This window comes from Lathamus discolor, chromosome 3 (assembly GCF_037157495.1).
Source record: "Lathamus discolor isolate bLatDis1 chromosome 3, bLatDis1.hap1, whole genome shotgun sequence".
Lineage (NCBI taxonomy): Eukaryota > Metazoa > Chordata > Aves > Psittaciformes > Psittacidae > Lathamus > Lathamus discolor.
In genome coordinates, this window is record NC_088886.1 from 45,429,796 (window position 1) to 45,501,884 (window position 72,089).

Below are 72,089 nucleotides of genomic sequence, written 5' to 3' on the forward strand. Positions count from 1 at the left end.
GTGGTAATCTTCTCCCCTCAATTATTTGGTTGAAAAAAGAAATGCTAAGAGGAAAGCAATGAAGCCAAATTCCCATAAAACCATTTGATAGATAGGGAAACAAAGTCATAGCAGACCACACAGTAGTTTGATGGCAGAGCCAGGAGTAGCTTCAGATAATCCAACTCGTGCTTTAGTGATGAGAACACACTATCTTCCTCTTCAATTCTTAAGCTGCTTCAAGCTCCTTCTCTGTCCTTGAGTGAGATTTCCACGTATAGAGCTTCTGAGAATCACCACTCTGGGGATTGCTGTTAACTCCAATGTGTGTTATTTGCACATTGAAGTACTTAACTGAGGAGCTTTTCTTTTTCCAGTTGCATTCACAGGAGGTTTGATGGTAATAGAGCTGTCTTCTGGTCTCTGCCAAGTTTATTTTCCAAAAGAAATATCTGAATGAGGAAACAATGACTAAAGAGTGTATGTGAACTGTCTAGCATACTGCAAAGGTCCAAATGTTAAGAAGAGAGGAGGATTTTTAGGATGGCTGTAGGGTGTATTATTAGGAATAATGCATGAAATTGGGCAAAAGAAAACTTAATCTGACTATCAGGAAACTTCACTTCATATGGTGTAGAATACCTCCCAAGGGAGCTAGTGGAAATCTCATGGATTGACTGGTTTCAACAAGCAGAGAAGTTTTGGGAACAACTTTCCAGTGGTGTGGGATCAACTGTATAACCAAAGATGTATTTTCCATCTCCCCACTTCTTTTAACTGATTCTGTGTTTGATGTCAAATTCAGGTGTTAGTTGTTAGGCCTACAAAATCGGGCATAATTGCAAGGCCATTTGAGAAAAGAGGAAAACTGTTTTAAAAGCGAGAGTCATTGGAAACTGAGGGGATAGTTGCCAGATTTGGAAGCTAAAGATGAGATCTGGCCCAGTATTTCACACCTGCTTTCTGGAAGTCCCCGAAACAGGTTGCTAAGTGCAGGGCCTGGGGGCCTTAATTACCTTAACAAGCCTTACCTACCTCTGGGCCCAGGAGTCCTATTTAAGCACAGCCCAAGGCCCCCTTCCTCTTTTTGATCACAGTTGTTGTGGTAATGGTCTTTAGCTCTACCACAGCCTTGCATAGCCCATTCCTGCACTGGTGCTGGGGAATCCTATCTGCTGCTGGGCCTTGCTGTCTGCATGCAGGTGAGTCTGAGGCTGCTGATCTTGCCTACAGGAAATAACTTTCTTGTTGGTGATTCAGCTTTAGCAGTGACTTCATATGGTGCTTTAAATTTAGAACTTTTTGTTAGTCTGTTTTCTTGTAATTTGTCTTGTCAAATCACTTCATGTCTATACAGCAAAAGTGAACTTTAGGCCCAGTTGTTTGAGTACTTGGGAAGAAAATCAGATACTTTACTGAGGAGAAAAAGAAACTTGTGTTGTCTGCCAAGTTCCAGGCTCAGATGGAGAAGTAAAATGTCAGCCAAATGGGCCAAATCGTAACCTGCGATAAACTTTGTCCTTTCAAAGAGCCTTAAGACTTACTGTGTTTTGTCTAGTTTTGTATGGAATGAATTCAACAGTAGCTTGGAGTTAACCTTTCATATCTTCTCCTTTCCCTCTATCTGATGCTTATTATGCGTTCAGACTGTGAAGTTGTTGTTTTAACCAAACAATATGCAGAGTAAAAAATGACATTCTGAAAAGGGAGACATGAATGTATTTCCTTGTTTCTTAAAGTGCCTTATCACAGTCATTAGTACTTTTAACAGCCATCTCTGGGACCAGTGGTGGTGTTTAAAGCCCACATAGGTTGTAATATTTGAAATAACCATGGTATGGTGCCTTAAGCTTCACCTGTGTTCTAATTAAGGAATTTAAAAGCAGCTGTGAGGAAAGGGCAGGCATGCTGCAATGCCGGGGTGGGGGGGAGGAAATGTGTGTGTGGAGGAGCATGCCTGTGAAAGCTAGTGTGGAAAAGAAATGCTTTCAAAGCTGTGCTGGAACTTTTCCATTGCTTTACAAGGTAATTGTATCTCCTCTGTCATGTTACACTAAACGTAAGATTAAAGCCTTCTGCTAAATGGCTGGACTTTCCCCCTTTGCAGGGGGCTGTGGAACACATCCTAGTTAACCCCTAAACCTGAATTTGAAAGATTCAGAGGCTACAGACAGGTAGCTATATGTTCCCCATGGAGTACATATAGACTGGGCTGTGGCTAAGAGCTGGAAAGTGCAATGTGGCTTTTAGCCTGGAGGAGGAGGAGGGATGCTACTGGGGCACCTGAGTTTTCCTAGCAATTGCGCAGGCCTTACTGTGAATGTGCATTTATCACATAGCACTGTGGTTTGGTGTCCAGCTTTTTTCCTGTATCTTGCCTGCCATTTTTCTGGTGATTGTTAGGCAGCTTTTCAAATATTATATATGATAAAGGGTCCTGACATCTTAAAAATAATACGTATATATACATTAAAAATTTCAAACTTCCTGGCCTTTCCTGAAGGCCACACTCTGCATCAAACACACAAAACACACAACTGGGTGCAAAACCCAGTTGCTGCAGGTTAGCTGTGTGTGCTCTAGTACTGCAAAGCTTCCTGAAAAGGTTCAGTGGTTTGTTTAGAGTTGGAAAGAGTCAATTAGCTTCAGAAGCAGACATGATATTCTAAACTTGGTTAAGCATAATAGCACTTCACTGTGCTTCTACAGTGACCCAGAAGAAAAGGCAAAATGATTGCAAAGTCAATTGCAATTTCAGTTAATCTGCTTTTGGGTACATTTTATAAAATGAAGGTCAAATATTGGGAGTTGGTGGCTCCACTTTGTTTATATATCTCTAGTTTAAAACATGTTAGGCCACGTATGTATGGTCCTGTGCAAAAGAGGTGTAATAGTTTCTGTCCAGTTCCCAATGGACATTACTTCATCTAACAAAACTAAGTGGAGCACATTTAGCTGTTTCTGTATGAGACAGGTGGAGGGGGTGAGGTTTTTATCACAGCTTTTACTGTTTAGCAGGCTGAGTTCTTATCACAGATTGGAAGAACTGTCAGGTCCTTTTAAAGGTGAGGTTATAGGTTTAGAGGGACAATTTGCTACAAATGCCCACATCTTGGCTAATATCTAGGTCTATAGAGGCATATGCTATATGGGATTTTTGACTAATTGGAGACTCAACTTTTTGTTATTATTGTTAGAATAGGCTAAAAATCTATTTAAATGTTTAAGCTTAGTAAGTAAATAGATAAGTTTTCTAACAGCAGTGGCAAAGGTGCTGAACCATATGTCGGGGTCTTGGTTTAGAATTCACAGATGTGACTTGTTTAATTTAATAGCCTTACTCTTCAAGTTGTCAAAGTCAGTTCAAAGATTCTCAGATTTCAACGCTATTTTGTGTCAATAAAGGTACCACAGCCTGGTCCTTGGCCATTACTTTATGAGGATTATAACAGCAAAAATGAAAGGAATCCTGTTACTTTATCAAAGCAGTTACTGCAAATTTTTGAGTCACGGGAAATCAAGGTGGCTTTCTTTGTGATTTGTTTTTGAGAGAGAAATGGTTGAGAAAAGGCACCTTTGTATTCTATGTAGCTTGTTGCAAGTCTTGATTATATAGTAATTCCAGAGTACATCAATAACAAAATACTAATAGAATATAGTAATAATTTGCAGTGGAGCAGTTCAATGGCCACATGGAGGTCTGAATGACAATACTATTTTAAGATGTAAGAGGAAGCTTGAGAAGTGGAATAAATTAAGAAAAACCGTGACCTGATAGTTTTTTTTTAGGGAGAGGGGCAATGGGTGAAATGCATTACATGCAAATGGACCACATGAATCGGCAAGTCCCAGGAAATTAATGGAGATCCATCTAGAACAAATGCCTTTGAAGTCTCTGAAAACGCAAGATTTTTCTGCCATCTTAACTATTTCTTCTGTTAGTATCAGCATATCTGGAATTCCACATACTGTTTGTTCAGTGCTCATTTCATCCTTTAATAAAAGACTCTGTCTTTCCAAAGATAAGCCTCTCTTTTCTCCTTCCTAAAGAAAAAAGCAAGAATTCTTGACAGCTCCTTTCTTTCTCTTTCCTCTGCTCACTTTGCAGCAAATAATCAATCTTGGCTGAATGACGTTTTAGAGAAATTGCCGTTGTAAATGTGTCAGTACTTAAGAAACGTGTAAAATGCCCCTTGCATTTGCATAGGTGCAAAATCAGAATTTACCTAAATGTATGTGTGGTTGAGAAAAGCATAAAAATAAATCTGCTTTTCTTACACAAAAACTACAAGGCAGCTTTTAAAAAAAAATGGGTGATCTACCTTAAGAAAATTGCACCGATTGCACAGGTCACCACTGTGAAGACTTGAATATGTGGCTCCCAAATAAGTCCTTGGGAAGAGTGAGGGTGCCTAATTCTGGATGGTGTTGAGTGCCCTTGGCATCAGACTCCTCCATACAAAAGGTTTGCCTCATGTTTTCTTTAACTGCTGCTACAAGATCAGACATAATGTACCAAACATTAGTCCTCTTTTGTAGGTTGGTTTGCAACTATTTTTCTCTTCCTATCTTCTCAAAATTTTTTTTGTGCAATATATTTACTAGTATTTCAGTAATAATGTCATAGCATACATTGATCCTTTAAACGCATACAGTTTAATGCTTTTCCCAGTGGCATCTCAGCAGGCTTTGCAAACAGTGATCAATCAATAACCTTCACAAAGCCCTCTCCATCACTCTTTTAGTTACACAGTTAGGGAACTGAAGGATGAGGGTGTTGAAAGACTTGCCCAAGGTCACACAAGGAGTTGGTAGCTGGCTTATTTTTAATCCCAGACTCCTATTTCAAACTTCAGACCACACGGCCTTCATGTAAGCATGTTTATGTTTTGGGTAGGGTATAGGGAACAGTCTTGCCACAGTGATGTTCTGCGTCGGTCACTATTCCTTTATAAACTGTAAGCTTTCCAAAGCCCAATGTCTAAAAAGTACAAACATGAGGAATACTTTAGGAGTGTGAAAGCTGATGTAGCAAAGATGTAGATTTCTCACCAACGGAAACCACTGATGTGTTCCAACATCATTTGGTTTGCCACCAACCAGCAAGGTAGTGGTGGCGGCACTGACTTGCAGTCCGTCTGTGCAAGGTATTTGTTAATATAGCTACAACAGGTATTCATTATAAACTACAGTTACCCACAGTTTACTCTATTTATACAACCATTTAGTGGTCATTTATTAAAAATAAAATTTATGTATGGTTATTGGATGTATATTCTGGCGGGGAAGTGACCTTGGCAGAAATATGTCTGAATCAACATTCAGCTAGCAGTCAGTCTTTATGTTGTCATATAAAACCTTGTTAAATAATATTTTGTTTCTATTTTCAATTGCTGTTATATAAGGCCAGTAATGAAAATCTCCTAAAGGACTGGTAAATGGAGTGAGTTTTTCTGTATGTTTTCTCCATAAAATAAAGTAAGCCAACGAGTGTCAACATTATTGCCTAGTTGAAGTGCTTGCTATAAACTTCAATAGAAAATTGTTTCTTACTTTTAGATTTTTGCAGGTATAAAAGTTCTCAACATTTAAATACAATTCAAATGGCTTTTAGAGAACTAAGGATAATTCATATTCGAAAAGCACTTAACTTTCACTTCAGTGGGACTACTCACATGCTTAGAGTTAAGTAGTTGGCTGAATTATTTAATGCTCAGAAAAGGTACTAAAAATAAAACCAGGGAGAAACCTTAGATTCAGACAGGAAGCAATGCTAGAACTAATTGTACTTGTGATATTTCAGAGACACCCTAACACCAATGTACAATCTCATTGCCTTTACTGGTTTGCATTCACTTGATACCATTTCAGTACAGCTGCAATCTTACTGCTTTATCCTCAGTTTTTGTGTTTTTTGTCTTTTAGCCTTTAAAATAAAACTTTTGCATGAAAACCACTGGGCTGAAAGGTGCTGCTCCTACATAAAACTAAGAAAGAATAGAGATTGCTGCATGGTAGAGTGTGTTTAAATGTACTGATACTGTTTAATGTGAGGAAAAAGTGGTTTCCATTTTGGCAGTGGAACAGACAATATTAGTAGGAACTATCCTGATGCTTTTAAGTGAGAATGAAGTATAACTTGTTTTGAAGGAGCTTTTGGGTGTGTGAAGCAATGCCTCTGGTTTAGCAGCAAAATGGTTGTTAGAATTTGTCACATATGGGAGAGGAGGAGGAGGCACGTTCTGCTGCAAGGTACTGGTGGTGTGAATACAGAGGAAAGCTGATAGTACTGAAGTCTATCTCCAAAGATATTGCTATGATCAGAGGGCTGAATTTTTGCTTTTAGAGGCAAAAGTGTATGTAACATTGACAGAAATGGCTCATCAGCTTGTGGACTGCTAGGAGTGATGGAAATATTTACCTGTTCTTTGTGGATGCAGACTGCAGTCACAGGAGAGGGATGGCAGAGGTGCAACGTCTAGCTGCACTGGCTGTCTGGAAGGACTCTGGATAGCATCTAGGGCAGGCCACCTTCAAACCAAGGTTTTTGGACAGTTGATAAGGTGAAGTACAAACAAGAAGAGGCCTCTACCACTGCTAGCTACTCTGACAAGTGAGGATAAATACTGTCCTCAAGCATTGTCCTAAACCAGGGTGTATCTCGCTCTGAGGCACACCTGAAGCTGACTCTCTTCACTGAAGTAAATAACTGGTCTGCCTCCTGAGTCAGGAAAACCCTGCCATAGAGTCTTGGTTGTCAAGGGAATGTAAAATAACAGTCCTTGGCTTTCAGAACAAAAGTAATGTAGTCCTTAGCTGTCAGGGAAAGCAAATAAATAAAAACCTCAGACCCTTGCTTTGGAGTAAAAACAAACAAAGCAGCTCTCTTTGCTCTGAGCTGGCTGTGATAATTACCATGTGAAAAAGCTACACTTCGCAGCAGTTACCACGTGGCAATAGCTTATTTTCCCTATGCTTACAGGAATATCTCAGCCTGCCAGTTAGGGCAGTGGCTACATGATGATTTCTGAATTGTGACCAGCATCGATGCGTGTGCCTCAGCATAGCAGTTGCTGTGGCCTTTGCTGACTGGTGTTAGGAGACCAGGGCAGGCATACAATCAGTTCCTCCCTCCATGGGGGGGAATAAATGAATTAAGATGGTCTTAATCATATTTCTTTCTCTTGAGAGAGACTACAGCTGGCTTTTGCAGGGCTCTATACTTTTTAAGGTGTGTGAACCTCACCTACCTGAGTGGGCTGGCAACCCTAGGGTTTCCATGGTTAACATGTATCTCTATCTCCTTTCTCACAGAGAAGTTGAAATCTTTCTGACCGCAGAACTGGGCTGACTTGGCAAACACAGCAGCTTGTGTAGTCCTAACAGAATGAATGGCTTCAGAAATGAATTTTGCCTCCTTGTCCATGAGCACTCCCTGTACCATCCTGACTTAGTGTGTGCTTGCTCAGTGGCTCTCTGGTGTTGTGGGCAGTGTATATTGAAGGTCTTGCTGCTTAGTCTCAAACTGCTCTAACGTCTAGATGTGTTTTTTTCTGAAAGCCGGCACTATTAAGTGTGGTATTTAACCCTCCTGCAGCAGCAGCAGCACATCTACTCCTAACCCATCTCTTCTTTTTGCAACAGGGAAGCATCTTTGTCACTGAGAGTGACTGTGTAAGAGGCATTGTTGAGAGGTTCAGTGTGTTTCAGAAGGACTCCAAATCACTTCTGTTGCTCCCAGTTTCACATCATTTTCACAAGAATCTATAGTGCTTGCAGTATCTAATGCTCTGTAGGAACCTCTTGGAAAAACCTAAGGGCATGGCAATACAAAGGAATAATCAATAGAGGTAAAAGATATAATGCACCGAGGATAAACACTTTTTAGTTCAATAACTTAGAGAGCTGGAATTTGAAGCCTTTCACAAAGCTTTTACAACATTGCTATTACTTTTCTGTTTGCAGATGTCGAAGATGTCCTTGTGATATGTTTTTCTCCCTGTACCTCATGATTGTATAACATCATACAATGTTTCTTAGATTTAAGGAGAGCCTACAAGCTGTGCTATGAATAGAGTAGTGAAGTGGCCTTTATCCACAGGCCATCAGGAGCCATCATGTATGCATTATTCTTTGATGCAAAACAGGGCATGCAGTTAGGAATTTGAATATATAACTACACTTCTCATTTGCCTGACTTTGAGTAAGCCTAAAAAAGCTAATATAGAAGAACATTTCAAATGAAATACTAGAAAAAAAAACCCAAAACAACAGAAAAGAGAGGCCATTTCATATGGCTCCAGACACTGATTCCACTTCACAAGTGCGGCTTTTTTTTTTCTGGTGTCTGGGTATTTACCTGCCAGAGCCTAAACGTGCACTACTCCCATCCTTTTACAGCTTTTGCTTCTCTACTGTAGAGCAACTCAGGAGCTGAGTAAGCTGTATCCTGGAAAAACACATTGTAGGAAATGGTATTTACCCTTTGATCTTTAGATCCTTCCTTTGCTGCGATATACTGTAACTTGCTTTGTCTTTGCTCAGTGAACAGGTTTTCTTCACTTAGATTTATGGGAACAGCTCATTACTGGTAGAGAAGGCTTTAGTGTATTTAGAAAATAAGGGAAGAAAGACCATGTTTTCCACTTATCTTCAGTTTTCCGTACTGTCTGCAGACTAAGGAATTTTTTGAGATAGATTTCTTTGCAAGTATTAATTGCATTGGATTGAATGTTACTGTGCTTGACTTTGAAGTGTCTCTCCATGCACAGCCCTGTTGAACTGAAAAGAAGCTTTGTAGAGTCAGCTGGCTAAATTGTCGTGAAAGTTTGCAGCACTTATCCCAGAACAGGGTATTTATGTAGTCAGTGAAATGGTTGGAGTGCAATGTAATAACCAGTGGGGCTGTATATTCACTTTGAGCACCATTCCATTGTGAACTGTTTGTGCTGATGTACCCTATTCAATATCGGCAAGGGGATCAGAATTTGGACTATGTATATTACATGATGATAAGGGGGAAAAACTGGAACCAGTGTAGGGAGTCGATAGAAGCCTCTAGCACATGCCTGAACCCTTTCTGTTTAACTGTGAGAAAGTGGTGACTGCTTTACATTTCTGTATGTACATTTCATTGAACCCTTCTGGGGTGAGGGCAGGGTAGGATTTGCTGTCTCTGTCTTTCCTCTTTGTTTCTTTAATTCCACCTACTTCCCTTTATCTTGGAGGCATGCATTGACTGTTGAATGATAACCTCAGCCTCCTTCTGGCAGAATCTAAATCCTATCCCAAACCATCTCCATTTCCTTTGGAATGTATATTGAGTTTCTTGATTGTTGGAGGGGGCAATATGGACACTACAACTGTCTCACTATAACATATATCAAATAGGTTAGTGTTTGAAACATACATTCATGAGTGCCTCCCAGGCATTCAGGGAAGAAGGAAACTGTAACAGTAACATGAAATTGATAGCAGAAGCGTAATATGCTTTCAGTCCTCTATAAACCCTTACTAAGAACTTCCCTCTCAAAATTTCACAGAAAAGGAGAATTCTGGGGTGTAAAATTGCAAAATGAGAAATGTAAAGATTTTCTGTCTGTTCTGTCACTTTCATCTGTATACTTATAAGACTTTGTATTAGCTATATTAAAAAAACACTTCTATACACTTTTAGCATGGTATCCTTTTTGGAATATAAAGGGTATAATAATCAAGGGAAGACTGACAAGATGTAGAAAAAAATGTGAGGTAGCTATTGTACCCAGACTGAGTCAGTTCTGTAGGCAAGCATATGTTTGACAATTTCCTACTGGTTTGCAATTTCATAATGTTACTGCAAGTCTTTTATTGAAATAAAATTTTTGTTTGGCTTATTTGAAAATACAACAGAAAGTTTTTATTTCTGATCTGCAGTTGCACCTGTATGTAATACAACTTTTGTGCACTAAAGAACAAATAAGAAATCGGTGAAAATCTGTCTCTTTCTGTTTTGACCATTTTATTTGCTAGCCCTGATGATCTTGCACCTCCAAGATCTACAATCATGCAACTGCTTCCTGTTTTTATAATGCACTTGAATTTTTCTAGGGATAAAGAAACCTTTTTATACAGCTGTATGCTTTCATGAAGAATTAATGACTTGATAAACGTTAGACTGTTATTGTTCATGGAAATGCAGTCAGCTCCCTGGAAAGAAGGCCAGGTTGCATAGTGTGTGTATGATTTAGTGCAAGAAAAAGAAAACATTACTTTTTGCAGGAAAACGAAAAATAGGATCCATGGCATAAACACCAGTAATTTTATACACAGAAAATTTCTCCTCTTTTGGAGAACTCCCTGATACCTAATCACAGTTCTCTTTTCTCCTGGTAAGGAATGGCAAAGAACCAAGTACAAGAAGTTGAGTGCTGTTTTCTGTAGATGTTCATGGCTCTCTTAGCAGACACGATTTGTTAATTGATTGTAGATACTGAGATAACAGTAAAGGCTAAAAGAAATAGTAATGCTTTGGCTATTAAAAGTACTTTTGAGTTCCAAGATGTCCTGGGTTCAGCTGGGTTTAAACCATGGCACAAGACTATGCCTGTTAGTTACCATTTGCTTTGTGTGAAGAGCTCAAGAAGGCATGGAGTAAAAGTTTTATCCATGAAGTAGAAAAGCACTTAATGTGCAGTGCTTTTGCTGATTCCCTTTGGAAGAGGAGATAATAGTCTTTTCTTCCTTAGAGCTCATCAGGAGATGATTCTGAAATCCACATTTTCAGAAATCTCTTCATGAGGACCCTTGCTAGAAACAAGTGTAATTATAACAGCCAAGGATGGCAAATATGGTCTTAAGGTTGTGTTTGTGAACCTCTACCAGGCTGTCAAGTTTTGGTCTGTGTTTAGTTTATGTAGGCTGCTAATTTGGGGCCTGTATTGCAGTGTTTTGTGCCCCACAAATTACTACCTGTCACCATGATCTAAATGTGCCATTTTAGCTTTAAATGCTTAACTTGAGTAATGTATATATTTTAGCCTTTTGCACCCAAAAGTTGACATATCTAAATAAGAGCTGGATCCAGGCTGCTTAAGGCTTCTTAGGGTGTATTGCTTCAGGAACAGAATTTTGCCTGAGGGTCAGAATCTGTCAGTTTTTCCTGGCCCTGTGAAACTGCTGGCTGGGGGTAGGTGAAGCCATAGGAAAACAGGAGTGGGTCTCTTTGGCTTCCTTCAGCCCAGATCACTGCTGCAAAATCTCCTGGTGCAGCAGCAGGAGGGTGAAGGTGGAAGTAGGCACAGGGCAATGCCATCAGCAGAATTGCAGCATCTTTGCTGCTTATCAGAGAGCTGGTAAACTTCTCAACACCTCAGAGCAACCAGGAAAGATGGTGTCAGAGGGACATTTTTCTGCTGTTGTTCTGACTTTGCCACCCCCGAGAAGCCACTGTCTAATTTTTGACTAGAGCTGGGTATAGCTGTTGTTAGGAGATGCTGTTATCTCAGTCTGGGATTTGCAGTCTTTCTAGAGCTGGAATAGTGGTCATGCTAGCTTTACAATAATAATGATGCTATAATCAACTAAACTACTAAATGATTCTAGCATCAGTTATTTTGGTAATTGATGGACCTAACTGGAGTGTTTAATTCTTTTGTAGGTTATAGAAATGGAATATGTTGGCCTGCAGTCTGCAGGCAAAACTATTTTAACTTTGACCTGGGACAAGTTGGCAGGAGTTAACACTGCAATGTAACAGAATCCCAAGCCAGCTGAAAAATTTCTGGTGACTTCAGTGGCCAGTGAATCCTGCTAAAGAGATCCATGTTTCCTCCCACTGAAGCCATTGACAGAATTCCCATTGCAGAGGAGAAAGCCAGGGTGGACATCCAGCAGGAATAACATGTAAGCAACAGACATGATACTTGACAGTCACATTTTTTTATATGACAATGTGAGAGTAAAACTTCGTCTTCAGACAATATCAGTTATCGTTGTCATCTTGTTCACTTCTGTTCTGAAAATAAACAACTTAAAAAACAGCCTAAGGTATAAAATATACATAGAAATAATGTTTCCAGCGACAGCAGCCTGAAGTCTTGGTTACGGAGAAGGTCAACCAGCAGTGCAGTTGAAAAATCAGGCTTATGGTTTTGAGAGGGGAGTGTTTTTTTCATAGCTGTGGTTGACAATGTAGGCAACTTGCACAGACCTTGTATGTTCTTTTACAGAAGTTTTTATGCCATAGTGCAGGATCAAGTTCCATACAATGATGCAGGCTGTTAAAATTTTCACTAATTTGAATACTAATAAATATCTTCACAGGTAGGTATTGTTGTGGGGGAATATACAGTTTTCTATGGCTATGGTTGTTATGATTTTTAAAGATGACAAACAGTTTACAATAAGCAGTGACAGAGGAAAATTGTAGAGTCTTTTCTACCTATCATAGTGAATTTCCTGTAGTGTTTTGTAGTGTAGGCCTCGTTCAGATTTCCTTACCCAAAATAATATTTTACTGAAATTAAATATTCTGTAGTTGATGTATGTCTAATGATAATCACCAACAGCCCGAAGTGTTTGCCGAGGTATAGCTGTGAAATGTCAACAAAATGTTATAAACACACTTGCCAGAAGTTGTGCATGGGAAGTGTCTTTGTCTTAAATCCTTACCTCAAAGGTTGGATCTGATTAAAAAAAAAGCGAACACAAACAAAGCAAGCCTTACTTCTTATATCTTAAGTCTTACCTTTTTTTTCTCTGTGCTTTTTATAGTTTCTCACATATGCTTCATGGAGAATATTAGGTTGGGGCTGTGCTCTCGTTGTATCAAAGCTGGACACCTAAAATGTTTCCTACTGATCTGTTTCATAAACTCAGCATATTTATGGCTGAAATCCACCACTTTTTTTTGCTGAAGTGCCAGAAGCCATCCAGTCACAGCAGGGCTGAGTTTAGCACTGGCAAATTTTCCTGGCTTCCTGGCCACTCACTAATTTACTTTGGGTATGGACTCTGTTACAGCCCATACTGACATATCTCTGCAGCTTTTCCTGATCATTCTGGATTATAAACTAGTGCTATGATAGCCTGCCCTACAGGGATTCCATTGTAAGGACAAACATAAGAACAGCTATACGGTTTCAGACTAAAGGTTCACCTTGCTCAGTTGTTGTCTGCAGCAGCAGTGACCAGAAGTGGATGCCTAAGGAATTTATAATAGGGCAAGTATGTAGGAATACTTTGTCCAAACACTTTTTATAGCTTTTCAGTAATTTGCAGCTTGGAGACTTTTGCAACAGAGATAGCTTCTATTATTTGCGAACATTTTGGGGCTTCTCTTTCATTAACTTGTGCAAATTTCCCCTTAAAATTGTATAAACTTTGATATCTGCAACATCCTTTGTCAAGAATTTACGTGTACCATAGTTTAACTGGAAATTGTGTGATGTATTCATAATCTCTTTGTCTTTGCTTAGAACCTACTGTTTCTTAGCTTCATTTAACAGCCTTTAATTCTTTATGGTAGTCTTTTCCACTGCTATTTTACACTTTTGAGTATGCACATGTGTAAGATATCACATGGATAATTAAGATGTGGTTGCATCAGATTACACCATAGTAAATTTGCGTTCTTTTTCGTGAACTCTGTTCCTGTCTAGTAACACCTAACATTCAGTTTATTGCAATTTGCTGGGTAAGGAAATCAAAAAATACAGTTAGGGCACCTCCATAGCAGACTACAGCATTTGGAGAGCAATGCCATCCTTGGTTTATGCAAATTTGCTGAAATACTAGCAGCAGTCTAGCCACTCTGGCGTTATAGCCTTGAATGCTGACTGCAGGGTTACTTCAGCTAGAGACTTTTTGGTGTCTGTTGCTTTATTTACCAGTAACTCTGGCATCCCTGGCCAGCCTGCAATCCACAGTGTAGACATGCTCTAATTGTATCCTAGCCACAGTACTGAGCAGAAACTGAATGGGGACTATTTTTTTTTTTTGTAGTCTTTATCATTGGCAGGAGACTTCATTCCTGATTTGACACAGAGAGTTCAACAACTTGTAATAAAGCTACTGCAGTAAAATAGGTCCCACCTATATGTGCTGCTTGTGGAAGCCATCACACTCTGGGCTGTCAGGGACATTTTGAGTCCTCACGAGTCTAACACATGACTTATGTTTCTTTAAATGGAACAAATGTCTCTGGGCATGAAGTCAATCCATGCCTAATATTACTTCATACATTTATGGGATTCCTACCTATGATTTATTTGCATATTTACAGTTCTCATCAGTTATGTTCAAATGCATTCTATATGTTTAGAAATATGTGCTGGATTTTATCTTGTTCAAGTAAATTATTGGCAAATGGCTGCATTATTGGCAAATGGCAGCATTGGAAAGCAGTGAAATTAAATGGAAAACAAATACAACTCAGTTTCCCTAAGCATTGTTTAGCCTCTTGATGGTGGACAGAATCTTTTTTAGGAGCAAAATTATGGCTAATATTTTGAATGATAATACAAAAAATAAAAGACTTGTTATTGCTGAGTGAAAGCATCTGAAGTACTGCCTGACAGTAGCTGGAGTAATGTAATGTGAGAAAGGACAGCTTGTGTCTAAGCACAGTTCAAATAAGCTTGAGCAAATTAATTACTTTTGTTTTCATCTCTGAAAGTGAGGGAGACTTGTAAATCATGGGAGAAAGACAGGTGGCAAAACCAATTGTGTTACTGTGGCTGCTTTATTTGCAAAATAAATATATTTGCATATATAATGGCAAATACAATTGTGAGTCTCAGCATCAAGAGAGCTATGTCAAGAATTTCTTAGCACAGCTTTGTTTTATTCAGTGCTTTTGTGTTACGGTTTGTGACAATTTCTCACTAGACTGGCTCCATTTTATGTTTTATGTGCCTACCATTTTGAATTTTGTTAAAATCAATGTGAAAAGTATCCAATAATCAATGACCAAATAGCAATTCCATGCTTCTGATGAAAGTTACTGTTGTCAGCATGTCCACAGGGCAGTTTGTTCTTTGCATTCACCGAGTTTAATCCTGATTATATCCGTCAAAGCTGTTGAGCCATCTGAGTGCAGAACTGGAGTCTTGGACATTGATGACTTGTTTTCTAATGGTTATTGGTTTGAATGGTGATGGAGATGGGCTCAGAAGGACAGATTCCACCTGCACACACTGCAGTCCTTGAGAGTAATCACTTTTGTAACTTCACAAATCTGATAAAAAGTAGAGATGGATGGAGTCCCATGTCAGTATTGCTTTTTCATTTTTAGTTCCAGAATGAAAGTGTAAATGCAGAATTAGAGCAAAGTAGAAGAATGTTCTCTGGGTTTTGTGTTGCAACTACAATTTCATACCAGGCTAACTGCTGGATATAGAAAAATAACCAGATACTATTCAAGGATTTCTGGAATCTCTTTGAATTTCTCACTGCAGCAATATTTCCTATGAGCAATTCAGCCAGGGAAATTCTGATTATTGTGCAGATCCTCTTAGACCCCCAGGAGTATTTGTATATGCTCATTAGCTCCAAAGTTACTGATCTGATGGGGTTGACTGGATTGTTTTTCTGCTACTTTGCATAATATTTGTATACAAATGTTATTTGTATAATATCCCCTGATGAGTTGCTTCATGTTGTGGTGTATAGAAAGGTTACAGCAAGTAGTGGGGTGTAAAGTGTAGAAAAATGGAAGATATTTTTGCAGTGTCTACATAACACATTTTGACTGTACTTAGCTGGCTGTATGGGCTTGACCTGGGAGCTCCATGAGAAAGGAAGCTACAGGGGGAATAAAAATCGTCAGAAATGTTATATGTTGGGTGAAGAACAGTGAGTAACTGACTTACTGGCATATTGCAGCACTGAATATTTTGAATGTCATCTGAATTAGACTTCTACTTTGAGCATGATGAAATCTGAAGGTGTTTCTACAATTTCAGACGCATAAAGGTCAGCTTGAGTACACATCAACTTGAATGTGTGCTGAGTGGCATAACATGAGCTAAGCACTTTTTTAATGCAAATTGCTAAGGATCAGCTCACTTTATCATACTGTTTTCCAGGTGCAGTTCAGGTTGGCAGAGTGTCTCAGCCAGATTGTTTTTGATATGTGTATCTTCAGTTTGTAGCCTTTTAGGCTTGGGAAAGGGCATGGGACAGCAATAAAAGGGGTCACAGATGCAGTCTGATTAGGGAAGGATTTGCTAGCACTAGGAGTGTGAAATGACTATTAAACATTCATAGGGCAGCCTCATAGGAGACACTGAAGCATTCACCTGAAAGATGTAAATTCAAATCTATTCAGGCAGCAGAAGTTGTTCCACAGATGGGTTCAAGACTATGACTAATGTGCAACTCCACAAAAAAGATGGGAGGGTTACAGTACCACTGGCAACATGGGCAGATTATTCTAAAAACTTGCTGAAAAATAAATTTTCAAATCTGTCTCAGTATGTATCTGATGTCTCTGAAACTAATTTCTGTTTGAACTGAGTATTGAATTTATTTTGTGACACTAAAATGCCCTATCAAGTAAATGTATAAAAATCAAATCTTAAAAAATCTTCAGTCAAATTCCCCCCAACCCCTCTCCTTCCTTTGCTGTGTGTTTTGGTAGAACTATGACAAACTCTGTTTGGAAGGTGGGTATCTATAAGGGAACAGAATAAACATTAGCTTCCCTTTCTAATTTGTTTTTGAGAGCTGGAAGGAATTGCCTTCCAAACTGCAGCAGATAAACATGTTAGAGGTGCCTGTTCCTCAGGGCTTCAATGTAATGCAGAATATATGCAAACAGGTATTGCATAACATAATGTTGTAGACAGGCTGGTTTTGCAGTTGGGGACTTTATGCCTTGCTAAATGATGGAAGATGCCAACAGTGCTTGGAGCCTACTGTGGTATTCATACAAGGTGCTTTTCCAAATTGGCTGCTTCACGAGACTGGCAGACAGAAAACTAACAAAGATTTTTTTAAAATGCAGAGGGAGCTTCTATAATTGAAACTTCTCCCCAGTCCACATACAGCCACTATATCGTAGTAGCCTCTATGTAGGTCATGAATAAAAGAAGTTGTGTATATATAAATAATGTTTAATAAAACCTTTGTTGGCTCAAATACATAGTGCCAAAACAGTTGCTGCAGATGTATTGGGTGACTGAAGCCGTAGTTCATTTACAGTACTGTGTCCCTCTCTTTCTCTGTGTGGCCTTGGAAATAAGCCCACTCCATTTAAAGGAGAGCTCTTGCTTATTTCTTCACTTATTTTGCTTCTACATTCACTCAGATCTGTTCTGAGAGGGAAGGATTGAAAGTAACAGACATTTAACGAGATGAAACATAACATGGAATTTACTGATTAGGCCCCTGTAATTACAGTTTATGCAGGAAGAAGCACTCCCAGGAGATTCCTGCAGATAAGCAGCAGGAATGATGGTGCCTTTCTAATGCATTGCTGAAATGTGGCTTTTTCCAGATGCTTCTGGGATTCAGATTAAGAATCTGGAGGCTGCTTGTACTGTCTGCACTGCCTGCTGTAGGGGAGGTCCAAGGGGCAGCTATCATCTAGCCTGTATTTTAACAACTGTTTCCAGTGGTGAAGTTCCCATAGCTCCCCTCTTAGGCAAGGGCTCTGTTCTTGTGGTAGGTAACGGGCATCAACTTGAGATTTTCTGAGGGACTATATAGGTGCTAGCATGTCACATGGGGTTGGTATTGGTTTTTACCACTTCGGCAGAAGAATGAGAGATCAACGTAAAACAAGTGAATCAATGAACATGTGCAGACCAGCTAATGTACTACTCTCGCAGAAAATTGCTGCACTTGGCTTGTCCATTTCTCTCTGTAAACATGCATGACTGGTGAAACTCTCTAGTAAAAACCCCCACATTTTATGACTCATCACTAGAGCATTCTGTGTTGCCTAGCAAAGGAAATTGGATTTAAAATCATACAATTGTAAAAATGCGGAAGTCTTTTTCCTTGGTTTCTGTCTTTGAGACTTCATGATACTCTGGGGTCTGGAGATCACTAATTCCATAGCTCTGAGAATTAGACTTTAAGAGCATAAGAAAAAAAAAATCAATTTTGATTTCTATGCATTCATACAGAAAGAAAAAACAACCAAACTTTCCCCACAGAAAAACCAACCAACCCACCCATTCCCTGCCAAATACACTATGGGACACCATGGGATAGAATTGGGAAGATTGTCTGTACTGAATGCTTGTTTCAGTATGAAAAGCCCACATCTGAATCTGTAAAATGTGGGAATTTCAGACTTAGATACAGTTAAAAGGCAACTGACTGTATTATCTCCATAGTCTGTTTCTTCACAAGCATATGTCCGTTAGTGCGGATGACTCCCTGTGCAAGGCCAGACAGCATATGTACCACTTACATCTCTTTTGAAGTCTCAGAGCTGGGTGTCAGTGGTATTCCAGAGGTGCCTCATTCTCAGAGCATCCTTTACACAAGACTGCCTCTTGCTTCTGGCTCCTCATAGATAGCCTAATATGTCTGTGGGGAAATGGTAGACTTTCTTGATGGAGGTACTGGTATTTAAATATGTTGGCATTAATAAAAAAAGCCACCTTGAAATAAAGCATCCTATATATGCTGACCATGGTAAAAAGGCACTTGCATTCAGAGATAAGGAGAGATTTGGAGCTTGTCCCAGACAGCAGCCTGTGTGTAGCTGCTCAGCCCTTGGACTATGCAGTAATGAAGGTGAAGCTGACAAAAACCATCATGTCTGAGTTAGCTACCCAAAAAGTGTGGTGTATCAATCTCACCTGGAGAAAGAGCCTTTAGTTATTTTTTTTCTGTCCTTATTAGTAACATAAAATCCCTGCAAAATTGGAGGCTGAAGTGAAATCAGAGGTGAAATCCTGTGGCTTTGTTTGCATTAATTTTTCCATTGGTACATCTTCTGTGAAGTCAGTGGGTGCTTACACTGTAAAAGACGTGCCTGCCAGTGGGACAGAGGCTTTTTTGCATAACTTGTCTCACAGGGAAGAAAGGAGGGAAATAGTCAATCCAAAGTCATCTTACCTTCACATAAGGTGTTGGAAAATTATTAAACAGGATGGCTGTCTTGATTATTTTTCTATATTTCTTTAGAGTGCTGTGAGGTAATCTGCTGTTGAGATAAATCACATTTTGCTATTTAGTGTGCTAACGATGCTAAGGACGCTAAAGACCCAAAAGTGAGAAATGTGAGTATTCCAGAATATTTTTTTCCTTGTGCTTAATCTGTAATTTTGATTTTTCTCTGCAAAGTTATGACATCTGAAATATAAAAAGAGTAACTTCAGGTGTATTATAGATTACTGTTCATCTTTCTCTGAATAATAGTTTCCTCCTAGGATCCTTGTTCCCATTGCTTTTTTGTTGTGGATTTCGGTTTTTTGAGGCTTTTCATTTGACAGAGACAGGCACCTCTGGCAGCACACTGGCCATGTTATGGCTGGTTGATAAATCTATTTTTCCCCTTCGCCTCCCTACTTCCCTGGTGAATGCCTTTCTTATTCTGCCATCATAAAAGATGTTACATGTTACTGTTGTTCTGCAAGGAAGACTTAATCTGTGACCTGATCTTCACCTGAACCAGAGGGAAAACAGCTGGGCTTATTTCATTTTGAATGACATGGCATACTGGGAGCGGTGCGCTTTAGCTTTTCACCTGTAAGTGCTGTTTGTTTTGCAGTAGCACTCATGACCTGGAGACCTTGAAATCAGTGCCCATGCAGCCATGGCAGTAATTAGGCTGTCCGGCTGTCCTATAGTTGGGATACCCCTGTCCCGTGTCCTGTCCCACCTCCCCCCCACCCAAAACTGAAAATTCACTCCTGTAATGGCTTGAATTTGCAGCCTCCGGTCTTTCACTTAAGTGGTTAGCAGTATATTTAGCTATTAGTAAGACCGGTGCAGTGTTTTGTTCAAATTTCTGGGCTATTATAGTTTACTTGGTCATTAAGCCTTAGAGCTGGAGTATGTAACTTTGAGCCTAAGCTCCTTTCTTTCTGATGGTCACAGCAATTTCCTGATGACAAAGGAAAGTATTAGTATACAGAGCATTTGGGTTGCTGCTAATGTCAGTTTCTGCCCAGGTTGTTATTAGTGGAAAGTAAGGATAAAAGAAACTCCTCTCCTGAGCATGACTAGCATGTTCAGCTTCTGTTAAGAATGAGTTTGTTGTTGCCTGAAAGGAGGGATGAATTCAAAAGATGCTTTAGAAGAAGCTTTCAGTAATGCTAATATCTCTGTCCATCTTTATGAACATCTCCATACATCCGTTTAATTAAGCTAGGTCAATTCCCCTGAATAAAGACAGGTTGCACTGTTACTAGTGGGTCAGAGTAAGAGACTACTGTGATAGCTGCCTGAGGTGTAACGTGTGAGGAAGCATGTGGCTTTTCTGACATCTGCCTGTTCTCACCTATTAGGATTTCCTGCATGTGCAAATGGGAGTGGAATCAATAAGAGTTTTGTTGATTTGTGCCTTAGACCAAGAAAGGCAGGTTTGTGGCAGCAGTCAGTGAGGGAACCCTGCTTTGTGACTGCTGCACTGCACTGGAAATGAAGAAATTTTTTCTTTATGATATCTCCACTCTCCCAGAATCAGACAACAGAAAGGGAATTGCTGTAGCTGAAAGGAGAGCAGCACTCCTGCTCGCTGCTTATTTTAATTAAGTTTTGTTGCATCCCCTGCTATGAACTAAACCAGAAGTTTTGAACTCCAGGCACTTCACATTTTATTTTTATTGTTTTCTTGAGAAATGTAGATGTGCAAAGTTATGTCCTTCAGTGCACGCGCACGTGGCATCTCAGCTGCAGTGCAGCCCTGTCTAGATCTCGTTTGCTATCTTCTGTTTTGGGAAGTTTCTGTTTAGTCTCTCTCCTATTTTTTTTTTTTTTAGTGCACTTTTGTCCCAGGTATTTGTCTTTGATATTTCTGTGCAGTACTGGGCTGACACAGCAATATCCTGGTTCTAGTCAGGGATTTTAAGGACAATAACTTGTCATTAAAAAAAATGCATTTTTAAGCATCTCCTTTCTAATGACTCCAATGGTATTCTACTGAGTATCAGTCTGCAGCATTGCATTTTACAATATACATCCAGGAGAACAGAAATCTATTCAGTTTTGTAATGGTTCCTGCTTCTCTTACTGATTGCCACTGATAAATCAACAGTCTGCCTTGGCTCATCGGCTGTTCACTTTCTGTGTATCTCATATGCCATGTATTTCATGGCCCTTTCTCTTAAACTGCCAGTCTGAAGTATTTGTTCCTCAGAGCTAATCACGCATTCATCCTGGTTTACTCTTGGCTTTTTGACTAAATTACTGCAATGAATTCTGCTGTTGTTGTTGAGGCTTTCAGCTACTGCTCAGTTTAGTAAAGATTTGAAGGTAAGGTAACTTAGGGGGGAGATGCATGATAAAATTAGATGTGCTATTTCAAATTTAAAATCATCCCTAGTGTGATCTACAATCAAACCCCAATGCCACTCTTTTTCACTTGCTCACAAAAATTAATTTAGAACAGGACAATCTTATTTACCAATGTGAATTAAATTTTGGCAAATGTTTAGGTGATTTTGAGGGATTTCAAAGCATGAATAAAGAACTGGAAGAGAAGACAAATCTGTGGAAGCTACAAGTGTAATTGAAGGGTAAGTTAAAGAATCTTCTATGAAAATTCAATTAAAATTTAAGTAGAGGCATCCTTCAAAAATATAATGAAAATTTTAAGTGCATTGAAACAGTTTTATGGAAGAAAACCAAAAGAAGCATTTTGCATTTCAAAAGCCAATGAGATGAAAATTCTCTTTATAACAGCCAAGAGTGCTGTAAGATAGGACTTACAATACCATATTTGTCATGCTATTAAAATTAAAACCTTGCTGAGCACATGTTGATCAAGTCATTTTAATATACCTACAACTACAGGTGGAGAAAATGTGAAGTTCAGTGGACTGTATATTTCAGAGTTAACCAAAATCCCTGATGCTCTTGTGGATGAAAAACTACTGGGCACGAACACTGCAGTAGCACTGTCTATCCACTAAAATTTGATGTTATTCCTGGAAGGGGAGGTATTGGATTAGATCTAAATGCCAACAAACCAGCTGTTTTGGCACTCTGATTTTATTCCTTGAAGTACTGAATTTTGGAAGTGATATTTTCAGGAATCTCTCTCAAACCCATGCTTTCTCCCCCTTTCTGGTGGCAGTGCTACAGCAGGTGGAAACTAGCTCCTTCTATGCATTTCCCAGTAGTATCAGCACTGGGGTATGAGGGATGAATCCCAGTTAAAACAACAGTTAATTCCAGTGAAATGTGTGGGGATTCGCCTGGGGTTTGGATGTGTCTCTAGCTGTTGGTGTCTGCACTAACAGCTGTAGTCTTTAGCTACATAGAGTGTCTACAGTTCATCAGTCAGAGCTTTCATCAATTTCTCTAGGTTATCCCAGAAATTAAACTGTATTCAAATTGGAAAATGTCATTCCGGGCTTTGGAGATCCTTCCTGCAGGTCCTCTTTTGGACCTAGCTATATTGGTGCTGACAGGTGAGTGCAAGTGAGTGCCCATATGTGCAACATGGTCCCCAGTTCACTTGCTTTGTATGCTGTGGACAGCTAGCAGCAGCTCTGAGATAACTTGTTTGGCCGTGGCTTGGTTGCATGGTAGACTCAGATATGTGCCATTGGCATGGACAGCTCTCCATATTCCTGCCCAGCATGGACAATCCAAGTCTGGCTGTGGGGCAAGGGAGCTAGACCTGTTGTGGCTGCTTGTGATATTTTTTTCTCCTGTTTCTTGGTGGACAGTTTTAGCCTTTGCTTCCTTTAAATTCTGCATCCTTCTGCCAGGTGTCCTGACTGCCCTTTCTACTTGGGTTGTAAGTTTTCCCTTCTCTTCCAAAAAGTGCTCTCAGACTATTTTTATTTGGAAATTTCTTAAAGGTAATGGTTTGTCAACTAGGCCTTTTGATTTTCTTTGACAGGCTGCTGTCCAGGATACTAGCAGGCATATGTTGTACAACTTCAGATCTACATCCGTTGTGGGTTAATTTAAGAGCTTAAATGAGAAGCTTGGGTAAAGAGACTTAATGCATTAGGGAATTTCTGTAATGAACAGATAAAAGAATTGCTTCTGAATTGCCTTTGAGCCACACAGTCTGTGTCACTAGAGAGGGTTTTCCCTTGACTGTTTAGGCTGGCGAGTGCTGACTTGGGTGCCCTAATGCAGTGCATAGCATCTCCAAAGACCTTCTGAGGCAGTGAAATGTGGAGTCATGGTTAATGTGGGTCATCTGTCAGACCAGGCAAGAAATTGGAAAGCCTATCAAAGCATTGAGAGGGAGTGTGGTGTTCCTGCTAGGACTAGAAAAAGGGCTTTTTTTGTGCTGGGAAATGCAACATTCTGTCAGGTATTTGACAGACAAGGATATTTCTAGTGAATGAACAGCTAGGATTCGGATGATATCCCATAGGGAAGGTGTTTTATCTCAAGTCATCCGGCAACAAAATATAAGCTATTTGCTAGCAGCAATAACTAAGGAAAGGAATAATGTTTAGGCTTATTTTGTTTTTTTTTTTTTTTTTTTTTTAAAAAAAGCATGTTTGGTGAACTGTGCCTTCCAGTGACCCCTGTTCAGGGGGTTGGAATGTGCCTGCTCTGCTCCCCTTCTTTGACACTGGCTACTGGGTTTAAGGAGATACTTAATTTTACATAGGGATTTTTTTAAATCTGGCACTGACTGGCCGTGAAATGTTGCCAATAATGACATTCCTAAATAATATTCTTACTACTTCAGAAAGAATAAGTACCAGAGTGCCTGCAGACACCTTTCTTTTCATTTCTCTGTGACTGTCAGAGCTGTTCCAAATAGGTAGAATATAGTCAGAAATTGCAGTGTGTGGCATCTAAAATGCTATTTGAACTGAATAGCATTCTGTTGGTAACAATGTCTGTATATGGAGTTGCCTGTGGCATTTCAGGTAGCCATGATCTTGCTTCTATTGGCATCTGTTGTGCACCCCCCCAGCTCCTGACACTTCTGTTTGGGGCTGGTGGTATGGCAGCACTGCTTTAGTTGCTCTTTGTCTTTTCAGCTAGTAACTCTCCAGGCACATGAGAGCAGGTGCAAGCGTTTTGTACCAAAGAGAGAGTGAGAGTCTGTTGTGTGAGGAAGTTTCTTGTATGCCCCCTGCCCAGTCCTGCCATCACAGCTGGTAAAGCCTAATGTGTCCTACAAGATCTAAACCACGCAAGAATCCTTTCTGTGTTACCCCATGGATGCTGTTTCTGAAGTTGCACTCATCAGGTTTATTGCAATACAGCTTTAGTTTCATGCTGGGTGATTCTTTTTTGCTTACAAATGTGTTTATTAGAAAAATCCAGTGTAGGTTCCCATGAAATCATCCTTAGATTATTCTAATCCAGGAAGTGGTTTCAGTTGAAGAAAAGCATGTCAGGACTGGAGTGCCTATTGCAGAACCACTGAGGATGGTGTGAGGTACTGGCGATGCATCCTTCCATCCTTATAATTTGTAGACTCCTGGATGCAATACTGGAATGTGATATAGGATACCTGGGCTCAGACTGCTTCTGTGCTTGCTTGAGCATGGGAACATGAACTTGGATTTTCTGTGACAACTGTGTTCATTCCAGCCACTGGCAAATTGATGTATTTAGTTCTTTAACTAGTATTGTAAATCCCCCAAATGCTGTCCCCTCCTCTAGCTTCTCCCCATACACCCCTCTTCCCCCCAGCATAACAAACCAAGAAAGAATAATTTTGGCTGTTTGGCTGTAGGGAAAGAGGTTTCTTGACCTGAAACAAATGTTTTCATCTTTCTTAGCATTTAGGATAAATTCAGTTTTGGGACTGATGTGAAGTACTTCTAGCTGTTCATCTGGTGAGCCATGACATTGATTAGTCACACATGGTTTTTGTTGTATGGGCTTGTTTTGTTTTATTCCCTTCCACCCTCCCACCCCCATGCTGTGTTAGGCAGGCATTTTAAGGAAGGTTTTATGTTAACTTTTGTCCTCTAAGAAGTGTGGGCAAGACTGATCCCTCTCCCTGGAAGAGGCTAAGAATACCTTACAGTAAGAAGACATAGGGAGAGATAAGTGTTTCTTTTTCACAACCTCTCTGCTATGCCTACCTGCCTCCCTGTCAGGAGATGTTGGTGAGTGTTGACTGAGGTTTGGATAAGGAGGAGACTCTCCTTTCTTTTATGTTTGTGCACAGGAGAGCAGAGAATAGCCCTGTATGGAGCTGGCACTTAAGAAGATGTGAATGGTCTCTAGGAACAGTAGCTGTGCATCCATCAAGTTCCCTGTGAAAAAATAGGGAAGTAGGAGGAAACACTTGGAAAAACTTGGCAGGCGAAACAGTCGGGGGGGATCTGAGCTTTATTCCTTGAAGAGTATTTAAATTGTTGCCAGAAAAGCCTTCCCCTGTTCTGGTAGCCTTGCATACCTGGAGAAAAAGTTGCTAATCATTTAATGTGGATCGAGACTCCATTTTCTGTCTTTAGAAACTAGATGTACTGTTTCAAAGCAACTAGGAAAAAAACAGAGTAATATTTTCTTTAATGTGTATGTTGGATTAATTGTATAACTATTTCAGATTTTTCTCCAGATCTGAACATAATAGATTTCCAGAATGAAGTTCATTCAGGTAGTAAATCATATTGCACATGCAGTTTTCCTTGCTGAATCCCATGATGTGCCCCATGTCCTGTTACATGCACAGAGTGGGCAGGATATGTACTTTGTTTTTTATAAACATTTCTTGATCAGCTCCTAAGGCTGGCTAGGAAAATGCTTGTTAATATGGTCAGCTGATTCCCATGCCTCCTTACCTCAATCCATTTCCAGCAGCCCTGCAGAAAGCAGGAAACTTCAGCTGTGTATAGCCTTCCTGTCAAGGGGCCACCAAGGGGGGATGCCAAAGACTTTTTCTCCGCTTTCCATGTGAATGCGGGGTCTCTTGCTGAATTCCGCAGTGGTCTCATGTGTTGCTCTCCATGAAATTGCTGAATTACAGGTCTGACAAAACAGACTTCCATCTGTGATTCTTTGTTTGGAAGCTGGATGATGTACTGGGTACTGTAACATAGGAAACACTCAAAAATAGGCTTACTGGTATTTGTTGAGAACTTACCAAAGACTGTTGTTTTTTTGTTTTTTTTTTTTTTTTTTTTTGTCATTCGATGCTCAGCTTTGCCATTCTAGATGCAGTTTTTATCTGATCCACAGAAGTTTACTGGAACATATTAAGTTGAATGTTCATAATACTTTTCTTGGTGATCAGCCTTGCTGACTTTTCCAGGATGCACATGATGGATTTTTGTGCAATTCCCATTAAGAGTTTCCCTGTTAACATGTTTGTTGCGTTTATCTGCTCATATTTGGAGACATGTATGTAATTTAAAATTGTTCTACTAAGTGAAATGAGCTTGGTAGGTTTTGAAAAAGAGTTAAACGTTTATAAATGTAATCAGATAAGCTAGAGTTATGCTAGAAAGGATTAAAAACATAAGAGATATAAATCCCTATGCCTCAGGGGATAATTGATGGAGTTGAAAAAGGAATTTCCCTGATGGGTAAATTAGTCTATAATTGCCCCCATAGGGACTCCCTCCTTAAACATCTGATACTAGCGTCAGTCAATACCATGCTTGATGGACCTTCAAACTAATTCAGGATGGCAATTCTCATGTCATAGTAACTAATACAGTGCTGTGGTGTATATCGGTTTCCTTTCTGGCAATGTAAAAGATATTTGCTGTATAGCTGTAGTATGTCGTAGTAATACATTGTATCTTATTATGCTTATGCTATATATCGCAATATGTAGCAGATAGTAAGCATAATTGCTGGTACTACGCAGTGGCTCTTGGAGTTGCACTTTCCAAGAAGGAAAAGTTTCAGTGGAATTAAGGGACTTATTTCAGGCTAAAAGTCTATTTTAGAATTTTAAGCAGTTTGGACTCAGAGCCCTTTTACTACTATCTGTGGAGGCCATTAAAAGACAAACCAAGGATAGCATTTCTCTTGTTCCCACTCTGACTCATGGATTTTTCATATGAAGCTTCCAAAGGCTTTGTGACAGAAAGGGCCTCAGGCAAAAAAGCAAGATAAATATGTAGGTAGGCAGGGACTGAAAGCCTCACTCACCTCTGAGGCATGTTGGATGTGTGGGAGAAAGGGGATTACAGGTCTGGGGCTCCATGGATTAGAGGTAAACCACTTCTTAAGAGACTTGTGTAACTCCAGAAGAGTGAGGGTGGCAGCTGAGCAAAATATTTTCAGAGATCTAACAAGTCATCTGCTAGGAGCTCTTCATGCCACTTTTAAGGAGGGTTGAGAAATGACTGTCACTGTGAAAAAGTGTTACCTTTTGAGTAAATGATATTCTTAATGAGAGTTACAGTGCTGGATCAGGGCTATTCATAAGCAATAAATCCTCATATTTCCTGTGCATTAATGACTAACTAACACCACCATTAAAAGGACTTAAAAACAAGCAATACCCTAACACTCCCCCCCTGCTCCGCCAAAGCCCCAAACAACCAAGCAACAAAACAAAACCATTCCGTGCCTACTTAGTACAGATTCAGTTTCCCATTCAGTATTAAAAATCTCCTCCTACAGAGAGAGTTGAGGAATATTATGACATCAGAAATGCTTAATCCAAAGTTATTTGTAGATCCATCCTGGGCTGCTGTAAGGTTTGCTGATTGTTGGTCTCTTGCTGGAGTTTTGACTAATTCGCCCGCTGCATGTGCATTGCCCACCCAGGAGACAAATTCTTCTCATGGTCTTAAGCCATCTTAAAAATGAACCTGCAGCAGGATATGTGTTAGGTCCTTACTTCATTGCCTCTGCAGTGTAGAGGTAATAGAGACTGCGCTTTATGACGTTTACTTTCTTTTACTTCCTTTTGTAAATGATCTCAGGTTAATACCTTATAAGATTGTTTTTTCTTAACCATGGTAAAAGATGAGTATCTTGCTACTGGAAAATGGCCTTAAATTATTATCTCGACAATGTGAAGAAAGAATGGAGGTTTTTCTCTCTCTGCCCCCTCTCAAGTACAAGGGTGTCTCACACAGCCTGCAGGTCTACTAAACAAGAGCAGGTCTTACATAGCTAATCTTGCTACAGTAAATTCAATGCATTAGAATGCAAAAGGGAAACAAACACCTGCTGACATATAAAAGGAAAGTCACATTTTTCCTGCAGGGAAAGCGAAACTTTTGCAGCTGTCTCTAGGCAAGTTTTCTTGCAAAAAAATGTGTATGTGTTACCCTAAACACCCTGCCCCCATAAGAAAAGAGTTAAGGGTTATTGAGCACTGTGAGTTTTAGCCATTTATCACAGGTGTTTCTGTAATTGTGATTCATGGGGAGCCGTCAGACTGTTCAATCGCTATCAGGCTCTGGCTTTGTGGAGAGAGGGTCTTGTGCTAGTGCTCTGGGTTGCAACATAAATCATATTGGTTGACTTAGGTATGTTGTATTTTTCTCCTATATGTGCGCTAGACTCACTTTTCTTTTCTCCTGTAGGTGTATCTTTCCAGTTTTGTTTTGTAGAGTCTTGTATTTTCTTGCTGGGCTATGATTAAATGACTGCACTTCAGAAGAATTGGGGAATAGGTGTGTGTCATCGCCTGTGAGGAGCTGACTTCTTGCAGGAGCCATGTAGCCTGGGAGAAGGCATGGTGTGGGAAAGGATGGGTGGACTTGTACATTCTGTCTGTCTGGGATGCATGGATCGTTTTCTTTGAGACTGGAAGAATTGACCTGTGCTATATTTGAGATCTGCAGGTTTCTCAGGCTATCATGCTCATCTCCTTGTGAGCCTGGCTGAACATTTCAACCGCAAGATCCACCACTGAATTTTCCTGGCCATATTATTCACTTCAAACTTCTGTTACTAAAAAAGAGCACTGGGATTGGTCTTGTTGTCTTGAAATAGAAAGCAAAATTTCACACTGATTCCATTGGTAAAACAGGATAAAACTTTAACATTCTAACTTTTAAGTTTTTAATATGTTTTTAAGAAGTAAATATAGGTAGCTATAATAACATGTTTGTGGCAGCAGGAAGTTGAAAATAGGCTCAATTGTTTAGTGTATCTGGTGACTTCCACAGCTTGCACTTAGTTTCTTAGGCTGCAGTCTTTTTTTTTTTTTTTTTATTAAATATGAAAAGTGTATCTGACTTATTCAGTGATTTTGATCAGATTATTTAGGGCTTGACATAGTAACAGTGAAGTCAGGCAATGCTTTAATCTTATTTCTGGTAGGAAAAATCTCTCAATGGCCTCTGGAGTCAGCACCAGTGAAAAGACTGTATCGTTTTTTCCTGTTTCAGTGTTATTGTTAATACTTCATTTTCACTGTGATCATCTGATGACCTTGGAAAATATTTGAGGGGAATTTGTGCTTATAATATTTTATTGTAGAAAGAAAGCCCAAACCGAACCCCAAACAAACCAAGAACAGCTTCTGTTAGTTATGCTTTTAGCATGTAGCTTCTCAATACTTTGTGGCCCTCAGGGGCAGCATGCTAGACTGTGCTGTTTCCTATATTCTTTGGACAAATCATACATTTTTTGAGATCTTTTTACTTCCAAGTACCTGTTTAACTTTTCTACCCAATTGTCTTTAATACTTTTCGAGGGGAAAAAAAAATCTTTGTTGCATTTATTTATTCTAAATCCTATACTGTTTTATGAAGTTATCAGGAAATTTATTCATTATAATTGATTTGGGAACATCTGTAAGTTCCTCTGTAGGAACAGTGTTTAAGTGCTGTAATAGAGAAGCCCAGAATGAATTAATAATCCATGCCACCTGCGTCCTTCAGAATTTTGCCAGCCATTTACCAGTTTGTTTTCCTTCTGAAGTTCTTATAACAACCTTCCCTATTTTTTAGGTCATTTTCGAGTTGAGGAATGTTTTACAGGGTACATGTACTTTGATAGTACAAAGGTATGTTGGATGTGTGCAGAAATGTGTTGTAACACTTCAGCAGTTTACATCTTGAACTAAATTCTGTGCTTATGATATTGCTTGTTGAGTACAACTAACTTCTGTGCTCTGACACACCCACAACTCTCCACATGCTTGGATGCCCTTCTCCCTTCAAATATTAATGAAATCCTGTCAATGACTTGAGGCTTCCCTGAAATAATGGCCAGCTGCCACTCTGTGCCTAAGTAACTCTTTTCAGCCTTGCTTTATAACTTTCAGGATTTACCACCTCATTGAAATACTTTTTTTAATAAGAAAATTATATTTGCTCTATTCTAGTTTGTATTTTTGCATACAAGCTCAGGTTTTTAAGACAAACTTATTGCTTGTTCTTTGTTTGGCATCTTTTGTTTCCTGTACAGTTGTTTATCCACTTTGTAATACAGCCTGAATAATTCCACTACTCACAGAAAACTGTCTTCCTTGTGCATGTGCAGTCCCTTGTCTGTGGTATTACATGAGCAGAAATGAAGGGTGAATTTGGCACCTGATGTAGATGAGATGCACTTGAACTCACTCTGAATATCTAGGCAGGAATTTATTACAACATCAAACAAGCTGCAGTATTGATTAAGTAAATCAAAGAGTTTCCTGGTTAGGACAGTCCATCCTAGAGCCTTATAAAAAAAGATGTGAGAAGGCTCAAGTGTTTGCTTTTAACAGGATAAGTTTGTATTTTCCAAAGTGGAATACTTTATCAATATAATAAAGAAAACTCAAACACAAGCTGCTAGATCTTGATGAGAATGTAAATTGACTTGTTCTGCTTGGTGGAAAAGCCCCCTGACCCAAAACATGTCATTCCATCTGTCAGTGTGTAGGCACCAGAGAAGAAAAATGAATGCTGTAGCTTTAGAAGAGTAACTTTTGGAATCGTTTACATAGCGCCCAATCTGTACTTTGGTTTCAAAGGTAAACAGTTTTCTACTTTACATCAGGAATAAATAATTTCTTTAGTCAAAAGTAGGTAAATAAAATAAAATGTTGTTATGGAAAACTTTACCTTGATTCTATTTTTAATCTGTTTAATCATGGAAGAAAGGCAGAGTAACAGTTGTTATGCTTAGATCCATCATACATCAGTCACTTAGCCCATTGTCTTGCTTATAGATATCTTTTGATGGAACTCTTATGGATGAGCTTTATGCTGGTCTTTACAACATCTTGCTGATGGTGTTTAGTTTTGACTGTTCACCTATTTCCTCCAGCCATTTTATTTACTTTTAAATAAAGGTGGAGAATACATGAGGTAGCAAATCAGGAAAAAAAAAACCCACGGTGCTATCTGGGAAATATCTCAAATATATTCTATTGCACTTAGCAAAAAAACTCAAATGTGTTGAAATATCTCCTCTTTTTGAGGGGATCACAAAGCATTTGTTTTTACAGAAATGAGATTATTTTCTTATATTTCTTCAACATTTTATGAATAGTACTTTCCTTGGGATGTTCTTTTTTTTTTTTTTTTTTATAAACTTCCATGAAAGAAGGAGTAATTCATTCAGGTCTGATGTAGTTCGCCAAAACAGCTGAATCTTAATGTGCATGGCTTCCTCTCCTAATTCCTGTTATTACACAAAAATTGTGGTCATCCAGAAGGGTTTTACTTCACTGCGTTGTGCAAACTTTTAGATTCATGAGGTTCTTTTCCCCACAGATTATGTAGCATCACATGTATTCATGTAGGTTTATGGAAGGACATGGTATGGTCCTACTTTTGGAGATTAATACCCAATATTTACATGAACTGTGGTGGAAGAACAAACATAGGTATGACTATTTTGTTTGGCCTACCAGCTATGGTTTTCAGGTTGAGTTTTAGATACTAGGGAAGATCCACATTTGCAGGGGGGTTGGACTAGATGATCTTTTTAGGTCCCTTCCAACCCTTGGGATTCTGTGATTCTGTGATTCTGTGATATAAATTGGTACAGCTTCTTCAGCCTTGGTATTGCTTTGTATGTCGAGAATTAGATGTGACATCAAATTTACTTTTTTGTATGATAAAAATATATATATATATTCTTACTGCTTCTTATTTCTTCTATGAGAGCTTTTAAAATAATTTGTAATTGTAAGAATATATTCCAATGGTACAGTGTAATGGAAATGATCAAGGACTTTGAGACACCAAATACTTTTTTCCTTCCTACCAGATGAATGGAAACCTTGGATCATTTTTCTATAGAAAGCTAACTTGCCATTAAAATTAATCATGTACTTTAGTACTCTTCTGAGGAAAGGATATCCTGTATGTGATCATCACAGTATCTGTGTCTACTGATGGAGTTGCCTGAAATGAGAGGGACTAAAAATGTGAATTTTGTCTGGATTGTACGGTTGTATCTGTTACATAAACATCACTTGATACTAATGGATAATACAAACATAAATTCCGAGCATTGAAAAAAAAAAAACAAAGAATTTTCAAGGTGGAAAATTAATGAAATAGATGCAGGTGAAACTGCTATTATTGTGTTTAGGTTTTATTGTTCAGGGTGAAGTATTTTTGAATGAACATAGAAAGCTGAAGTGCATTCTGTGTTTCTTTGACAGCCCAATTTGGTATTATTCTCAGGGAATAATGTAACAAATTGGTCAATATCGCATTGTAAAAAGATAGGTAACATCTGCTGAAAATGTTAGGTCTGGTCAAAACCAAGCTTACCAGCCTTCTCTGTATCTTTCAGAGATACTCTCTCATGTTTGAAAAAGCTATCTGTTAGGTATAAAAATATTACCTTCTGGACCCAGCAAATGATTGCTGATGTTTTATGTGTTTTACTATGCTACTTAGAGCAAGAAGACTGTATGGGGTTGTTTGCTTTGATTTTTTTTTTTCGGACTTGTATACTTAAAAAATTATAGAATCATAGAATAGTTAGGGTTGAAAAGGACCTTAAGATCATCTAGTTCCAACCCTGTGCATCAGCCTTTTTTCATTTTTCTCTGTAGTGTTGGACAGAGTACTCTGTTAGAATAAAATATTTCAGTTGGACGAGACCTACAATGATCATCTAATCCAACAGCCTAACCAATTTAGGGCTGACAAAGTTAAAGGATATTATTAAAGGCATTGTCCAAATAACTTTTAAACACTCACCAGGCTTGGGACATCAACCACCACTCTAAGGAGAATTTTCTGAACACATCTGATGGTGCAGATTCTTCAGGAATCTGGAGAGTGAACAGTACTTCCTCACATCCTGGTGATCTGCAGGAGATCATTGTGGGGGCAAAAAAAATCAGCTGCCAGCATTTTCAGCTCTTCCACCAGGTAGGGACAACTTATTTTCCTCCTTTAAAGTATAAGAGATAACCCACAGTTCCAGACAAACCCTAAAAGTATCCCAAGCATTTTTATAGATTAGTAGCAGGTGTCTGGGCGGTAGCTCCTACTTCATCTCCCATATGGAGCATGTTCTGTATTCTACAATAAAATGGTGATTTAAAGTGAATTGAAGTAGGTGTTTTCAATTAGCAGTTTACTGATGGCTTTATTTCTCAGTAGGGAAATTACTGGAATGTAGCAGCATCTTTTGCTGATTAAACATCCTGTTTAATATGTCATATGTAGTTTTCTATCCACATATAAGGAATTCAAGCTTGAGTTATATTTTAAGTTCTGTTTCTGTACCTGAGTTGGAGCAAGCTGTGGAAATGTCATGTCTGCCCCAGATCTGCTCCTGCACCTAAGGAAGTACCCATACCCTATTCTGCATATTAACAAAGGATGCTGCAGTCAGAAATAGGTTGTAACCAAATGTATGAATCTCTCAGTTTTGTGGACAACCTCATCAGTTTTTAAGAGGTGTGGTGATGGGTAATCTTTTGGCAGACAGAAACCTGTGAATTGGTGATTACCAAGTGCCAAAACCTAAACATCTGATGTCCAAGTTTCAGCTTCAGATACATTGGGATTTTGCCAGTGAGATTTCATTTTTGGAAGTAACACCTTTAAAAAACTACTGAGTAAAGGGACAAAGGCAATTTAAAACCAGCCATTTGTAAAAACATGTAACAGTCACAGTGCAGGCTGAATTCTAGTTTCTGGTGGCATATTTGAAGGGTTTCTAATCATATTTTACTTGATATAAAAGGATTGGAACTAGATGATCTTGAGGTCCTTTCCAACCCTAACTATTCTATGATTCTGTGATTCTATGATTGGATAGTAAGAGATGAACCCTGGAAACTCACCTGGCGAGTACCCACCTATTTCTGCGATCCAGATTTGGTCTGAGTTAAATAATGATTAGTTTGTCTGTAAAGTAGTTTGTGCCACTCTAAAATGAAGATGTGCTAAGCAGTTACAATACCCTTTTGTTGTTTCTTTGCTTGTCTCTGTTCTTACCAGAAATAGAAGTGTTAGTTTTCCTGCAAGGAAAACTTTTTTCACAGGTTTTCCAGCCATGTCTGTTAGAGGTAAATAATTTGAAAGTGGATTTCTGAGTGCTATGTTTAGAACTCTAGGGGGAATTAGGCATTAAATTGCTGTTAAGAATCTGGGCCTCACAGCTTAATCCCACTATTTTTTTACAGTGGAGCTCCTGCTTAAAACAGAATGTAGATTTTATGTAGTCATTTGGAAGCAGATTCAGGCTTGAACTGATCATGTTATGAGTCTAGAAGTATGTTTGTGAAGCAACGTGTCTATTTATTCCTGGAGGTTATCACAGCACTAGGCTAACATATTCAGATTATCAGTTTGCAACCTGGACAGAGCTTTTGTCTGGCCTGCCTACAGCTATCTAGAACTCTGCAGTTTTACCCTACAAGATCTGCAGGACAAGTCATTGATATGTTCCAGGGTAACACATTCAGAGGTTCTGTTTAAAAACTTCATTGCATTTTGATGACTGGCTAGTGTCTTCCAATGCAGTCAGTATGCTTTTCCCACCTCAGTATCCCAGTTCTAGCACTGCCTGGCACTCAGATATTATGAAAACAGAGTTCAAAGAAGGAAGTGTAACTCCTGGATTAAGAGGCTGTTCTAAGTGGGAAAATTTGTAGCGCTGTAATCTCAGTAAGCTCATCCTGTGAGCAGTGCAAAAGGAGATGTTATTTGAGTTTGGTGGATCTTAATGTTGTCTGTAAAGTCGTTAAACAAAATTTTTATTCCAGGCTTTTTTAAACAGTGATAGCTCTTCCAAAGCCTTAATGCATAGCATTTTATTCCAAGGAATTCATCAACATTCCGTTGCAAAAGTAGCAGAAGGTTTATGAGACATCTGTGAAAAATATAGTTGAGAGGATCGAGATGGTCAGCTCTAATATTTCCACAGTGCTCTCTGATGCATCAAGCTTGCAGAATTTCTCTGAAATACAACCACCTGCTTTTCTGAAGAATGTTCTGGACTGTTTTGAATGCCTGATTGCATTTAAGTATGTATATGTGAATGTATGAACCTGCAGGGAAAATTTTATACTCATATATCACTAAGACCCCTTTCTTCCAGTGAATTAACTTCAGAATTTTGCCTGGATAGTTTCACAGATGATATTCAGGGAACTTTGATTTAAAATGTTAGACTAAACTAGGAATTTGAAAGCAATCTGTGCAGTAGTAATGCTTCTCTTATTTCATGCTTATGTTTACTTTTTCCATCACTTCCGCAGGAGGTCTGTTCTATTCAGTGAAGCATGTTGAGCATGCTGAAGGTTAACCTCAGGAATAAATGTGTTGCTGAGTAGGGGAGATGATTTGAACTGCAGCCAGAATTTTATAATTTGCAAATCCACACTTTACCTGTAGTACTGATTTTCCAAATGATAGGACTAAAAATATCCCACTGAGATTTCCGAAGGGAATATCCAGTCTTTCATCTGTACTAATGTAACTGCTTCAAAAGTACTACTTTCTGAAAATTGATGACTTAGGTAATATGAATTCATAGAGTGACTTCATTCCCTATTGGGCACATAAGTTCTCCACACCAGTACAACAATAATATTACTATAATGGATACCCAGAGGGCACTATTAACTGGGCACTAAAAAGAAAAAAAAACTCTGAGATGGTGGTTTTTAGGTAGCATGCAATGATTAGTCCTTCTGTGGACAAGTAGCATTTCTTGTCATACGAGTTTAGACTTAAAACATATTGTTAAAAGGACAGAAAACATGATTTCAATCTAAGACCATAGATATTCACTGTCCACAGCAGACTTATTAGCATGTTTCCACTGGTGTAGGAATGTGCTGTTCAAGTAATTTTATTTTATTTTTTTCCTTATGAAATATTTTCATGAATATGTAAGGTTCAGTATGTAACTCCTGACGTCCCATTACAAAGTTCAGATACCTTTTCACTCTAAATATCCAGTTATCAACACCATCTATGCAGTTTGTCAGTTCATGTTATTTCTGAACAAAATTTATTATATTATTTTAAAAACCAAACAAAACCCCCCAAAACTAAAAAAAAAAAAAAAACCAACCACAACAACTAGTCTGTTGGGGTTCTCAGAAGAACATTTAAGCAGATTCCATGCATCTGGGAGAATGCGCTTTGAAGTGGCAAAATCTCATTTTGTTACTAACAATGAGCATGCATTCTGGTATGGTGTGTCGTCGTCTGTCCCCCCCCCCCCCCCCCCCCATGTGGTATGTAATTATAAACTGTGAAATAAAGGGTTAAATTATGCACATGGATTCCCACCTTCACAGAATAGGGTTAAATATAGCTATTCTTTCATGTGGGCAGACACCTTTGTTATAAAGGAATTTTCTTTCTTGTGCTTTGAAATTATCTTAAATTATTTTTGATGTGTGCTGGGAATTCTTTTCTGAAAGATGGAGCAAACCTGACTTGGTGACCTGTCAACCTTTTGAGTAAGACCATGGAAAGAGCCTATCGTAGACTCCCTAAAGGCAGCAGTCTCTGTTTCTTGAAGCTGAGACTCATGATTTTCCATAAAGACCAGAAAACAGTCTGCAATTGACAATATCAAACAGGTTCAAACTGAAGTTCAGAAGATAAAATAGAATCATATCTGTAATATTTTTCTGGTTTATGTAAAAGAGAAAGAAGCTTCTACTTTTGCCCGCGGAGGAAATATTTCCTAGGGTGCAAACTCAGTAAAAAGGTTTCTTCTTCCTTTGTCACAAATAGCAGAAAGAAAGGGCTGAAAATCATTCTAACCGCTGCATAGCCAGTGACCAAGATTTATTTTAGCTGATTATCATAGATTCATGGTGAATTCTGTTCTGTCCATGTCAGGTATTTTTCTAGAGCTGTCTTTGCAATCTTAGGTCTTGTTTGGTCTAAAATGACAGAATGGCTTGGGTTAAAATGGACCTTAACATCATCTAGTTCCAACTCCCCTACCATGGGACACCTCACACTAGGACCATGTTACCCAAGGCTCTATCCAACCTGGCCTTGAACACTGCCAGGGATCCTTGCTAACAATGGAATAATGTAACAAATACTTGAAATTTTTGTCTCTGCTGCTTACTAGATTCATTTTTCCATTGAGTCTCCAGATGCATCTATGTCTGTCTCTGCTAAAATACAGTGTTTATAGTATGGCTGCATTTGATTCAGCTGCAATTCTCATCTTTTTGTGTCTTCCACTTCACAAATAAGGTGACATGGGTAGATCATATGCAGTTGTCAAGTAAGAATCTTACTCTGTGTGCATTACAGCAAGTCTGGCTAAGTGTATTTCCTTTGTGAGATCGCAGAGTGCTTTATGCACAACCGTTGCTTCCTCATTTATGCTGTTTTTATCTCCTTTTTCGTGTCTCCTATTTTTTAAACTACTTTGTGAACTTTATCTAGTTTCTTAATTCCTGACAATCACCACTGATACTTGATACGTGTATACTGTCCCTGGCTTCTGCTGCGGACAAAACTAAATCTCAAATGCTTCGGATAGTGCTGCCTTCTGTAATGACTTTCAGCAGTTTTACTGACCTAGATGTATCAGCCAAAAGCTGCCAGTTAAGGAAGAAGATGCTTTTATTTTGTGGGATCCAAGTATACTATTATTATCAAACTGAGAAGCTAAAATGCTTGACCAACATCATATTTTGTTGATCAAAATTTTCATAATGCTTTAGCTCTGATGGTGTTTTCTGACAAAAATATTTGACTTCTGTTTTTTCGTAATCACAGACACATTTTTTTTCACTTGTTTATTTCACTAAAGTGGTGTGTTTTGGGAGAGAAACAATGTCGTATTGTTTGGGAGAATTCCTAATATGTCATATTTTCAGTTTTGGGAAAAGAGTTTTTATTTTGCATATTTTTCTCTGGGATCCTATTGTTCGCTCTACATATGAAAGTATTGTAATGTATTCTTGTTGCATATGAAGTTAACAAAGAAATTACTTTCATCAATGTTGAAAAATGTAAATCAAACATCACAGTTTATACAAAAGTTTAGGAGGTGTATAGTCCAATGTTTGAAAACTATCTCAAGATGTGAGATACCTAGGATCAATTTGCTAAACTCCAGTGTGGATTTCCTGTTTGGATGAGGGGTTCTTGTGCTTCATTTCCTTAGCTGCAGTGTTTACAGTTACACAGGGTGCTGTGATTAATGTTTTCCAGGTGCTATAATACTGCTGTGATGGGAGCCATCTAAATATTAACAAATATCCAGCAGAGTAGCAGTGTGTTTCTGAGAAGTATAGAGTCCAATTTTTAGAAATATCCACTGAATCTCAGTGAACATGAGTACAGAACACCATGCCTGCAGAAGAAGCATCTTCTCACTTACTAAGCTTATACCCCTCAAAAATGAGATTTCATCATGTTTAAAGGGATAATGGCTACTGTTCTTATTTGTGCAATAGCTTTTTTTTTTTTTTTTTTATTTTTTATTTTCATACTTCCCAATAATCTCATGAGCTGGGAGTTCTGCAGGTTTATCTGCATATAGCATAAAATACATGTATATCAGTATAGGTAAACACTGGCCATGACAGTTGAGCAAAAGAAACCTATATAATTCACTGATATTTGATATGATATTTGTGCCCCTCTCATATCTCCTGTCCATTTGTGTAGTCTTATGTTAGACCAAGTCCCCAGCCTAGGGTCTGGTGGACAGCCTCAGATAAGAGATGAAAGTCAAAGTTATTCACCTAGCTAAGAATTTTGCATTTACAGATACCAGCAGAGGATAGGAAACCGTTTTTTAACCTAGAATGTGACCCTGCTCTAGAAAACGTTTGTTCAGATTTGTTACTTTTTGTAGAAATTATGAGAGTGCATGCGTGAGTGGAAGAATGGGATTTTTCTACACAAAGACTGTCTTCTGGACCAGAACATCATTAAAACTATTGACATCTGATGAGGGAAAAAAATGGACTCCTAATGTGTGTGTTCAAGAAAAATACCTGGGCATCAATAATTAGCTTAAAAAATATTTCTGGGAATATTCGCTGTACCAGATACTTGCAAGTTTAAGCTAGAATTGTTATAAGTGTTCTTGGAAATTGAGGGGAAAAAACCCAAAAAAATCTATCATACTAGCACACCCTTGGATATATTTAACAGGTTCTACTGTTGTGAGTTCCTTCTAAAAGGCCTAACGACATGCACAGGTATTTCCTTAATAACTTTTTCAGCTTCCTGAGTCTGGCGTTTCACAGTAGCATTACTACAAGCATTTAACTGGTCTCTCTTGTATATCTGGCTGTTCTCTCCATCAGTTCAAGCTTCCTGTTTGCATTACGTCCCACTCAGGAGATGGATACCTGCATATACTTTGGTTTTTTTGAAGCTCCATTCTTACATGTTAAACTTCTTGTGAAACTACAGAGACAGACCATTTTTATATCTTAGTGCTAGCTAATCTTCTGCTCTTCAGCTGTGAAAATTAAATGTTTCACCAAACCAATTTGATAGAATTTTCAAGCACTTTAACAGTGCTTATATTCAACTGTGGGAAGTAATCTCACTCTAGAAATACAGCTTTGTTCTGATCTGGTCTGGGACCTGGACCAATGGGTCCTGTATATACCTGTGGGAAAACTTTTTAATGTTAGCATCATTCTTCACAGGCTCAGTGTTAAATCCTTCAGGAGCAATGCCCAGTGCTGCAACTTTGAACATGACCTTCCTTGAAAATCCTTCTCAGACTTATTCTTAAATTATGTCTTCAAAGTTTGTCACTTTCTCAGTAAGCTAGTTTTGCGTATGAATCTGCTACTTAAGTAACATTTAATGCCAGTATGAAAAGCTGATTGATGGCTGCTTTCCATGAATTTGGATGCAGGCCACCAAGTAGGGACATAGATTTGCATTTGGTGCAGTTTTCAATGCTGTTCTATTTCTGGCTCCTTGATGGGTCATTTTTTGCTTTCTTAGCTACTTCTGTAGTTCTGTGTGGAGCTACTGGTGCTACACAGGGTAAATCCTCATTAGCTTCTCCACTTCTGGATCTTTCTAAACTCTTTCTTTGTACTCTGCATCCCTAGAGGTTCGATTTTTCTCCTTTTTACTTTAGCCAAAGTATTTCACATAATTAAACAGCAGCAAAGAAATGTGTTGCCAAGTGAAATGCAATCAGCTCCATGGATGGCCCAGAGAACATGAAGACTGGGGTTGTCACTATCCACCTTCCTTCAAAACAGCAACAGTGTAGCAGTCATCAGAGATCATGCAGCTTCAGACTTCTCTAGGGATGTTCTATGAAGTTTGCATTTCAAAGGCTTTTCCCAAGGATTCTACCTTTTTGTTACAGCGTTTTCTAAAACAATTGGTGTCTGTATGATAAAAAGGAGAATAAGTCCGTTACCTCTCATAGAGCTGTTTGTAGAAGAGCAGTTTCTCTCTGCTGAGGAAGAGCTCCATCAGGATAGTGGGAGTAGTTAAGAGGTTGTTCTTATAGTAGAAATCAGTTTCACTGGCTAGGCTAGTGTCCAGCTCTGTACTCTAGCAACAGTAGGAGATTTCCAAAGGTCCTGTCTCACAGAGTTTATGAACAAGCTGGATGCGAGGTGGGTGTTGGCTTAAAAATCTTCTGCAAAGACTTGAAAAGAAAACTTAGATTCTTCACCCTGGTTTCCAAAGACCATGTCCTTTATTATAAGGCTCAGAGGAGGCTCTTGTCACCAGAGGCAGTAAATCTACCAACTTTATTCAGATTTTAACAGGAACAAAGAAGTGTCAGAAAGGTCTAAATTCATGAATTTAGAGGATTCACTGCACTAGGGGTGGAAGGGATCACAGCAAACTACATCTGAAACCAGTATTCTGTTTCTGCTCCTTCAGATAACTTTGCAAAGATATGTGTTATTTGCTATTAGAGTAAAATTATGTGAAGCAGCTGCACTGACAGATAAGATTAATTATCCTTTACACTACTGACATTAACCCTACTTGTCATCAGAGCTATAGGAAGACTTGCCTCTTGTCAGGTCATTTTGTGAACACATTTATTACCAATATATTATTTTAAAATATCATAAAATATAAGTCAGAATATGAGTCAGAATGGAAACTGTCACCTGTGGATTTCTGTCAACACTTTAGGATAGTTGTATCTGTCAGATTTTAGAATGTAGAGGGGGAAAATGTTAGTAGCCATTAGTTAGGCTTGAGTTTCCACAGGGCACATATACATTAGCTATCATAGTGAGCAACTTACCACTGTGAACCTCAAATGGTGTCATAGAAAGATCCTTGAGACCAGAAAACTAGTCTTGGCTGTAACCCCTAGTTCTGCTTTCTTTAGAGATACTGCTCAAATATGGGCAGGAAGAAATAGTGGCATACCATAGGAAGTAGCATGTCTATCTGGTGAGTTTCATGATGAAAAGGCTACTCTAGCTTCATTTTTGTCTCCATTCGTATGTTCCAGTAATTAGATGAGGCAAATATTTTACCCCTAATGTTGGACTACACTAACAGAAACCAGGACCTGGACTATACACTGACAAGCAGAGCTGGGTAGTGGGTATGCTGTCATGCGCTTAGGTGAAATGAATGTGTCTGTCACCTTTCTGGCTGTGTTGTCTGGCTTTGGACCTCCTAGAAAGATGTGTGGATTGGGACAGCTCTGCTAGTGAAAGGTGTCATGCTGTCAGTCCGATGGTGGAGAGGTCCTTGGCCTCTGTCTGTCTGATGGCATGACATATTGAGGAATGCTGGTCTAATTCTTCATGGGCTATGGGGAGAATTCCCAGGATGTATCTCCAGATACAGGTAGCTGGGAGGCTAAGGATGGCGCCCTAGCCTTTGTGGAAATCTCTACTGGAGGGCAAGATGTCCCTGAGATTCTAGGGATTGGACCTTTTGTGATTACATTGATACCAAATCCCTTTTTGAATTCTCAGTAGGAAGTGGGAAAATGACAGTGTTTGGTATGGGGTTAAGATACAACTCTGCATATAAAAATAACAGTAAACTCTTGTCTCCTCTATCACACTAAGGTCAATTTTAACATGACTTCAGGGCATTCTTCACTTATAAATCTTCATATGGGTTGTAAGAAAAGCCAGATGCATTCAAATTTGTCCAGTAAAAATTCTCCTTGGATAGAGATGGAAAATGTTCATGTTTGTAGAGAAATAACATTTGTAACTTCTAGCAGGCTGGGGTAGCCCCTCTCTAGTTTGCAACGGTAAGCTGATTAGAATTATGAAAGCCATTAAAAAAGTGTTAAATTGATTAACTTTGGACTGGGCTGTCCACCTGTTCTTCTAAATATAAGTGACTCTGCAACATGACCTGTTAGTTGTCAGAGGTGGGTAAGCTGGTGAAAGCTTGTGCTGAGCCCTAGTGCAGGCTGGTCTCTGTGTCTGTGAATGAGGGCAAGCCAAGGAAGGGAGAAGCCTGCAAGAATGTCTTGGCACTACTTCCTGGCTCTCACAGTGACCTTAGATACATATCACTTTATGTAATATTTTTTTTTCAAATGTGTATAGTCAGCTCTAACAGCTCGCTGATCCCAGCTAAGCTCTTTGGCTTGGCTCTGCTGTCAAGTGTTCCTGTTTGCCTGGGTCTAGTAAGTTGTGACTTGAAGCTACAGGCGTTTCCTACCTATATGGAAATAAATTCAAAAGCTCTGTTGTGATCACTTGTTGAAACAGCTCTGACTTATCGCACCGATAAGGTTCCCTGATGCTGACAAGCTAAACAACTTTCACTTGGTGCAAAACCCTGCCAAGCAAACTTGCCTCCAGATCTTATCCGCAGTGTGAAGGAGGTGTCTTACAGAAGCTCATTTAAACAACTTCACACCATCCTTCTCAATAGGATTGAGTCTGTGTAATCCACATGAATCTCTTGATTTAAACACTGAATCTCAATGCGTCACTGCTTAATGGGTGACAGTCACCATCGAAGTACTACTAATTAGCTTTTTATATAAATGAGTCCAAACACTAAACTTTTGTGAGCATGGCGTGCTTGCCAATTGAAACTTGGAGCAAAGCTCTGAAGAGCTCCTCTTAATTCCACGCGTGCCTCTTGGGCATGTTTTCTGTTTTGATGTCCTACAGGTATCTTCCTCTGCTTTGCTGATCATATCCTAAAATACAGGCTTATTTTTTTCTACTAACATATCCATTTTCATGGGGGGCCCTGACTATCAAGTATTAAATACTTGTTTTGATGAAGTAATGTTATGGTTTGGCTAATGCGGTATACTCTGCTTCACTGCAGTGACCCTACATTGGTTGATCTTAAACCCTTTGGGGTGCACCAGCTAGCAGCTTCATTTTACCATGTGTACAATTTTCTTTGCTGGAGCACTAATTGGAAGAAGCAGCCCACCTTCTAATGATAATATGGTGCTTGATTGTTACTTGTAATTTGATGGTGTGTTGGCATAGAAATTCTGTCTTCACTCCAATTTTATACTTTTTATTTATATATACATCATACATTTTTTAATCCAGTAACAAATGCCGTGTATTCCTAATGACTTCCATGGCAATTTGAAATAACTGTATATATTCTATAAATAACAAGCTTTTCAGCTGAAAAGTGATTTACATCTTCCCAAGTTGCATGATTTCTTTGTCAGGCTTACTAAAAACTCTCAAGAGGCACTTTATTTTTATTTTTACCTCCCTTCCTTTTCCCTGCTGTTGTATCTGTAATCCAGTGCTCTCAGAAGCCAGAGGGGAATAGTAACCTTCCACAAGCAGGCAAGCTGACAAGAAGTAACGCTGGCTCAAAGTCCTACCCCAGTGCCTTTGCTACAATTGCCCCTTAGCTCTGCAATACCCTGATTGTTTGCTTCCTGGACCTCTTCTAAGTAGGGATTAAGGGCATCAAAATGAATTGTGAGAGGTTTGTCTTTATAGCAATTTTATGCTATGTAGGGAATTCGATTAGAGATTAGTGGTTTTTGTCCATAAAAATTTTCAAATCTCTTCTAAGCTGGATTCTGGTTTCCTGAGGTAAATAAATACAACTTTCCAGTCCTGTTCCATCCACCTGCCAAAATCAGGTCCATAAGGGCAGCCAAAATCTATTATTGGTTTACACTGGTGCAAATCTTCTGACGTTAAAGGTTGCATCTGTGTAACTGAGAGTGGAATTTGGCTTGTGGCCTTCGTATTTTATGTGGCATGGGTGAAAGTCTACAGATGAGGCTAAACTTTTGTGACCAGATATAATGAGAGAGAGCTGGTGGGGGAAAGTGTTGAATAAAAGATTGCTTAAAAAAAAAGTCTGTATACATGCATGTGGGCATATGTGGGCATTTAAATGCTTTATTATTTTTCCTTTGTATGCTAATAAACCTCCATAAATATATTTATATTAAATAAAACTTGCAAATATAAATTTACTCTGAGTTAGCACTTCCTTCCAGAAAAGTGCCCTTTTTTTTGGTCAGTCTTTAACATATGCACAGTAAAGCCAGTCTGTTAGTGTTTTTCTCTAATATGGTGAATGTTTGGGTGTCAGCTTTGCCAGTTTGTTCAGAAGGTAATACCCACCCGGTAATGGTTAGAACTGAGGTTCCGTTGTAATAGAGCATTGTAAGAGGTAATTGTTGGTTTTATTTTTTTCTTTGTTGCTGTCTTCTGTTTCTGTGATCCCTTTTTTCCTTCTTACTATGACACCTTTAGGTGCTGTGATCATCATCTTTTAGTTGAATGCTTCTGTATTCTACCAAGAAAATCCAGTAGCTTTTTCGTATATAGGTTAGTTTAGGTAACGCTTGAAGCCATGAATTTGAAAAATTGCATTAAGCAAAAATTATAATTATGTTTTCTTAGAAAAACATGTTATTTTGGCTATGGAAAAGACACTTGTGTATAGAATCTTATAAAATAATAATAACAAATAGTACTGCCTCTTTCCAAAGAAAACATAGACTAATAGGAATGTTCACATTAGCTTAACGATAATTCTAGAACAATAAATTCAGTTTCCACTTGTACTGTAGCAATTCCATTGAAGCAAAAGGAATTACTCAAGATTTATAAGTTAACAATCTCTTTGCTATTGTCTTTCTTTACATGTGCTTACTGGTGATTTTTTTAAGTGACTTTAAGAAATATCTGTGGGAAGAGAAGACTCTTCTAAACTTTGAGACTATAAAAGAGCATGTCCAGGGCCAAACTGGTTATTTCTGGTTTGTAAGCACTGCTTGTTAGAGAAACTAAGTTTTATTATAGGCGAGGGAGTGATACCCAATATATTATAGCAACTGGAGTAGGTTCTTGGCCCACTGCAGAGTAAGTGCTGCATTACGCATGTGCAAGTTCCTTGAAATCTATGGAGTCTTTCACAAGTGCAACTGAAAAGAATTTCTCTCACTCTTTCTGCCCAGCATAAAAGTTTAGAGTCTGAATCTCAAGCTGTGAAAAAATATGAATTGGGATCTCATGTAATGTTTTGATGTGCATTAATCTCAATGGATCTACTTACTAAAGGTTTTTGGTTTTGCCTTGATTTTTTGTTGTTCAGTGTTTGCAAACAGCGATTACTTTCATGAAGTTTTTTTCTAAATCCTGTGCTAGTGTAAAATCCATCTTTAAGTCAGAAATTCTTTTCCTCACAAACGTTGTTAGTATGTTCTGTATCTGTGGGTGTTCAACTCAGATTCTTAACAAATTTGCCTCAGAGGCTGTTTTACCCTCCACTGGGAATTCAGAAATTGGGATGATTATTGGATCTTTCCTTTCTGACTCTGAAAGAGGAAAGGAAACTGAAAACAGAAGCATACTTGAAGGAACATCTGTACTGGTAGTCCCGTGGGGTTTCCTCTTAAAACATGGCTGCCCAGACTCTGAGATGGATGAGCATTTTCTGTCATCTGAGCCTGTCTAACAAATGTGCTGAGATGTGTGAGAGAAGGCAAAAAGCTGAGTGGTTCTGGCAGAAATTCGGGGGGAAAAACAAAACAAGGAAAAGGGAAAAGAAGGTGATCCTGCCCCTCTACTCTCTCTTGTGAATCCTCACTTACAGTGTTGTGTGCGCTTCTGGTGTCCTCAACATAAAAAGGACATGGAACTGTTGGAACAAGCCCAGAGGAGGGCCACGAGGATGATCAGGGGACTGGAGCACCTCCCGTATGAAGACAGGCTGAGGAAGTTGGGGCTGTTCAGCCTGGAGAAGAGAAGGCCGCGTGGAGACCTCATAGCAGCCTTCCGGTATCTGAAGGTGGCCTATAAGGATGCTGGAGAGGGACTCTTCATCAGGGACTGTAGTGATAGGACAAGGGGTCATGGGTTAAAACTTAAACAGGGGAAGTTTAAATTGGATATAAGGAAGAAATACTTTCCTGTTAGGGTGGTGAGACACTTGAATTTGTTGCCTAGGGAAGTCGTGAATGCTCCATCCCTGGCGGTGTTCAAGGCCAGGTTGGACAGAGCCTTGGGTGACATGGTTTACTGTGAGGTGTCCCTTCCCAAGGCAGGGGGGTTGGAACTAGATCTTAAGGTCCTTTCCAGCCCTAACTATTTTATGGTTCTATGAAAACAAACAAAAAATAAGCCAGGTCAGAGCGCCAAAGCTGGCTCCAGCTTTGTTTTCCAATGGCTACAGTAAGACTTTAAAATTCTGCCTCTGGTCCTAAGTGTGTCAGAAGATGTGCAAGAGAAGGGGATTTTTTTTTTTTGTTGTTGTTGTTTTGTTGTTGTTGTTGGTGGTGGTTTTTTCTTTTGCTTTTATGTTTGGTTTTTTTTTTTTTTTCATTTTTCTTTTATTTTTTTTTCCTGAACTTCTCTGCAAATTGTATGTAATGCTATAGTTTACATTATTTTGTAATAATGTGCTTTGTGAGGAGAAAGTTCATGTTTCAGTGGAGAGAAAGGTGTACTAGGTAGGGAAGAGCCTGACAGCATTAAAAATTTAACTGCTGTGACCTTTACTTATCTTGATACAAAAAAAAACCTCAACAGAGTGACTTCCCATGTATTATGCCTCGCTTCATCTGTGAAGACAGTATCAACATCTAACCATTCTGCAGTGATACATAGCATACTCAGACTATTTTTTTCCTCCTGCTTTTCATCAGCACTAGATTTGGCTTGCATGAGCAGTGAGAATGTTAAATAAATAAGGAGATAAAAGGATATGAGGAATGACATGCTTTTGAACAGTACGTGGCAAGTAACATGATTCTGGCTTATGCTATGGAGCAGAGTGACAAAATGGCCCTAAGTGGCGTGAGAAATCCTATCCTGGGGAAAGTTGATGTTGCCGCTGCTCCTAGCTCTAGCCCAGGGAAGGTGCAGGTGGGTGTTGGTCCCTAGGCTCTCCTGGGACTGTGACACACAGCAGTTACTGGTATCTCTGGGGAGTGGGGCTCTTATTTGTTTGAAAGCTGTCACTATCTATAACACTTATGTGCTTCTCTAGCTAGAAAAAAATAAAAAATACCAAGACACATTTGTATAGCAAGGACTGCTGGAAAAACCTGACTCCTACTACCAGTTTATGTAGAAAACCTGGTGTTCTGGCAAAAAGCAATTGTTTCTGGGTAGGTGATCAGGTTGTAGATTTAAAAGGCAACAGTAGGCATATGGGAGATTCTGGTTTCAAAATCTACTGAATAATCACCACCCCACAATTTGTGAGAGTTCTGAAATCTGTGTTTATGGAGGAGGTAAAGAACAACAGAAGTGGTATGAAGTATGATATTTTGACTTATCTACCTAGTGTAGATTTTAAATTTTAATTTTTTAAATGGTTATTTTTTTGGTATCAAGACTCAATTTTAATACAGTGCACTGTCTACTAAGTCATTTAAGAAAACCAGGTGATGTATGTAATCTAGTTCATGCAGGAGAAAGTGAAAAACAGTGCCTCACAACTAGTTGTGATATGAAGATACTGGTGCATATTAAATGATGTGAAGGACAATACAGGAAACATAAGAATGAACTGTAGCCTGCGGTCTTATTGGAAAAATTGTGACGCATGTACAACTTTGTACTCACAGGTTTCTTTGTTATGCTTTATGTTGTAATGGATACCTGGTGACCAAGGAAATTGGTTTCTGCTGCCTGACGTGGATCAGTTCCTATCAAATAAATGGTCTCCTTAATTTTGTTTTCATTCTTGATATTCCCCCCCCCCAACTTTCTTTTCTTTTCTTGCTTTTCCTCTTTTTCTTTTATCTCAACTGTTCAGAAATTAAGAGTGAAGTATTCAAACAGATTGCACTGAGTAGGTGTTAAACCTATGGAATAACTCTACAGGGTTAGGCTCTGCTTTCATATGTACAGCTCATATTCAGGTATGAAATGCTAAATTACTTTGTCTAATCATCCTGCTATTGCTAAACCCAGGGAAGTTTTGCCATCTCTTCTTTGATTATAAAATTGTGTTGTCTTAAGCCTCTTTCTTTTCAACTTTCAGTTAAGTTCAGTAAAGGGCTCACCAGAGAATGCAGCTGCAGAAAAGCACTCTTCAGAGCTTGTGAACTCAATCCTTTACCTTTTAGGAAAAGATTATGACAAATGATAAGTTAAATTCCATGTCACTGCTTGCAAAATTTGAATTGCTGCAAGCAAAGCATCCAGCAGAGCTGCTGAATAGCATGGTGTAAGACTTGGCACTGTTAGTTTCTGCAGGTTTTGCCAGGCTCTTTTGTGGCTTTTCATATCATATGAATTTTGTCTTTCTTTGTTAGAAACAAATAGAAAACTGAAGGAGCAAAGTTGCTTTAGCTGCTTTGGGCTTATTGAACTACTAAGCAACCAAAGGACATTTTGCTGTAACTCTTTCTTTAAAAAAATAATCACAAAGATTAAAATCTAATTTTTTATCTTGTTTGTTTTAGATTTAGGGATGAGAGAAGGAGGGAGACAGACATCTAAGCCCATCCTGGCAACCATCTGCTCTGCCTTTACTGGTTACTTTCCTTTAAAATAAGGGTGTTATGACACTATCTTGGACAAAATGTGATTGATTGATTGATGAGACTAGTGTTTCATTTAATTCATATATTGAAGCACCTACCACATGTAAAGAACCATATCCCATGAGGGTGTTCGGGCATTTTGTGTGGAGTAGGGTACTTGGTCACAGGGTAATATCACGCTCACTGGGAGTGGGAAGCTCTTGCAGTCAAGTAGAACAGGGACTCTTGCCTCTAGAATTGACAAAGTGGCCTGATGAGGAAAATTATCATGGAGGGAAAAAAAAAAAAAAATCACCACCAGCAAAAACATCCCAAACCAAACCAAGAAAACCCAAATAAAAAACCAAAGCAATGTAGCAGACTGACTTTTGGTCACCTTTCTGTGTCAGAACGGGAAGGTTATCAGGAGCAGAGACCATGTCTTATGGAGCTTCAGAGCAAACCATATCAGAAGACTGCTCCTAGGCTGCCTGAGTTTACTTTAAAACATTTGAAGAGTAAAGGCATTTACAAAAACTGAACCTGGTGTTCTAACAAATGTCCTGGTTATACTGAACCAGTAAGTTTTAAATTATATTTTCAGCAGTTGAGATGTTCATGCTTATGTCTTTAGTGCTAAAATAGTGTCCTTTTAAACAGGTATTTTTTTTGTATATTGCATGACTCAATGAGCAATAAATCATGACTTTTTTTTTTTATCAAGTAATTTTGCTGTTGAAAAATGGAGTAATAAATTTATTTTTGTAAGTAGGAAAATTTTTTGAATGCTTTTTGCAGATTTAGTTTAGATCAAAAAGTTTATTTAGTGTCAAATTAAGATTTAAACACCCAGAACTGAAAAGTTAAAAATTAGTATTAAACAGTTATACTTTAATTTTTCATAAACTTTTCAACATGATTATAATTACAAACAGATGAACATGCCATTCAGTATAATAGAATCATAGAATAGTTAGGGTTGGAAAGGACCTTAAGATCATCTAATTCCAACCCCCCTGTCATGGGCAGGGACACCTCATACTAAAACATCCCACACAAGGCTTTGTCCAACCTGGCCTTGAACATTGCCAGGATGAAGCATTCACAACCTCCCTGGGCAACCCGTTCCAGTGCCTCACCACCCTAACAGGAAAGAACTTCCTCCTTATATCCAACCTAAACTTCCCCTATGTAAGTTTTAACCCATTACCCCTTGTCCTGTCACTACAGTCCCTAATGAAGAGTCCCTCCCCAGCATCCCTATAGGCCCCCTTTAGATACCGGAAGGCTGCTATGAGGTCTCCACGCGGCCTTCTCTTCTCCAGGCTGAACAGCCCCAACTTTCTCAGCCTGTCTTCATATGGGAGGTGCTCCAGTCCCCTGATCATCCTCGTGGCCCTCCTCTGGACTTGTTCCAGCAGTTCCATGTCCTTTTTATGTTGAGGACACCAGAACTGCACACAATACTCCAGGTGAGGTCTCACAAGAGCAGGGTAGAGGGGCAGGATCACCTCCTTCTACCTGCTGGTCACGCTCCTTTTGATGTAGCCCAGGATACGGTTGGCTTTCTGGGCTGCGAGCACACACTGCTGGCTCATGTTCATTTTCTCATTGACCAGCACCCCCAAGTCCTTCTCCACAGGGCTGCTCTGAATCTCTTCTTTGCCCAACCTGTAGCTGTGCCTGGGATTCCTCTGACCCAAGTGTAGGACCTTGCACTTGTTGTGGCTGAACTTCATAAGGCTGGCATCAGCCCACCTCACAAGTGTGTTGAGGTCCCTCTGGATGGCATCCCTTCCCTCCAGCATAACAACCAAACCACACATCTTGGTGTCATCAGCAAACTTGCTGAGGGCGCACTCAATCCCATTGTCCATGTCAGCGACGGAGATGTTAAACAAGACCGGTCCCAACACTGATCCCTGAGGGACACCACTCGTTACCGGTCTCCAGCCGGACATTGAGCCATTGACCACAACTCTTTGTGTGCGGCCATCCAGCCAGTTCTTTATCCACCGAGTGGTCCATCCATCAAATTGATGTCTCTCCAATTTAGAGAGAAGGATGTTGTGTGGGACAGTGTCAAACGCTTTGCACAGGTCCAGGTAGATGACGTCAACTGCTCTACCCCTGTCCATCAGCTCTGTAGCCCCATTATAGAAGGCCACCAAATTGGTCAGGCAGGATTTCCCCTTAGTGAAGCCATGCTGGCTGCCAACAAGCACCTTGTTGTTTTTCATGTGCCTTAGCATGCCTTCCAGGAGAATCTGCTCCAAGATTTTGCCAGGCACAGAGGTGAGACTGACTGGTCTGTAATTCCCTGGGTCATCCGTTTTCTCCTTCTTGAAAATGGGGGTTATATTTCCCTTTTTCCAGTCATCAGGAACTTCACCTGACTGCCATGATTTTTCAAATATGATGGCCAGTGGCTTAGCAACTTCATTCGCCAGCTCCTTCAGGACCCGCAGATGGATTTCATCAGGTCCCATGGACTTGTGCACGTTCAGATTTTAAGATGGTCTCGAACCAGATCCTCTCCCACAGTGGGCCCAAGGTCTTCATTCTCACAGTCCCTGCATCTGCCTTCCAAGACTTGGGTGGTGCAGTCAGAGCCTTTGCCAGTGAAGACCGAGGCAAAGAAGTCATTCAGAACCTCAGCCTTCTCCAAATCCTGTGTAACTTCTCCTTGCAGCTGCAGTGCAGTAAGTGGTTTTATTTGTCACAAGAATTTTAACTGATTTCAGACATCCAGTTTTGTGACTAGTTTCTGGACTTCTTGGTACTGTGAAGAGTTTAGTCTCTAACAGTCCTATAAAGGAAAACTGAGGTTAATGATAAAAAGCTCTGTTAACTACCCGTAGATTAAACAGGACTGTCTTTTTAGGTCAGTATCCCATGTGTCCAGTCAGCTTAGGGAACTGCTATTAGATTTTCTCTATCTGTAGGTGACCAGTGTGTGAATATTGCCAAACTTGACAGCATCTAAACCCTATTGGTGGCATGTGTAGAGTAAGTTTGGAAAGCTCAGCTTTTGATGCACTGTGGTACTGGAGCTCTATTCACAACTGGCAGTTCTGTGGGCACTTTTGATGCAGGCACATGTTGAATGAAAATAAGCATCCTGCTGGACTCTGGATGTAATTCTTTGAGTCAGGTCTTAGATGCCTCAATGAGGGAGTAGTATTGGCTCCCCCTGTGTTGTACTCATTTGGGAATCTCCATCTCTCAGGCCCCAGTTAGACATATGTTACATGATGCCTAAGATAAGGATTCCCTTTCCCTGATGGAATATTCCAGCAAGGGAGTTGTATGAATTCAGAAGGTCAAATAGTTAAAGCAAATGTCAAAACTTTTGGCAGCTTTTTTTTTCTTTTTTAAGGCAGCTGACTTTGTTTCCTTCCTGGTAGGTTATGGTTGGCTGGCTCTACTCTGGGAACAACAGTAGCATGAAGTAGACATTCCTGTGCAGTTAGATCCAGTGCCTATCAATAACAGAAAATCAAAGACTGTAGCACCAGCAATTAAAGCACTTTCAGTTTGTCAGTCTGCTAGTATTTTTAGGAAGCTGATGGAATTTGGCTTGTCATCTAATGCGCTGATCCTTTGCCAAATGTCAGGTCCCCTGCCCAGCCGCCCAAGTCACTCTACCAACTGTCATCCTGCCTTGCAGAAAGTGGAATGCACTGGAGTCGGCAACTTGATGAAGAATTAACAGCCTCTGCCAGCATGTTCTAATTAAACAGCTATATAGACAACAGCTGTGAAAAATTCATCAATCACAGAATGTTTATTATTGGAATTAAACCACCTCATAACTAATGCATAGATTAGCATTGATTACCATCTCCTAGAAGGACCAAGTGGTGCCAGCTTATTGTGCCTGGGCATTTTGAACGTTTCTGTCACTTGCGCTGTCACCCATCTGCTTCTGGTTTGTTAACCATAGTTACGGGGTTGATCAGCTTCTTTGCAGCAAGTCAAGATCTACATCTGTAGCACTGTGATGCTGAAAACTACAATGAATTCTAAATTCACTTTGTCAGGTGGTTCATGGGGTATTTCTGTATATCAGTCTTCTAGGCATATGAACAGGACTCTAGATGTATTCACACTTGAGCAAATGACTTATAACGTTGATTTGTAACCATGGCTAGCTCAGGAACATGCTCACAGCAAGTTCCCCAGTTTCAGTTTCTCATAGCACTCCATCGTGTAATCTAACCATAGGAACAATTGTGTGTCCTTTTTTAATAGGAGGTGTCCTCCTCAGGCAGTGTATGTTGCAGTCAAGCTGATAGAACACTCAATAAAAGCTGCATGAAGATGATGATTTAAAAATATGCTAGCATTCTCTCACATTTGTATATATTCAGTGTAATGTATTTGTGTTGGTAATAGCAACATCTTTGGTTTGGAAGCAAACTTGTCTATTTCAGTCAACATTTACAAGGATATGCGCAATATCAGTAACAGAGGCAGTTCAGAAACACTTGATCCACGTGTTTAAGGCCAGTACAAGGCCGAAGGTCTCACTTAAGCCCTCAAAACTGGCAATACTCTGCCTAGAAACATTATATCCAAACTAAACGTAACGGTCTTCAGCAGTAGAGCTCTAATACAACATCCTTCTCTCCGGCATAAAACTGAACAGAAAAGAGCAAGCAAGAGGTTGACTCCAAGGTTCTAAATTTGTGATGAAGTCTCTTGTGACTTTAGTGCTCATGAAATGATAGTTACAAAATCACACACTGCAAACTGGCAGTAAATCCCTTCCCTCATCTAGAAAAAAGAACTGCTTGAAAGTATTCAATGGCACTAACACTGTTTGGAAAAAGGTATTGGTAGTAGGCTGAAAAAAATTAAACTATTTGTAAATGAAAGAAATTAGTGTTTTGATTAAAGAAAATGCCTTGGATCCAGTCTTGTAATGTTTTTTATTAAATGATAAACAGTGACATTTTTGTTTGTGTTAGGATCTTATTCTACCCTGTAGCACAACAAAAATATGGTTGTCTTGGAGAAAGTTGACTGGATGTCTTTAAATCATAAAATTAAAAACTAATAGAAAATATGGTTCAGGGATCTAAACTTTAGGTTCCTACCAGATAAGCTTATCAGCCAATACCTCATGGCTATAATAAAAACTGTTTGTATTCAAATTTAACTTTAGAACAAACTTGAGTATTACCCACAGTGTGCAGACATCCTTGGTGAGGCATTATAAACAATTCTCACTATTGTATTACTAAGTGGTAAATAACAGTTCTTAATGAATAACTGGGACTTCTTGTGACAATAGATGAAGGCTATAGCTCTGTGTAGAGAACGCCAAAGAATCTCACTCTTTAACTAATGACTTAGGTGGCATTCATGAGAGCTGAACGAATTCAAGAAGCTGAGGAAACTTCTCTATTGGGCATGGTGAACAGAGTTCATTCTGTTAATTGTAAATCTTTCTACTCTTTGCAGACACTTTCCTATGTGCTACCACTGCCCAGGCCTTTGTGAATAGCATATTTACTAAGATGATGAAAAAGAACATTTTTAATGGGTCTTTCAGAGATTCTGCTGTCAGATGCTTTTCTGCTTCACACATGCTTGATCCCGAGGTTGCTGTTGACTTCAGTAAGGGTAAGACTTTAGATTTGTTGCTCTGTTTATTTTCTCATGAGAACAAATTGGGCAAGTCCTTATGTTTGCCACAGAATGCTGGGACTGGCAGCAGCAAAACAAGGTAAAAAATCAACACAAAAGGTGAAATGTTTATTGATACAAGATGTAAGTGCTTTGTGTACTTTGTGACAGCTCATGAAGACTGTAGTCATGGCCAAGCTGAATTTTCACTTACATGAGCAGATGAGCTGGCAGAATGTACCCTGGTATTTAAGTATATCCACTTCCTAGCCTTGCACCAGAAGATGTTAGCTCTAGAGCATATGTACTGTATTGTGGTGAGGTAAGTCTACTAAGCTGCTGTACTTAAATGCTATGCTCAAAATATGATAATTTATTTCTGACATGAGAATCTCCTTCTTAAACTGCTCTGTTGTGTTCATGTACATCGAAGGGTATCAGTACTGAACCTAGCTCGTGTAGGTCTCAAGATGTCCAAAGGCTCCATGAGTTTTGGAGAATGAGAGAGGTTTTTAAAATGTGTCAGCCTTTGCTGCACTGAAGCGTGACTTTACTGCCATACTTGCAATATTTCTTCAATTTAAAAAGAGTAAGGTATACTACTAATTCAGCAGTAAAGTTAATTAATGCAGACTGTAAATGTTTATTTGTTTTTTAATAGCAGCAAATGCATTATAAATGACTCTCATGCTCATCTATTGTAAAATCCTGCTGTTAGGGTAATTTGTAATGTAGCTTTTTCTTATGATAGCTGTTGGCATTGCGAAAGCAAAAATATGAATTTAGTCTTAATTGTGGAATAACCAGCCATGTGAAGTGTAATAAACCTGCTAAGTTTTTTACTGCTGCTTGCCATGTTGGAAAGATTTAAAAATGCTAAACGTATCATGTATATTGATGGATATCGAACTAGCTAATGTACTCTATTTACTTTGAGAAAACTGCTTTTGTAGGCTTCTCAAATCTGAAATGTGTTTTTCATAAATGCAGGTTCATTGCATCCGAGCTTTAAGTACGTTATTATAATTATTCACTTTTGAAATACAAGTGTGGAAAATAGTACAGTTTTATCTATTAGATTGAATATAACTTAGATGCTTATAAAAAATGATAGCAAAAATTAATTTAAAGTTACAGACTTCTTGTAATAGTTTTGGTTTTATGGCATCGTAAAAGTACTTAGTAGTGTTCCAAAGTGAGTATTTGTCAACATTTGAGCTTAAATAATGACATCTGTTTTAATTTACCCCTTCACTCTATACAATTCTGTGTGGCCATTCTTACTTCAGATTAAGTGTATCCTGATTAGCAAAATCTCATAAGTTAAATTATATTTTATGGGTCACTTCCATAGTACAAACTTATGTTTCATTTCTGAAAGGGCTCTATCTGTGAATGAAGAGCTGTTTTATAGTCCTGATTCATGCAGGACATATACTTTGTACTGAGCTGATTTCCATTTACCTAAATAAGGAAAGCTAAACAGATTCAGCATTAAGACTGCTATATAATAAAGAGGGGAATTAGTGAGGTGCAATTCTGCTGTGAGGTGGCTTCCTTAGAGAAGTGCACTTTAGAGAAAGAGAATTAAGAGCAAGTTTGTATTTCTAGAGTGGAAACCTTCACTAGGTGTGAAAGACAAAGTATTTTATAAATAACAAAGAAAAACAATAAGCAGAGGGACAGGTCGGAGGGCTTGAGGGGATGGTATGTGTTATGGGCAAAAAAGGTTACACGTACCTAATTCAGTTTACACTAGAAAACTGAGGAGTTGCCATCTCATATTGACTTTTTGCCTTTAGCTTTAACTAAGTTTTGCCCTTTGGTATTATGAGAGAGAAACCTCCACTTTTAATAGTTTAACCAATGCTGTCTTGTTTTTGCAACTAGTCTTTCCATAGTCTCTTCAATCTTGACTGCTGTTCAAAGTTGATTGAGACGCTTAAATTGATTGAGGTTTTTCCAATATTGCAACATCATCTCTCATGCAATGAAGCCAGTGACCTATCCGTCTTTTCAGTGTTATTTCTGTCTCAAGAAGACTAGTTTGAAAATCATCCAGCTGTTGGTATGCTGGATTCTATATTGGCAATATTTGCAAATATGGTATGAGAAGCACTGTGCTTTTTTGAGAACAAGAGGAACACCTTACATACACCCTCAAATATATTATATGAAAACACTAAAATGTTACTGTAAAGGACAAGTATGCTTGCACAGCAAGAGCTCAACTTCTGGAAGGTTTGCCTTTGTTTTGCAAGTTGGAACACCTGCCGTATATTTGTCAGGATGTTCTCTGCATAAGGCATGCATTTTCTGCTGATTTCTGGTTTGTTTTTTTTTTTTTAATAACTGTGTTTCTATATAAACACATGATTATTTTTGGTCTCTAATCTTGATTTCCATATATAGTACCTCTAACTTCAGCTTCTGAAAATGTTCCTACTCCAGAAGGCAATTACTTGCTTGCTGAAGAACAGTGTTTTAGATTCTCTTTGCTTTAAGCTTCCTTGCATAAAGGGGTTAATTTCATGCATTGGGTCACCCCTTGGTGATTTTAAAAACTGGCGTATGTTACTAAGGAAAGAAGGGTGCAGTATGTAAGCATGCGATGGACTTTTACTTGATGTGCCAAGCTGGCAAGAGGGGAGATAGAAGTGACTGCAACTATTGACCATCCTGTGATTTCTACTTATGATGCCAGTTGCTTGCTTTCTGCTTTATTAGGTAAATATAAGAATTGTTCTTCATGTTGTTGGTGTTGTTGGGCCTGGGAACGACTCTTGCAGTGATGTTGATGTTGGTTTTTGGTCAGTCTTGTCTTCCACAGAGAATACTAGGCTCTCATGTCTGCTCACTCTGCCTTGAAATTAGAATGGTGGATTATAATCAACATATGATACTTAAGGTAAAAAATGTATGTATCCAGATATTTGTCCACCAGCTCTTGTCAGGTTCTGGTGCCTTTATCTATGTTTCCCTTGTAACAAGTTTATTATCAACACTTATTTATTCTACCACAAGTCTTCAAAGGTTTAATTCTAAAGTTTCAGTTTAAAAATATTAAAAGTTTGAAGTATTTATGATACAAGTTTTAGATACTCATTTTGAAATAATAGCACAATATCATTGCCTGCATTTAAGCTTAGAAAAACAGTATTTGCCAAGATGGGAAGAATAATCATAAGCCTATTGTTATTAAAATGCCTTAAAATATTTCCAGAGGGGATTTTCCCATTCTCATGTAGGTCTGGTTGCACTTTTTCCAAGTTTGATCAAGGTGGCAATAACAGCTGAAATATTTTTAGCACCCTTATAAAGGGGAATATATTAGGAAGACTTTGTGAGCGAATGCATCTATTTCTTTTTCAGGGAATCTTCTAGTAGAAGTTGCTCATTATTAATCCATTAAACCAGTAATTTATTTCTTTTGAAAAATGTTAGTGCTACTTCTGGTCCCTTTGAATTTGTATCAACTTCTGTGGGATTTCTGATTTGGTTGTGATTGAGAGCCATGAAGTTCTTCATTTCCCTGTGCAGATGGCATGTGTTTCTTTCCCACCCCTCTTGGCTCTTACATCACACTCAGAGCCTTAGTGCAGCCTGGCTAAATAGTTTTTCTTTGGCTAGTATTTAAGGCCACTATCGCTGTGAGTTAAAATGAAGAAATAACATACTGAATGGTACAGTCTGCGATTTCCAGAGTGCTTGTGAATTGAAGACTTTTGCCCATGCAAGGTTTTTATTTCTGTTTTATTTCTATGTTTTGATTTTAAATGAATAAAGCTTAAATATATTGTTCAAGAGAGGTGAATGAGTGAAGCCCTGCTGAGCAGGTGATGGTTGAACCCCTGGATAGCAAATGAAAAGGAAAGTACTTTCTGCCCTCAGTGGTAAAAGTTTTATCTCCCATTTGAAAACTCTATAGACACATTCATCAAGAAGTCTGACAGGGAAATTAAATTGGGTTACAGCACTGCAAGAAGTCCAGATTATGTTCCCGCTGAGCAGTAACAAATTGTGGTGAACTTCATAAAAAGTTTCTTTCTGTGTTTCACAAAATAATGCAGTATAGAGCTAGTCAGTGGTCACAAGAGACCCTGGGGAAACTTCTGGAAAATCTTGGTATTCCTTAATAAGGAAATGAAATGAAATTATAGATGTAGCTTTCCTTTCCTGCAGAACCACTTGTGTTCTCCGCTCCTTTATAAGTACACCAAACCTGCGCAAGATACAATTTGCTTTATTTACCACAAAATGAAAAAAATTAAATTACTTTCCTGATCACGGGGTAACATATACTTGTGCCTCGGTTGTGGTGGGGTCACTGTTAACTTCCACTGAACACAGTAAGAGATGCAGCTCTTCTGCTGGAAGTCACAGTGGAACCCTAATTTCCCCTCTCCCTTCCCCCAGCCCCTGTGGATTTTACCCCACTAATCAAATAATTATTTTAGTTCAGTTCATCTCACATATGGATTTCAACCAGATTGGTGTTTCAGTAATCTTTGTTATCTTCCATTTATTTAGAGAGGAACTCATACACAGCTAGGATTCAAGTGCTTTTGAACTCAGTGATGTCCAGATCTAGAACCATAGCCTACCTTTGCTTTTTTCTCTTACTGTACCATCCTGCCTCTGAATACCCTCCAACCTGAAGCAACTTCAGACCCATTTCTCATGGCAATAAGAAGCTACTAATGCTTGAAAACAGGTCTGGAGTTGTTTTCAAGCTTTGTGAACTTCAGCCAGCCATTCCATTAATGTGAGTGTCAGGTTTTTAACAAAGTCTAAAACAGAGAAAGGTTTCTGGTGTCAGGTTTCTCTGCATCCTTCTGAAAACTTTTGCATTCGTATGAAAAATTAACATTGCTTATATGTTTGCATGTATCTATGTACAGATAATTAAGTAAAACCTGTAGTATGCGAGATCCTAGATGTTTTAACGGAAGAGAAATTGGTTCCTTCTATTAATTCTTTGTTGTCTCTTCCAGAACAGTTGCATTTAACTACACAGCCTAAAATATTTTTGAATAATGCCTATGCATTCTTAGACTCAAAATAAAAATAAAAATGAGAAATTCCCTTCTATTTGGATGTTCCTATTAGAGCACGAGCATTAAAAGCCATTGGTCTCCAAATACCTTGATTATATGGAAGTTAAGCTACCTTTTAAAAATAGGTACAAATGAATGCAACTGAAAAATAAAGAAGTCTTATTAGGCAAGGCAGGCTGATGTTGTTTAATGAAGTGTGGCATTCTGATCTTTTTTAAAAGCCTTGTTCTTTCTCGGAAAGCAATAGGAGTAAAATGTTTCTCTTATGGGCTTCTGCTTTACACATTGCATGCTTGCCTTGAGGGATTCAAAGCCTAAATAAACCTTAACTCATAAATGACATAAGTATGAGTAATCTCATCCTTTTTCTGGAATGGCTTAGGGGCTGATTGTTTATTTAACAAGCTGGTGTCCTGATTTTACCACTGACACACTTTGACAAAAATCCCTTCACAGGCATTTGAAGTTGCAAAACAGAAGAAAATTGGAAAGAAAGATGGGAGTCAATGCACAAAACCAGAAAGGTCTCCTGACCTAGGTGTTTTCACTATTTAGCCACTATATTTTAAGTTGAAGAGCTAAAATGATTTCTTAGAGCAGTCAGCAATGTTCTGATGTAATCAAACCAACCAAATGAGATATTCTTAAGAGTTGTTGGTTGCTTGAGTTATTAGTATGGGAATTTAGTCTGGGGAAGAGAGAAAACACATCGATGGAAAGATGCAGAAGAGTACTTACAAAAATCCTAACAGACTAAAGTGAAATTTAAATAGTGCATAGGCTTGGTGCCTGCTCATAAAAGGTGAATGTTCTTTATTCTTAGATGTCAAGATTGTTGAGTGGCTGAATTTGGGAACTGCCTTTTGTTCTCTTCACTGGAGCAGCTGGGAGTTGTAGAAGGCAGGTGCAGATGCTGACATAGCATCCGTACGATTAGCACTTCCCAGTGGAGTGTTCAGTGCCAAACCCAAGTGTGACAACCATTGCAAAAGTTGATGTTTTGCCTATGGATATTTTTTCTTTTTCTATTTTTTTTCATTGGTGCAAGTTTCTCTTTCCATTAACTAGGGTTTTCTGGATACAAAACTTCATTCTTTATTCCATTTAAACAGCCTTTCTAATTAAAAAGCATGCCCCTTTCCCTTTTCTTTTCTTTCTTTTTTTTCTTTTTTTCTTTTTTTTTTTTTTTTGAAAGAGGGTTTACAGAACAGTTGGGAAAAAAAAATGAACAACCCCAAACTTTGGTCTTTTGGATCCAAATAGAGAAAAATGAAAATAGTGTTTTCCCATTAATTTACATTATTTTTTATTTGCACAGTTGGAAGGGAAGGTCAAAAAGGAAGGTGAAGAGATTTCCTTTCATGTCATGGATGTTCTCACTTCTGTCATCTGACTTTCTCCAACTGTTTTCTACAACACTAAACTATCGCATTTCCCCAGATGAGATTTCCTGTGCTTGTTTCATTCCAAGTCACAGCAGGCTCTTCAGTGGTCACTTTCTGAGTTCCTGTTTCTGACGTTGTGAAACCTGGATTCTGTTATAACTATTATATTGAGGTTCAAACCCGAATCTTCAATCTATCAACTTTTTCAGTTTCTTTGCATGTACCTGAGATGTTTGTGTTTTTTTTTTTAGCGAACACTTTTTTAATATGATTTCACTTTGTGACCAGACATATTATTGAAGTTTGTCAATGACAGGATTAGTAAACCTTCTGATCAAAAGGGATTTTGAGCACATGATTCTGAAATGAGCAAACAGATTATATTACTAAATGGTTTGTGTTTAAGAGCATAGACATTGTAATTAAATTCTGCTTCATGGTGCCCTGATGTATGTTTGAATGTAAGTAAATGTTTGAAATTGACCCAGTCTTGCCTAAACTTCTTTCAATTGCAGGATGGAAATCTGGAAGGAGTAGGCATTTATGATTTCTCGTATTGTCTAGAGTGGATAACTACAACTACCCTGAACTATTTTTTTTTCCCTTCCCCTTGTTTTGTTGTTTTCAGCCCTGTGAAAACTTGGCAGTAAGTACAAGTGGAGAGAATAAAAAAAAAAGTGAACAGAAGTTTGATTTGATTTTGCTTTGAATTTCATCTGAAATAGTTCACTCAACCCTTTTAATATTTGCAAAAAATTGATGGTGGAAATACACATAAAACATAGTTTAAAAGTTAAAATTCATTGAAAACTAGTATACAGATAAACACTCAATTGGAATAAGCCCAAGCATCTCAAACTCTCCTCAACCAAAAATTTTATTCCTCTATTCTTTACCCATAGTTAATAGACTTGGAGTGGCTCAAGGAACTTGGTAAGAAAAAATTATTTTTACTTTCACTTTTTAGAACAAATAGTAGTGTCTCCTATTTCTACTTCTGACTAGAAAATACTTTGTTTCATTTCAAATTGCATAATTTTTCTCAGATAACCTTTTCCTCTGAAAAACTTTGCCTCCAGTGTTTTCCTCATCTGTTGGAGTGGTTGGAAGTCAAGCAAAAGAATAGGGCAGAAACACTTGTTTTAATGAAAGCTTTCCAACCAGTTCTACTCTCTATGTAGTCTTTTCAAAAACTGATTCTTTTTACTAAGGGATTCTCACTCACATCTGCATTTGTAGTTTCATTGTGTTTGACCTATTAACTAATGCATATAGCAAATCTTTAATTTTCAATACTTGGTGGCTAAAGATGAAAATGGGTCTCATATAGTAACTGCAAAATGAGCTTTAAATTCTAATTAAAAATCATCTTATCAACACTACATTTCACACTGTATAGTTATGGGACTGATATTTTATGAATTGGTTACGCTAGATTACTTTGTAGTACTTTGAGAGGGAACATGGCTTTTTTTTTTTTTCTTTTTTAACAATTTCTTTTGCACAGCAGGGAGACTTAAATTAGTGTGGCTGACATCCTACTAATAAGCTTGAAAATCTTTGGAACAGTTGATCTGAAACTTGAGCATTTTCATTCTGATTGGATCAGGACATGGGAGAAATTCTGTTCTGGATATGCAAGCATATTCACACAGCTTCTCTTAAATCCTGATCCAACGTACACCTAAGTGTGTGTGTAAACTTAGCATATAAACATTGCTGAATCAAAACTCTGGCCCAGAAAAAACTGTCATACCTCACAGGAACAAAAATGAATCCAGGACTTCACCCAATAAGTAAATTTACAAAATGCAGGAGCTTAAATATTTGAGAGAAATATACAAAAAAGAGATGATGAGAAAAATATTGCCATGGTTGACATTCTTCCAGAAGAAGGGTCTTACATATATGCAATCCCAATTAATAACCAAGATGCTTTTCCTGGACTAAAATCTAAACCTAAACCCTAAAATTTTCCCAGGACTAAACTGTAAAAAAGGATTTTCCTTAGCCATGATGCTATTAATCTGCAGCATGTAATATGCTGTTTACTTAAGCAGGAGGTCTTTTGTATGGAATATCATTGCTATCTTCTACCCCAATCCCAGTCACTAATTTGACTTCTTTAATACATTTTGTATAAAAATTGTATTTATAGCTCTCTAAGTATCTGTCTCTCTGTTGTATCTGGCCAGTAGAGTAGCACTAGCATTATAAAAGAAAAATTGGAAAATAGTCACCAGTGGTCAAAGCATCAATCCAGAAAATGAGAAAATATTTTTAAATAGTTGTGTCCTTCCTGTTGCTGTATATGCACCTATGCTAAGAGTGAGTGCATCCTGCAGTGTGGCAAACGATATATATGTGATTAGGAGCTGCAGAATGAATGGTCCAGAAGAATGAAATCCTTGTGAAAATGAACATATCTTGAACTCCAAAATTCTGATCTATTCTCTAGCTTCACAGCGGAATTTACTGCATATTGCTTTTTTAAGCTACTGTCACAAGGTAATATAAACAAGTTTTAAGTGGAAATGCACATGTGCATTCTATTAAAATACCGGTGTGAACACTGGCATGGTCAGACTCAAATGAAGTCACTAGACCTTGTATTTATCTGGCTGAGAGATGAAAGGGTCAAACTTCTGGCCTAATAGTTAATTCTTGAAGTTGTGAAATTTATTTTAGATGGTTATTAAACTTATTCTTCAGCATTCCTTGAAGAGCTTGCAATCTTGCGTTCTAATGCTTCACGATGCAGAATTTCAGACTCCACAAGCATACACAAGAACCACCACACTACTCTCTGGGTATACTTGTTTTGCCATAGAGATGTCATTTGAGCTTTTTAATTTAGGAATAGATAATCGCCATGAAGAAACCATCTATTTCCTAGGCACTCAGAAAATACAGTTCTGTGTGGAATGCTTGAAGTAAGATAGAGTGTTTTAACTGAATTCTAGTGACACCATATTCTAGTGACAACATGCACTCCTCTGCAAAAGTAATACTTCAGTCTTGCACCTGACTTAGGTTACAAATGCTTTTGAATTGACCCTCATGATATCAATATGACAGCACTAAAGAGAAAGATACAGTCTTTTCCCATTAATCCACTTGCCCTGTTTCTCCAAGAAGACAAATGTTATCTAGCTGGAACTAATGTGGATTGAAGGGTAAGTCATGTTAGCAAAGATCTGTGAGTCAGCTGAGCATGTGTATGTCCTTTGGTACTTCCACAGTATGTTGTGGTGGTGTTCAGTCAGCTGAGAACTGAGGTCTGAAGTTCAGTTGGTATTTAGCACAAATGATGTCATCATGCCTACAGGGTACAGTTACACAGCAGAGCTCAAGAGCTGATGCTTACCATGTGTTGGTGTGTAGCTTGTTAAGCTGCACATTAAGGTTATGCATTGTTACTGATAATGTCACTAATGGTGTATTTTGCGTCACTAACTACACTGCATTTGGGTTAAAATATTTAGCAAAAGAGTAAGGCAATGAGTTTTCTAAAGATCTGGAGAAGGGTATACAAATGCAGATTTTGTGACATTCTCCACTGCCATTCTCACCTAGTAATTCCTATTCCTGAAATTCTCACCTAGAGAATAACTTCATTGGGTGTTGGAGCACAGGGCATGGGATAATATGGAGGCAAAGCTGGAGACAAATAGTAGAGAGAGGCAGAGAAAAGTGTGATGACAAAGGATTGTGTGGTGAAGCATTATGGATAATCTGAAAGTTTCATTAAACTTTGGTTAAATGATAAAAATCAAGGTAAAGCTGGACAATTTTCCTAAAGGAAGGTGCTGTCTGTACGCACTTTTAAGTGCTGACAAGTTAGGCGGGAAGGCACAATAACTGCTATTCCATAATGGCAAACAATAGTACTAGCAACCTCACTGTTGTGTGGCATCCACACTCTGAGCCATTAAACCAGAACATCCGAAGACCATCTTTCGCAACAAGCAGTTTCACTAGCTCAGTGCCTCTACTTTTTCCTTCAGTCGCTACATTTATGGCCTCTTTCATTTTCATATGCTCACAAAACAATAACTAGAGGGTAAGGTAGAGCTGACAAAACCTGGTTTCTAGAAAAGCTGGCACACAGCAGTCTAATCCATCCCTGGAAGCCAAGGAATGGAAAAACTACAGTTCGTGGGTTTATACTGGACTTACCTTAGTTAAAGAGAGTACCTAATGATACCTTGAAGACAAACACCATCTTAAAGGTCACAAATGCACCATCTTAAAACTAGATCCCAGCAATAGTCAGAACCACTGCTTTTCATAATTCCATCATTTTCACATGCAAAATTGCATATGTGCTTGCATGATCTGGAGTTTGAGGGCTGGGCTTTGCCTCTTTCAACTCCAGAGCCTGACTCAGCAGGTGTATCTGCAGCATACCTTGCAAATACCAGGTAGCCTGATGGTTACCTCTTTTTCAGGCAGCCTGGTGTTTAGTGCATTTCCATACAACGCTGTGTTGTTTCACAATAGATAGGTTGGTGTAGCTGGCTAATAAAGACAAAGCCAATCCAACTTTTCTGCAATTTTACAAAGAAAATCTCTTGATGTGTATAAAATCTGACATACAATGAAACAATGCTGAATCATGTGAATACGTTGCAGTCTGCGATGGATCAGAACTGGAATGCTGACAGCTCTGAGGCATTTTTTTAAAAGTTGGTAACAGTTCAAATCTCATCAGCTTCTGAGATTTCATCTGTTTCATTGGGAGGGTGGGATAAATGTCTCTGGACATGATGCCAAGCTTGAATCTTTAAGAAGACTTGGATGAAAATTCCTTTCTTCTTCTGACTGTATCCCTTCTCACCCATTGCGATATTATACAAATTGAATTTTGGGGCTCACGAGCTAAAGTTTCTGCAATGGTTGGCAGAAGTGTTTTTTCATCTGATTACCCTTGAGGTCAGGAGGGCCTAATATATTCAGGGGTGTTTCTAATTGAACGAAGCTCAGAATATGTGAGGGTTGTAGACAGCAGCTGGCCCCAGCAGAGACTAACAGATTTGCTGAGAACCTGTGAAGATCTTGGCAGGATGTCAACAAAGATACTGCAGGGTTGCTAGATGCCAGGAAAACAAGATCTTTGGTTTGCGGCAAGGAAAATGGTATTTAGGGAGAATGGGATGTAATAAATTACAATAATAGCACTGTGAACAAGTCTCATCCAAAAAGTATTAGACACTGTGACTATAGTGGGAAAGTTGCGTACTCATTTTCATGCATAAAGAAGCTGAAGTTAGAAGCAGGTGAAAAAAAAAAAGTGCTTTCTTATATTATCAGAGCCATGAAAAGAAGAAAGTTGATTCTATTTGAGAATTGCTTTTTAAAAGAAGTGAAGGATGAACGGAACAAAAGCAATGATAGAGAAAGGACTTAGAAGACTTAAAACAACAGGAAAGAGAAGAGCAGATGTTGGGTCAATAAAATAGAGGTGTTTGTGGAAAACAAGGTTGTAGATTCTTCAGGGGCTTTGCTCTCTTTCTAGAATAGCAAGAAATTGAATTAACATCATCAGGGTGTAATATGTAACTATAAATTTAGGTTTATTCTGGCCATGTATTTGCAAGTGATTTGCTCTGGCAAAATATGGTGGCATTTCTCTGTAAGCTTTAGGTGCTGGAAATCTTAGCTGGCCATTTACTTGTTAAAGTGTAATGGTGTATGCCTCAGTCATGTCTGACTCTTAGATGTTTTCAGGAGATTTTAGGTTAGTCTGCAGGAAACTGCTTGATCAGTTATGCTGATGTGTTCTCCTTCCCTCATGAGAATTTTAGTGGAAAAGGTGCTCTGCAAAGAGCTTGTCCAGAGTTAGTATGCTGCTGAAACAAATTGTGGTATTTAAAGATCCAGCTTCATGAGCAATTTCTGCCCTCCATTATAGGGGCAGTGTTTCACAAATTTGATTTAAATAATTTCAGGGAGATTTCCTCTTTATTTCCCTAGTATAGCAATCCCACTTAACTTATCACTGTTCTTAGTACCTGGTTTGATGATATCCTCCCTGATTGCTTTATCAGGTTAAAGACTTAAAGCTTAAAGACTTGGGTTATTGACAGTTCTGTGTTAACTAAGTGGCTTTGGTTTTCTGGCAGGAAGATAGCAGACTGGGAAAGCAGCTGTTCCCTGGGACGTGAATACTAAAAAAATGCCAGCTGATAAAATCTTTCTGACTTTTGTAGAACTTAAGAAGGCCACTGGCAACTCTTGGAATTCCTCAGTTTCTTGCATCCTTGCATTCCAAAAGAAATGATGTGGCAGGCAAGATACCATTGAAAGTGTAATGCGATGGGTATTGATGGAAATGCCATATGTGTGTATGTGTGTGTGTGTGTTTGTGGAATCCAAAATGCAGACTACTAGTGACATACATGGATGACAAGCAGTTCCTTACCAATATATGGGTCTCTTTCAAAGTAGAAGACAGTGTGGGCTTGTTTTAGAGCTATTAAATGGGCCAAATCCCAACTTCCTTTCATGTTAACTGTCAGCCTGCTCTTTAAGTGGATTTAAGTAACAGTTTAAACCTCTCTGGTTTTGTGGTAGTTATACAAGCCTATACAGAAATCTTCCACTATTTGTGCTTTGTTTCTTTGTCCCTCAGCTCCTTCCACAAATGATATTTAGTTGTGAAGCATCACCTTTAGCCCAGGTATTAAACAGGTAATAGAGCAGATGACTTGGGAGTGGTATGAAGTGCAAGAGCTACAGATCCGCAGAGGTGTTTCTGGTCTCCATGCAGGCAATCTGATGTAGCAAATAGAAAGCCCTGGAAGTCTCAAGATCCTTGGGCATAAATTTCTCATTTTCTAAATCCTGTTAAAACAGGGAGCCGGTGGTAGCAGACTAGTCAATGCAGCTTCGAAAGCCATGGGGAGCTTTCGACAGCAGCTGCTGTGTGTCAAAAGTCTATAAATTGACTTCCTGCCATGGGAGGCCTCCAGTTAGTTCAGCTGGAGAGTTAGTGGGGGGAAGTCCTCACTCTCTGTCCTACCAGCAAAGTGAATATATCCAGGGCTAGGGAGGATTTGAGCTGGCAGTTTCCTCATGTCATCCAAAAGATCTTGATTAATAAAACTGATGTGGGTGGACACCTTGGTGTTTTGTTGAGGGAGAGAAGGTGCTCTCCTTTGAGTGTATATGCACATGTCCATGATGTTCTTTGTTTTCAAAACCTCCCAGATGAGAGCACCCCTCTTTCACCATGTTTCTGATAACATCAAGCAAGATGTTTGCTTTTTTTTTTTTTTTTTTTTTCATTTTATTTGCCTTCCAGGCTGCTGTGTGCGATCCCCTCTGTTCAGGGTGGATGCATGTTCAATTCCCAATGTTCAATTCCCTTTACAATAATCCTTATCTACCAGTTTTAGAACTGTCCTTCTCCAAGAGGATTTAATTTCCTTTTAAAATTGCACTCTCTCAAAATCAATAATCTAGGAAATCTCTGGCAAAGGATGGGTTTTGGTGCTATAGGTCTCTCAAGAGTTAGTAGCCTCTATCATCATCTTTGTTGGAACTCATTTAGTTAAACTTTAACTCCCGAGTTGCTGAACTCAAGCATCTTGCATTTCTTTTCTGTCCCTAATGAATTGGCGTGTTTTCTGAAGAGAGGTATATAATGATCTCATAAATATATAAACTTGTTTTCTGTCTCCTGTGTTGCTGAAATTTTCCTCTACTCATTCAGCATATTATATATCACTGCCCTTCATGACAAAACTTAGCACCAGGTTTGAACTCCTTTGGGCTAAAAACTGAACCTGAATCTGCTGTTTTATACCAAGAAGAGTCATTCTTTTGCATATCTGTGGTTTTCAAATACAGTCATGAATTCTGAAAAGAGGAGGAAAAACCCACAATGAGATATTTTGAAAGTTTATCCTGGCCTGTATCCATCTTTGATTCCTTTGCTGTGCAGGATAAGGTTATGTTTGTAGTGAATCGGGAAATCCAAAAGAAAGCTGAATGTTCAAAATTCTGGAGCTGTTTTGAGCCTTGTGGAGGTTGGTAAAGTGGAGGAAATGTTAACTTGATTTAGAAAAACAAAATTCACTGCCTGACTTCTCAAAAGCGTTTTAGGTTTAGATTGTTTCAGTATTGTAGATTCTGGAAACTGCACTTAAATACAGTTAGGTACCTGTTCAATAAAGCTTTCTGACCTTTGTGTTTTTCAGGGTTGGGAGGATGAGGCAAAAATAACAGTAGGGGAAAAAAAAAAAAATCAACCATTGTAGTAGTTTTTAAACCAGGCTTATTAGAATTGGGATCCATTTTGATCACCCCAAATTTTAGCTGCTTTTTGGAACCTTGTCCAAAGGACTGATAGCAGCTTTCCCACTGCTTGAGTTTAAATCCCAGTTTCAAATGCATACAGTCATAGACCTCAGATATGAATCTTACTGATATTTGCCATATTTGTCTCACAATGTCTCATACAGGCTTTAAACTGAAAGAGGGTAGATTTAGATTAAATACTAGGAAGAAATTCTTTACTATGTGGGTAGTGAGGCACTGGAACAGGTTGCCTAGAGAAATTGTAGCTGCCCCATCCCTGTAAGTGTTCAAGCCAGATTGGACAGGGCTTTGAACAAGTGGAAGGTGTTCCCATCCATCCAGGGGTGTTGGAACTACGTGAGTTTTAAGGTCCCTTCCAACCCAAACCATTCTATGGTCCTGTGTTCTACCCTGTATGGCTATGTGGGCAATGAACACTATTGCAAAGATAACAGGTTCCACCCTGCAAGGCAATTTATGTATTTGTATATGGATTTTTTTTGCCTTTTTCTGCTTAAGGCAGTGGGTTCAAGTGCAGTCTGCATCACTTGTCAGCACACCACTCAGTGGTGATGTCAAAATCATACTGCTAAGGAAAAAAAACAGACTATGCCATTCCAGCCGCTCTACAATTCATTTCTTATCAGGTGAAGACAGAAGATAGGGAGAGCTGAATTTCAATATTCCTTTGTGTTGTGGCAATCTGCTCGTGAGGAAACTTTGTTGTCTGTCTGTACATGTGTATTTTGCAGGGATATCCAGGAAAGGCTCTGAACTCATCAGGCACACAGGCCAAGATTCATGCATAAGCTGTCTTGGAAGTCCCCTGTGCCCTTCTGTACAATTACCTGATATACACATTGGAATGGTTTGTGTATATGTAAGTACAGAACACTCTCATACTAAGTGTGTGGATATAATTTAGAAAGCACTGTTGAATTTTTGGCTTACATAGGCACATTCTGTGGCCTGACAGGATTACTCCCGTTGGAGTAATAACTAGAAGTTTTGCTTATTTAGGGCCTGTTCCTACTCCCTTTGAAGCCAATGGCATAATTCCCGGTAATGTTTAGTGGTGCAAGGTCAAGTCTTTAAGGATGATAGAATCTGATCTTGTAGGCCTCAGTTAGTGCTCACTGAAGTACACAGGGCTTTCCCCAGTTATTTCAGTGAGCAAATTGCTATTATTTAATGAAAGTAACTATTTTTAATACAATGTACATAGAGTTGGCATTAAACTGTAAAAAGAATAAAGTAAATCAAGAGACTTTTTTAAATCTGACTGATATCATGCACTTTTTAGAAGACTAAAACTTTTAGTTCAGGTTCACAGAAGTTTGGAACAGCTACATCCAGAAGAAATCAACTTTTAAAATTGGAAACAACATACTGTGCTGCTGCCACATCTCTTGTGACTTCTGAATGAATTTCACTTCTGCTGCAAGAACAGCCATTCTCATGCTATCTCAGCCTTCAGGTTTCTGGTCTCATCTGCTCTGACCCATAGCACCTGTAGGGAAAGGGAGATATTGAACAGAACTGTTGCAGCTGCTTGACAAAAATGGCTCTCGCTAATCTCAAAAGCCAGTACCACTCAGAACCATTGCATGAAAAAAAAAAAAAGGGGGGGGGGGTGGAATTCCTCCTCTTTCAATATGCTTTCAATACTTACACTCTGGTACTTTGGGCTTGTCAAGCTAGATCTTTGAATGCATAAAGGAAAAAAGCAGCAGTCTGAGGAGAAGCACAGAAGTCTACCAGAGGGCATTTGTTGGCATTTTCTCTTTCTTTGGTTCAGTAAATCTAGAGGGTGGGCAGGAGAGCCCATCTGTTTTCCCCTGGTTGTAAAAGAAATACAGAGAAAAGCATGAAATCTATTGTGTTTATTAATATTCTATTTGAATACTGCTGATCTACTGGGTTGCTTTAACTGAAAGAGGGAAAACAAATTTCTTATCTTGTTTTTGTCAGTTTAGATCTCCTCACATGCAATTATAATGGAATGGAGTACATAGAGCAGTCTAATGTTAGATTGTCATAGTCCTTAGCTGGATATTATTTAGCTTCTTAACGTACAAGTAATCTTAACTGTGTGATTTAAGCTTCTTTAGGTCTATATGTCTAAACAATACTTTATCAATTAGTATATCTGTCAGTTCTTTCACAAGAATGGGCTCCAATGACCCAGATGGCCTTCCCTTTTCAGAGGCAGCATTTAACACTTCAGGCCTTCCCATACCTTAAATACTTACGCTAGTGTCCCAGCTTTTAGCATACGGCCACCTTGCGCAGGGTGGCACCAGATTCCACTTTAAATAATACGAGAAATACTGAGCTCCAAAAGCTAATAAACACAATAAATGTTTCCCTATCTCATTGCTATTCTTAAGAGGAG

The 72,089-nt window shown here is 38.7% G+C and overlaps 1 long non-coding RNA gene across 1 annotated transcript; it reads left to right on the plus strand.

The window, feature by feature from the left end:
- The first annotated feature begins 1,092 nt into the window (after positions 1–1,092).
- LOC136010964 (uncharacterized) lies at positions 1,093–54,937 on the plus strand. The gene is made up of 3 exons (XR_010611110.1): positions 1,093–1,181; positions 11,618–11,862; positions 54,784–54,937. It is a non-coding gene; the product is annotated as an uncharacterized LOC136010964 (long non-coding RNA).
- Positions 54,938–72,089: the final 17,152 nt, after the last annotated feature.